Genomic DNA, 72,089 nt, shown 5'->3' with positions numbered 1-72,089 from the left:
GGAAGGATTAAACACTCTTAATTATAAGACTAAAAAATGATAAAAATAAATAATTGAGACATCATAATACTTTTATAATTAATATTAATTATTTTCTCAAACTGTCAGCTACACATTGTTATGTTTTAATTATGAGAGGGTAAATTTTCTCGGGTGACGTTTGCTTTTATTATTAGAATCAAAACAGTCAACTACATTGTTATGCATGATCATAACTTGGGAATCAAACCAAAACTAATTTGTGCATTCACAATTGACGTTATCATCTGCTATAGTATCTTTGATAATTTATTGCTACCTTTATATTTTCGATTATCATATTTTAAATTATGCTAATTGATATTTTTTATATTGTTTGTTAAAAATATTAGTCTATATTTTTAGTTGTCGATACTTATTAGCTCTTCCTACCTTTTAAATACATCACATTTCACACTAAAACTGTTATTTTGCATTTCATATTATTTCAAACTAAAATTGTTTGTGCTTTTTAAAGCCCTCATATGATAGCAAGGGATTGATTACCTTCTATTTATTTCATGGCTTCCGCCTCCGAACCATCTATGACCTGACCATCGAAGACTGCAAGAACAAAGACAAAACGAGATTTAATGTGCGACAGAAATAATAAAGGAGCAATCGATAAAGAACACATTTATTCCAGCCCAGCTCACAACCCAAGGGGGCGGCCTCTGCCCTTGGGTTGATTCGTGAAAAGGCAAGCAAAATACCCACCCTGGACATCATTTGACCCAAACTGCAAACGAAAGCCCAAGTTCAACAGCTTCTCCCGGTCCAACGTAGCACCTGTTAAAGTTTTTTTAGATTTATGATCACTCGAGTATCTCTGTCTGTATGATGGTATCAAAGCAATTTATGAGTTTGAATCCTAAATCTTACGTATTTAATTACAAGTCTTCAGGTAGTGTCCATTCTTCATTTGTACTTGCTCCGAATACTTGGATTCGCATCAAAGACGATATCTATCTCGAAATGGATGAGTCGCAGCATGCTATGTTGAACGAAGCATCTGCATGATACCAAGGAGTAGATCTGGAGTCAGCCAAAGCCAAACCCTTCATTAGCTTCGTTAATGGCTAGAAGCAATCTCTCGCAAAGCTGTTCCTCGGATGCCTACTCCGGCAAAGTCTAATCGGTTGAAGCTGCACCAACAAAATAAAACACTCAAAGATAAAATCTTTGAGCATGACATTTGGGTATCTATTTCTGTCACAGTGCTCGCAAAATGACAAGCTGAATGTTTAAGCCACTCGTGACAAAAGTGTGAAGATACAAGTGTTAGATTGTGTTGCGCTTTATAATTGGATAAGATATATAATAAAATTAATTAAATTTTGATGATAAATATTGGTCAATAAAAAAAAAAGGTATATATTATAGTATGATTCCTTAAGGGATGCTTTTGATGAAAGGAACTCTCCCAATAATTTATCTTAGACGCTCTACTCTCGCTTATAAATAGACAAGATCTATAAGGGCTAAATAAGACATCTCATAGAAGGCACAGTTGAGAGATTACAATTTCTCTCTTAACCTCCCTGAACTATCAGTTTAAGTGGTCCTATCAAAGGATAGGAAGAGAGGAGAAGAAGAGTCTAGTTCTCATTGTAAATTTTAGATCTAAAGACGGTACATTTGCAGATCACATAAAGATCCTTTTCAAAGGACATCAAAATGTATGCATCGTAAAATCGATCTAATGTTATTTGATTTCAATCCTAACATAAAAGATTATTTTCGCATTACATATAGTATATTATAGATTTTATGCTTATAATTGGTATCTGAGTCTAATTTCTTAAAATCAAATACATTAGATCTATTGTTTTCTGATTTACGATGTTTGAATGATCTATTTTTTATCGATCTAAATTCCTATCTCTTTTGTTTTGTCGCTTGCTTGTGGACAATGTTAGATATCTTGCAATGCGATCTTCAATGATCGCGAAGCAGCAATAGTCGCAATGCAGCATTGCTACCAACCTTATTGTGTACGACCAGCGGATATGTTGGCGGCAACAGTTGCGTCGGGCAACGTGCACGGGCGACCATGCATCGCAATGGCCACATTGGGGTCGATTGTGTAGGCGATGGTTGGGTGTGGGCGGCAACCGCGCACAAGCGCATATGCAGCCGCATGGGCGGTAGCACGCACACGCGACAGCCGCACGCGGGTAGAACCCATGTCCAAGCAATGATCGCACCTCAAGTTAATACTGTAGGGGGGTCGCACAATCGGTAGCCACCCGCAGGCAATGATCGCGTAGGCGATAGCCACACACGGGCATAAGTCGTGCATCGGGAAGGTATTGTAGGGGATGCACAATCGATAGCCACCCACAAGCAACGATCGCAGCCAGGTAGTAGACGCGCATGGGCATAAGCAGCGCCGTGGGCGCAAGCGACATTATAATAGATTTTTGGTAAACTTACAAATTTACCCTTTTGTATTTTATTAATATTTTTTAGTATTTTGATAGTTCTACCCTTTAGAAATATCATAATTACATGTTATATCCTTTTAATAAAATTATAATTTTGCCCTTATGAAATTGAGAATTTCTAATTTATATCCTCAATTATAAAATTGATAAATATGATTTATTATAATTATGATTGAATTTGATCATGATTATATTTTGATTATCTGATTAAAAAATTATAAATTATGATTTTCTTTTATAGTTTTCTCATATAACTTATTAATTATATTTTGTATGTGATAAATAAAATCTAATTATTGTTCTTGGATATTCATTTGGTTATTCACTTGTATATATTTAAAATTATGAAATAATATTTATATTTCATATGAAGGCATGATTTATATTTATAATGACTATAATTATCATATTAGTTTTTTCTTTTACTAATTAATGTTCAATAATTCTTATGGTTGTTATTCTATTATTGAATTGTTTAATATAAATTAAATTGAAGAAGTTTGATTGAATATTATTTGTAACTCATCTATATAAGTTTTATCTTATTTGTAGCTACCAAAATAGCTTGTGATAATAGACTTTTGGGATATAAATTATAATAAAAGTCTTATCATTTATATGATATTTTAAATTATTGTATTGGTCTTGTAGTCACCAAAGTGACCTAGACCAATAATTTATAAAATTATATTAAGGAATTAATCCTAAATGATATTAAGAAAATAATATTCACAATGGCATATTAGGAGATTTAGATAATCCCAAATGAGAATCTATTTCAAATAATTATGTAATAGGATATGATGATACTATTATGAATATCTTTGCAGTTTAGGATTGTATACTCAAAGGTAACAACACTATTCCATAATGATAGTATCAATCCTCCATAGATAATTTTGAGTGAACACTGGATATATCAATATTTCACCCAAGGTTGAAATATGGATGATATCAATAGTTCATCAAATTTTGAAAACTCAAAATATTAATGTTATTTTATATTTTGTAGTGGTACTTCCGTCCATACATTCTCATGCTTCTAGTGTCCCTGTACTCTTTGGATCAAATTATTCAGAATGGTTAGAGCATATGCAATTCACACTAAGCATAGTAGATCTTGACTTAACATTGCTCGTTGAAAAGTCCATAGAATTGATTGATGAAAGTATTGTAGAATAAGTTAATAAAATGAAAGCTTGAGAAAGATTTGATAGGCTTAGTTTAATGTTCATAAGAATGACGATTGCAAATAATATAAAGATTTAATTATCGATTGCAACTAGCGCATGAAAATATTTAAAGGTTATTGAAGATAGATTTAAATCTATTGATAAATAATTGGTTGGCACACTAATGAAAGAATTGACTATGGCCTAGAGTGATGACACTCAAGGAATTCAGGATCACATCCTCAATATGACTGATAAAGCTATAAAACTTAAAGCATTAGGCATGAATGTTGATGAGTCTTTCCTCGTGCAGTTCATTCTCAAATCTCTTCTTAATTTGGCTGATTCAAGATTCACTATAATATAAATAAGGATAAGTAGGACTTGAATGAGTTAACTAGTATGTGTGTTAATGAGTATAAAATTCATATAATATCATGATTACTACTCAAAGAGTTGGTAACAAGAAAAGTGAAGCATCATCCATCAAAGAAATTTGTTGGGTCTGGAAATGTTAAACAAACTAACGAAAAGAAAGCTTCTGAAGTGTTTCTTTTGTGTTAAGAAATGATATATGAAGAAGGAATGCATTAAACACAAGACTTGGTTCGAAAAGAAATGTATAAACTTGATCTTTGTATGTTTCAAATAAAAAAGAAAGATATAAACTTGACCTTTGATTTTGGTGCTTCAATTTATGCTATCAATAATATGCAGGGGTTTCTTTCAATCTAGAAGCCAAAAGAACATGAAATATTCATCATTATAGAAAATCATTTCAAAGCAAAAGTGATGTCAACGAGGACTTATTGTCTATGCTTAAAGACGAGTCATCTGAGGGATCTTGTTGACAAATGTTATGTTCTTACTATTTCTAGAAATTTAGTTTCTCTATCTAGATTTGATGAGTTAGGATATTGTCTTTCTTTTGGTAATGGTAAACTCAATATATTTTATAATTCAATAAATGCTGGTTTTGGAATTTTGTGTGATGGTTTGTACAGAATTAATTTAAATATTGAGTTTACAAAAACATTATTAACCTTGCAATCTAAGTGTTGGATTGAAACGTAGTTTCAATAATAAAAGATCTTCTATATTGTGACATACACCATTGGGGCATATCTCCAAGGAAAGAATTAAAAGATTAATGAAGAATAATATTTTAGAATATTTAGATTTATTGATTTTGATGTTTGTATATATTGCATTAAGGGAAAGCAAACTAAATATATAAAGAAAAATGCTACAAGAAGTAAATAACTCATTGAGATTATTCATATTGATATCCGCAGACCACTCTATATTCCTTATTTTAGTGGAGAAAGGAATTTCATCATATTTATAGATGATTTGTCTGGATATGACTATGTTTAACTAATACGTGAAAAATCTCAAGCTGTTGATACTCTTGAAGTGTATATAAATGAGGTCGAGAGACAATTAGATAGAAAAAATTAAAATTGTTAGATCTAAAAATGGTGGTGAATTTTATGACAAATATGATGAATCCAATTAGAATATTGGTCCTTTTGCTAGATTCATAGAACAACGGGGTATTTGTGCTCAATATGTATTACTAAATGTGCCATAGTAGAATAGTGTTGCTGAAAGGCGAAATCGTACTCTTATGGATATAGTTTAGAGAATGACGAGTTATTTCTTTATACTTGAGTTAATGTGGGGTGAAGCTCTTAGGACAGATATGTACATCTTGAGCAGGATTCCTAGTAAGTCGATTCCATTAACTCCATATGAGTTATAGACAAGTATGAAGCCTAGTCTGAGATATTTACATATTTGAGGGTGTCATGCAAAGATAAGAATATTCAATCAATATTAAAAGAAATTGAATCCAAAAATTATTTCTGGATATTTTATTGGTTATCCAAAAAAAATCCAAGGGATATGAATTTTATTGCGCTAATCATAGTACGAGGATAGTAGAATATGGTAATGTAACAAAATTAGTGGGAGTGAAAAATCTCGAATGATTAATTTTGATATTGAGAAGATTCAGGTTAATTCTCCCGTATCATCTCCTATTCAAGAAATTATTGTTCCTCAAATAAATAAGAGAATTGACAAGGATAAATAATAAAATAACATCGATGAATTCTTACATGACGTTGATATTACTGCTGATGATATTATAAAACAATAACAATTGGTAGCCTTGAGAAGATCTCATAGGAAAAGGAAATATACCATTTCTGATGATTATGTGGTATATCTATAAGAATCAGATTATGATATAGGAATAAAAAGAGGCCCCTTATCATTTTCACAAGCCATAAAAAGGAACGATTCTGAAAAATGATATGATGCAATGAAAGAAGAGTTAAAATCAATGATACATAATGGTGTTTGGGAACTAATTGAATTACCCATAATGATAAAAGAATCGATTGTAAATAGATATTTAAGATAAAATGTGACTTAACAGACAATATCGAACGATATAAAGCCAGACATATGGGTTTCTCTCAAAAAGAAGGCATCGACAACAATGAGACTTTTTCTCTAGTTTCTAGAAATGACTCGTTAAGAATTGTCATGGCTAGCTCATTATGATCTTTAGTTACACAAGATGGATGTAAAAATAACATTTCTGAATGAAGATCTAGATGAGAAAATCTATATGGAATAACCTGAAAGATTCATAGAAAAGGAAAAAGAAAGTTGGGCTTGTAAACTTAAGAAATTCATTTATGACCTTAAACAAGCTTCTAGATAATAATTGATATATAAAGTTTCATGATACTATTACTTACTTCAGATTTAAGGAAAATACTATTGATTAGTGCATATATCTGAAGTTAAGTGGGAGCACGTTTATTATATTGGTCTTATGTGTGGATGATATTTTACTTGCTAGTAGTGATCTTGGTTTATTGCATAAAACCAAAATATTTCTCAGCAAGAACTTTAAGATGGTTGATATGAATGAGGCAACCTATGTTATTGATATTGAGATATTCAAGGATAGATCTCAGCCTATGTTATCTTATAGAGATTTAATATGTAGCTTTGTTTAGCCAATGATACACCTATTACTAGAGGTGAAAAATTCAACCAAAATCAAAGCTCAAAAAATGACTTAAAAAATGAATCAAATGAAGAATATTCCTTGTGGATGCATAATTGAAAGTCTGTTATATGCTCAAACCTGTACAAGACTATATATTAGTTTTGTAGTTGCAATATTGGGTAGATTACATAGCAACTCGAGAATGGAACATTAGAAAGTTACAAAGAAAGTAATAAGATATCTGCATTGGACGAAAGATTATATGCTCACATACAAGAGATCAAATTAATTTGAATTGATGGGATATCAAAATGTTGATTTTACAAATTTCCTTGATAGTAGGAAGTCCACTTTAGGATTTGTATTCATGTTAGCTAGTTGGGCAATTTCTTAGAAAAGTGCAAAGCAATCACTTATTGCATTATCAATAATAGAAGCTGAATTTGTGGCATGCTTTGAGGCCATAAATTAAGCTTTATGATTGTGAAATTTCATCTCAAGATTTGGTGTGATCGATTCAATTACCAGGCCGTTGAAGATATTTTATGATAATACCATAGTAGTTTTCTTCTCTAAGAATGGTAAGTACTATAGTGGTTCAAAGCACATTAAGATAAAGTATTTGGTGGCTAGAGAAAGAGTCTAGAAACAACAAGTGCCAATTTAGAACCTAAACACTACTATGATGATTATTGATCCATTTACCAAAGCTTATAAAATATTTAAAGAACATATTCTTAGAATAAGGTTTATGAGCAAGCCATAAAAGATATAGTGATGCATGTTTAGGTGGATGCTATTATCGATATTTTTCTTGCTTAATTATAATTATTTATTTTTACTATCCTGTTTACATTTATGTTTATGTATATTATAGTTGAATATAATAACAGGACTTTCTTGATAAGATAAATTACAAGGGTCATTATAGACTATATTAGGAAAGACTAACAATGTTGTGGTACATAGAAGAAAGTATGATATTAATGATATATAACCGCTATGACTCGCATTGATAGTTGGACTTAATATAACATTATTATGTTTATTGAACTTATTAGCTTATTTTTAAAAATTCATGACCATGTATAAAATGCTTTTCAAAATTTTTTGGAATCAATAAGGTAAAACTATTTTCAAACAAATTTTATTTTATTTATTTTAATTTTAAATATCTTTTATATCTTATCAATTATTGGCTCAAGTGAGAGAATGTTAGATCATATGATCTTTTATAATTAGATAAGATATATATTAGAATTAATTAGATTCTAATGATAGATATTGGTCAATAGAAAAGAAATCTATATTATAATAGGATTCGTTAGGGGATGACTTGATGGAAGAAACTCTCCTAATAATTTATTCTAGACCCTCTACTCTCGTCTATAAATAGATATAATTTCTAAGGGTTAAATAAGATATCTCATAAAGGGTGCAAATAAGATATTACAGTATCTCTCTCAACCTAACCATCAATTTAAGTGGTCTTATGAAAGAATAGAAAGAGAAGAGAAGAAGAGTCTAGTTCTCTTTAAGATCTAAATATGATGCTTTTGTAGATCAATACAGATCCTTTTCAAATGGTATCAAAAGGTACATATCATATAATCGATCTAATATTATTTAATTTTAATTTTAACATAAAAAATTATTTGTATATTATATATAATATATTATAGATTTTATATTTAAATCTTCTCGGACTTGGAACTATGACTAAAAGTCCACGTCAAAACTGAAAAATCAGACCAGCAATAGAAAGCACAGACTGATGTATGGAAGTGACAAGATGTCACTCGGCCAAAAGGATGCCAACGGACATAGATTAAGCACCACAACTGAGACATTTGACATAAAAGGGACTATACAGCACATCTTCTATGTCAACAAAACATTCCCACACTGATTATTCTGTTCCAGGTTAATGAGCATCCATAAACATTAGGATCGAGACAAAAGTTAAACTATTCACTATAGAGTTCACTATAGAGTTTCGAGGATTACACACCGATTATAAGTCTCGAGGACTGAGCACATTATTATGAAAATAGGAGGCTACGGGAAAAGTTGAACTTAGCATGTATGAGTCGTAGGTAAATGGTGAGGATGTGCATAAAATCTATAATATATTATATATAATATAAAAGATTTTTATATTATGATTAAAATTAAATAATATTAGATCAATTTTTACTATGCATATTTTTTGATATTATCCGAAAAGGATATTTTTACGATCCGAGCATTGTCTTTAGATTCAAAATCATTATTAATCTACAAGGAAACTAGATACTTCTTCTTTCTTCCTATATTTTCATAGTATCACTTAGATTGATGGTTGTTGAGAAAGAAACTATAATCTCTCAACTACATCCTCTACGACATGTGTCATTTAATCCTTAGAGGATTTGTCTATTTATAGACAAGAGCAAAAAGTCTAGGATAAATTATTAGGAGAGTTCCTCCAATCAAGAGCATCCCTTAAGGACATAGTATAATATGAACTTCTTTCTATTGACCAATATATGTCATCAGAATCAAATTAGTTTTATCATATATTTTATCCAATTATAAAGGGCCACATAATATAATATTCTTCCACTTGGCCAATTAATTGATAATATATAAAAGATATTCAAAATCAAAATAAACAAAACAAAATTTGTTTGAAAATAATTTTACCTATGTGGATTTCAAAAAAAAATTTAAAAACATTTTATGCATGATCATAAATTTTAAAAACAAGCCAACAAGTCTAATAAGCACAATAATACTATATTAAATCTAACTATTAATGCGAGTCATAGTGGTTGTATATCATTAATGTCATACTTCTTTCTATGTACCACAATATTGTTAGTCTTTCCTAATATAGTCTATAATGACCCCTATAATATGTCTTGTCAAGATAGTCCTATTATTATATTCAACTATAATATATATAAACATAAATATAAACAGATAGTAGAAATAAATTACTTTAATTAAGCAAAAAAATTATCAATAATAGTATTCACCATGCATCATCATATCTTTTATGACTTACTCACAATGGATAAGCAATCATTATACTAGTGCTCAGGTTCTCAATTGACACTTGTTGTTTCTGAACTCTTTCTCTAACAACCAAGTACTTTATCTCGATAAGCATGGAACTACTATAATACTTATCATTCTTAGAGAAGAAAATTTCTGTGGTGTTATCACAAAATATCTTCAGCGGCCCGACAATTGAATCGACCACACCAAGTCTTGAGATGAAATTTCACAACTCTAAAGTTTGATTTGTGGCATCAAAGCATGCTACAAATTCAGCTTATATTGTTGATGATGCAATAAGCGATTGGTTTATATTTTTCTAAGAGATTGCCCCACCAGCTAACATGAATATAAATCCTGAACTAAATTTTATATTGTTGAGGTAATTTACAAAATCAATATTTGAATATCTTGTCCCTTCAAGCTGATCTGATCTCCTATATGTGAGCATATAATGTGTTGTCCCCTGCAAATATCTCATTGCTTTCTTTGTAGCTTTCCAATGTTCTATTCCTAGGTTACTTTGGTATCTACCTAACATTGCAACTGCAAAACTAATATATAGTCTTGTATATGTTTGACTATATAATAGACTTCCAACTATGCACCTATAAGGAATATTTTTCATTTGATATCTTTTTAAGTCATTTTTCAAGCATAGGTTTTTCATTGAATTTTTCATCTCTAGCAATGGGTATCTCATTGGCTGAGCAAAGTTACATTAAATCTCTCCAAGATACGATTAATACATCCTTTCTCAAACAGTTCTAATAATCCTTGAGATCTATTACTGAATATCTTAATGCCAATAACATATGTTGTCTCATTCATATCAACCATTTTAAAGTTTTTGCTAAGAAATATTTTGATTTTGTACAATAAACTAAGATCACTACTAACAAATAAAATATCATCCACAGATAATATCAATATAATAAACTTGCTCCCACTTACCTTTAGATATATGTATTAATCAACAGTGTTTTCCTTAAATTCGAAGAAAGTAATGGTATCATGAAACTTTATATACTATTGTTTAGAAGCTTGTTTAAGGCCATAAATGGATTTCTTAAGTTTACAAGCCTGACTTTCTTTTCCCTCTATGAATCTTTCAGGTTATTCAATATATATTTTCTCATCCAGATCTCCATTCAGAAATATTATTTTTATATTCATCTGGTGTAACTCAAGATCATAATAAGCTACTAATGCCATGACGATTCTTAATAAGTCCTTTCTAAAAACTAGAGAAAAAGTCCTATTATAGTCGATGCCTTCTTTTTGAGAAAAGCCTTTAGCCATAAGTCTGGCTTTATATCATTCGATATTATTCGCTGAGTCACGTTATGGCTTAAAGATCTATTTACAATCGACTTTTTTATAATTATTAGGTAATTCAATGAATTCCCAGATACCATTTTGTACCATTGATTTTAACACTTCTTTCATTGCATCATATAATTTTTCAAAATTGTTACACTTGTGAAAACGATAAGGGGTCTCTTTTTATTCCTATATCACAATATGATTCTTGTAGACATACCACATAATCATCAGAAATCTCATATTTCATTTTCCTTTGAGATCTTCTCAAAGCTGCCAATTGTAATTGTTCTACAAGATTATTAGCGGCGACATCAACATCATGTGAGAGTTCATCGATATTATTTTGTTTTTCACCCTTGTCAATTCTCTCATTTATTTAAGGAATAATAATTTTTCGAATAGGAGATAATATGGGAGAATTAACCTGAATCTCCTCAATACCAAAATTGATCCTTTGAGATTTTTTAGTTCCATTGATTTCGTCATTTTCTAAGAATATTATATTATTAGATTCTACTATCCTCGTATTATGATTAGGGCAATAAAATATGTATCCATTGGATTTTTTTGGATAACCAATAAAATATCTAGAAATAGTTATTGGATCCAATTTCTTTTCCTGTAGTTGAATTGAATACTCTTATCTCCGTAGGACACCCCTAAATATGTAAATGTCTTAGATTAAGCTTTCTGCTAATTCAGAACTCAAATGAAGTTGATGGAACTGACATACTGGGAACCATGTTCAAGATGTACATAATTGTCCTAAGAGCTTCACCCTATATTGACTCAAGTACAAATGAATAACTCATTATGCTCCTAATCATATCTATAAGAGTATGATTTTGCCTTTTAGTAATACCATTCTGCTGTGGCACACCTGGTAATGCATATTGAGCACAAATACCCTGTTGTTCTAGGAATTTAACAAAATGACTAACATTTTAATCAGATTCATCATATTTGCTATAAAATTCACCACTTTTATCAGATTTGATAATTTTAAAATTTTTATCTTGTTATCTCTCGATCTCATTTATGTACACTTCAAGAGTGTCAATGGCTTGAGACTTTTTATGTATTAGATAAACATAGCCATATCTGGATAGGTTATTTATAAATATGATGAAATAGCTTTCTATACTAAAACAGGGAATATGGAGTGATCCGTAGATATCAGTATGAATAATCTTATGAAGTTCTTTATTTCTTGTGATATTTTTCTTTGTATGTTTAGTTTGCTTTCCCTTAATACAATTTATACAAATATCAAAATTAGTAAAGTCTAAATCTTCTAAAATATTATCCTTCACTTATCTTTCAATTCTTTCTTTAGAGATATGCCCTAATCGTCTATGCCACAATATAGAATATCTTTCATTATTGAAACTATGTTTTAATCCAACACTTGATTGTAGGGTCAATAATATCTTTGCAAACTTAAGATTCAAATTAATTCTATACAAACCATCATGCAAAATTCCATAACCAACTTTTATTGAATCATAAAATATATTGAGTTTACCATTACTAAAAGAAAAATAATATCCTAGCTTATCAATTCTAGATAGAGAAACTAAATTTTTAGAAATAGTAGAAACATAACATATGTCAACAAGATCTATCAGATGACCCATTTCTAGGCGTAGACGATAAGTCCCCACTAACATCACTTTTGCTTTGAGATGATTTCTCATAATAATGAATCTTTAATATTTTTTTGATTTTCAGATTGAAAGAAATCCGTACATATTATTGGTAATATAAGTTAAAGCACCATAATCAATCCGCCAAGTATTAGAAAGAACTTCTGTAATATTTGATTCAAAACATACAAAGATCGAGTTTATACATTTCTTTTTGGACAAGTCTTGCTTTTAATGCAGTCCTTCTTCACATGCCTTTTCTTGTCACAAAAGAAATTATTTATTGTAAAAACTTTCTTTTCATTAGTCTGTTTAATATTTCTAGACCCGACAAATTTCTTTAATGGATGATGCTTCAATTTTCCTTTCTTATTACCAACTCCTTGAGTAGTAGTCATGACATTATATGAACTTTTCTGCCTTAATCTTCATTCTTCTTGAACACACATACTAGTTAACTCATTCAAGTCCCACTTATCCTTATTTGTATTGTAGTGAATCTTGAATGGGCTAAACTAAAAAGGAAAAGAATTAAGAATGAATTGCATGAGAAAAAACTCACCAACATTCATGCTTAATGCGTTAAGTTTTACAACTTTCTCAGATACATTAAGGATGTGATCCTGAATTCCTCGAGTGTCATCATACTAAACCGTAGTCAGTTCTTTCATTAGTGTGCTAGCCAATTACTTATCAGTAGATTTAAATTTTTCTTCAATGACTTTTAAATATTCCTGTGCACTAGTTGTAATCGGTAATGAAGTCTTTATATTATTTACAATCGTCATTCTTATGAATATTAAATTAAGCCTATCAGATCTTTCGCAAGACTTCATTTCATTAACTTGTTCTATAATACTTTCATCAGCCAAATCTGTAGGCTTTTCAACAAGCAATGCTAAGTCAAGATCTAATACGCCTAGTGTGAATTACATATGCTCTATCATTCTGAATAATTTGATCCAAAGAGTATAGGGACACTAAAAGCATGAGACTATATGGATGGAAGTACCACAGCAAAATATAAAATAATATTAATGCTTTAAGTTTTCAAAATTTGATAAACTATCGATATCATTCATATTCCACATTCGGGTGAAATATTGACATATCTAGTATTCATTCAAGATCATTTATGGAGGGCTGATACCATCCTTGTAGAATAGTGTTATTACATTTAGATATACAACCTTAAACTATAAGGATATTCAAAACAATATCATCTTATCTAAATATCCTATGTGTCATTATGAATATTATTTCCTTAATATCATTTATAACTAATTTTTTAATATAATTTTATAAATTATTGGTTTAGGTCAGTTTGGTGGCTACGATACTAATACAAAAATATAAAATATAATCTAAAATATCCTATAAATGAGAAAATTTTTATTGTAATTCACATCCCAAAAACCTATCATCCCATACTACTTTGACAGCTACAAGTCAAATAAAACTTAGGAAGATGAGTTACAAATAATATTCATTAAATTTTTTTAATTTAATTTATGCTAAGAAGTTTAATAATAGAATAACAACTATAATAATTATTGAATATTAATCAACAAAAAAAAAAACTCATATGATAATTGTAATCATGATAACATATAAATCATGCCTTCATGTGAAAGATAAATATTATTTCATAAGTTCAAATATATATATATATATATATATATATATATATATATATATATATATATGTGAATAACCAAATAATTATCCAAAAATAATAATTAGATTTATTCACCACATGCAAAATATAATCAATAAGTCATATGAAAACTATAAAAGAAACCATAATTTATATTTTTTATCAAACTTAAATTTAATAAAATAATCAAAATATAATCATGATCAAATTCAATCACAATTAAAATAAATCATATTTATCAATTTTATAATTGAGAATATTAATTAAAAAATTTTAATTCCATAAGGGTAAAACTATAATTTTATTGATAGAATAGAATATAAGATATAATTATGACATTTCTAAACGGCAAAACTACCAAAATACTAAAAGGCATTAATAAAATAAGAAAGGCAAAGCTATAATTTGATAAAAACCCTAATCTCAAAGAAAGGGTAAAATTGTAATTTTGCTTAAAAACCCTAATTTTCCTACATGTATTGTTGCCGCTGCCTGCATAATCGTTGCATGCATGGCTATTGCCTATGGGTAGTTGCCGATTATGTGGCCCCCTACAACACCAACCCAGGGCGTGATCGTTGCTTGGGCATGACGTGCCCACGTGCGGTTGCCGCTTAGACGTGGCTGTCGTCTGGGCATGACTATTGCCCTCGCATGGTCGTCGCCTGGATGCGGCTTCTGCCCATGCGCAGTTGCCGCTTAGGTGTGATTGCTGCCCTCGTGCGGCTGCCACTTAGACACGGCTTCTCCCCGCGTGCGGTCCACGGTTGCTGTTGCTGCCGCAGCACGCACGTTGCCGGTACAACCGCTGCCGCCAGTAGATCCACTAGCAGTACACAGTAAGGTAGGTAGCGATGCTGCACAGCAACCATTGCTGCTTCACAATCATTGAATATCACGTTATAAGGAATCTAACATCACCGGCAAGCAAGCAACAAAGATAAGAATTTAGATCGACAAAATATGGATTATTCAAACATCATAAATTAGAAAACAATATATCTAAGATATTTGATTTCAAAAACCTATGTTTTGATACCAATTGTAAGCATAAAATCTGTAATATGTTATATGTAATGCAAACAAACTTTTATGCTATAGGATTGAAATCAAATAACATTAGATCGATTTTTATGATGTATACCTTTTGATGCCATCTTATGTGATCTGGACATTGTCTTTAGATCCAAAATCACTATATCTATAAAGAGAACTAGACATTTAGATTAATGGTTCAAGGAGGTTGAGAAAGAAACTATAATCTCTCAACTGCATCCTCTGACATGCATCATTTAATCTCTAGAGGTCCTATCTATTTATAGGCGAGAGCAAAGAGTCTATGATAAGTTATTATGAGAGTTTCTCCCATCAAGTGTATCCCCTAAGGAATCCTATTATAATATGAACTTCTTTTTTCTATTGACCGATATCTGTCATCAGAATTCAGTTAGTTCTATTATATATCTTATCCAATTATAAATGACCATATATTTAATAAGGGGATATCATAAGTTATTAGGAGAGTTTCTCCCATCAAGGACATCCCCTAAGGAATTCTATTATAATATGAACTTTTTTCTATTGACCAATATCTGTCATTAGAATTCAATTAGTTCTATTATATATCTTATTCAATTATAAAGACCATATATTTAATACGGTGTTGGGAAAAAACCTATTAAAACGAAATATTCTTTTCCCTCTTTGCGTATCAAAATGGGTTCCTCATCAAAATACCAACTTGATATCCAAATGTAAATATCAACCGACACAGTATAAACAATAAGAGCAAAAAATCAATCACAGTGAGATCAAATCTTTTAATGTGGAAAACCCAATGTGGGAAAAACCACGGGATCGTAGTCCACCTCAAACTTCCACTATCAATAGTAATGATAACAGGTTTACAATAGGTATTCTTTAGAATAACTAGAGGATCACAATAACATCAAGATCATAGATATTGGCTCAAGAATAGCATATCTTGGGTGAATCTCCTCGTAAGAGAATTCTAGATCTCACAAAGTGGGTATAGCAGGAAAGTACCTTAGAGAGGGTAAACTGTAGATCAACACCATTAGGATTATAGAGTTTACGACAAAGATTATTCATATAAAATTTAGACCAAAACTGACAACGTTTGACCACCGATCGTCAAGCAGAAAACTTGACGTGTGTTGCCGCCGTTCACACCACGTACGAAAAAACTTTCCTCTCTCGTGTTTAGCCCTATCTCACATCTTTCTCTTTTAATTACTGATTTGGGCTTAATAGACCCAATTGTCCAAGCCCACATATAGGTTGGACATGTTGAATCTCGGATTTTGATGATAAAATCAATTGATGGGTTAATTGATCTAATCCATATTATTGAGTTAAGTGTGCAGGATTAACTACGATAACCAGAAAACACAAAGCAAGAATACCGGAGTCAAGTTCGATGGACGTTTAAGAGTCCGAAGAATCGTCGGAGATGCTGCCGGAACCAACCGAGAAGAAATCGGGAACCTGTCGGAATTTTCGGAAGTTCGCCGAAGAGATCGTCGGAGGTTCACGGAGATCACCGAGAAGGCTCGGCTACTCGTTAAAGTCATCACAAGATCGGGAGCTTGCTGGGAGTCCGTCGGAAGAAGTTCATCGGAAAGCTCGCCGGAACAAGACTCGACGTTCGCGGTTGAAAACTTGCTTAGGATGCTTTTAGTTATGTAGTTCACTTGTAATTAGGATTAGGATTAAGAGATAATCCTATATCCTGGTTAGGGGCCAACCGGGCCAAAATTAGACTTGGTTTGGGCTAAATTTAAAGCCTAACCAGTGAACCGAAGGGTCTAGCGGTGGCACCGCCAGACTGGGCGGTTGCACCACCCAGCACCCGAGAGCTGGGCGGTGGCACTGCCCAGCACTGTCAGTGTCTGACACTGACAGGCGGTGGCACCGCTAGCATCGGGAACCCAAAGAGAATTCAAATTTTGGAGCCCAAATTTGAATCCTCTTGAGGCCTATAATTACCCCTCAAATCTCAACTGAGATCATAACTTTTTGAGAAGCAATTGATTGAGAGAAAGGTCTTAGAAAAGTCTTTGCTAGTCTTGTTTTTAATTTGCTAGTGTTCACCTCCTTCTTTCTTGCTGAAAATCTGTAAGAGAGTGAACCGCTTGTAAAAAGTTATAAGAGGGGTATTTACCCTTCCCCTTCAAGAGATTTGCTAGTGGAAGGTGGGAGTCTCATCGAAGAGGGGCCTCGCAAGTGGATGTAGGTCATTTGACCGAACTATTGTAAAATCGGTGTGATCTCTGGTTTGCATTTACTTATTGTCATTTATATTACTGCAAACCATTTGCACTTTAATGCTCTACTTCTTTGTCTCCATCTTACTTATCCCTTCAAGTTAAAACGCAATCGAAACGGTTTCAAACGAAAACGTTGCTTTTATCGTACGAAGTTTCCGGAAGTGTTTAAATTGTCAGAAGATTATCGCACTTTACCGCTGCACTAATTCACCCCCCCCCCTCTTAGTGCCGCTCCGATCCTAACAATTGGTATCATAGCTAGGCTCACTCTCATTTAGTTTGATACCCAAGAGAGATGACTTACTCCGGCATACATGAGGGTCATTCTATCACACGTCCACCCTTGTTTAATGGGTCGGATTATACTTATTGGAAGACTCGTACGAGGATCTTCCTCATTTCTATGGATTTCGAGCTTTGGACTATTGTTGAAAACGGATTTCAAAAATCTTCTCTTCCGATGAGTGAATGGAATGAATCGGAGAAGAAGGTTTTTGCTTTAAACACAAAGGCTATGAATCCCTTGTTTTGTGCACTAGACAAAAATGAATTTAATCGTGTTTCAATTTGTGATTCGGCTTTTGATATTTGGAGAACTCTTGAGGTCACTCATGAAGGCACTAGCCGAGTGAAAGAGTCCAAAATCAACATCCTTGTGCACTCTTACGAACTTTTCCGAATGAAACCAAGTGAGTCCATCGGAGACATGTACACCCGGTTCACGGATGTCATCAATGGACTCAAAGCTCTTGGTAAAGATTTTACTAACTTTGAACTAGTAACTAAAATCTTAAGATCCCTCCCTAAAAGTTGGGATCCAAAAGTTACGGCAATTCAAGAGGCCAAAGACCTTAAAACATTCCCTCTTGAAGAATTTATTGGGTCTCTAATGACCTACGAAATGACATGTCAAGCTCATGACGAGCTTGAGAACCCCCTTCCAAAGAACAGGAAGGATATGACACTCACATCACAAGAAGACCACTTGAAAGGAACATCAAGTGACGAGGACAGTGACAATGATATTGCACTTTTGACTCAAAAATTTAAAAAATATTTAAGAAAGAATAAATTTAAAAATAATACAAAAAATAAATTTGAACACAAGAAGGACCAAGTAATTTGCTATGAGTGCAAAAAATCGGGACACTACAAGAACGATTGTCCTCAAGCCAAAAAGAGAACATCAAAGAAGAAGGTGCTCAAGGCAACGTGGGATGATTCAAGCGCGTCCGAAGAAGAGGAGTCCAATACCGAGCAAGTTGCTCATTACTCCCTAATGGCCATCGGAGAAGAGGTAACGAATTTAATTAATGCAGATTTACCTTATCATGAATTATTAAATGTTTTCCATGAGTTATTTGATGAATGTAAGACAATTAGTAGAAAATACAAATTACTAAAAAAGGAGCATGATAGTCTCACTTGTGATATCGATAAATTAAAAACTGAATATCATGATAGTTTAGCTCCATGTATAAAATGCCATGATCTAGAATCTCTCCAAAAGGAGAACTTGCTACTTAAGGACACCTTGAAGAAATTCGAGGTTGGTAGCAAATCTTTGAACATGATCCTTACAAATAAGGGCCACGTTCCTAAAAGAAGTGGAATCGGATTTGTGAGAAGTCCTCACCAAAATCCAACCACTTTTATTAAAGGCCCCGTCTTACATGTTCGGCACCAAAGCAATTGCAACTTTTGTTGCAAATATGGACATAAAACTTATAAATGTCCATTCAAGAAAATTAGTCCGAACAAACTAATTTGGGTTCCTAAAGGAACCATGATCAATTCTATGCAATATGATGAACAAGTTTTTAAGGCACCCAAAAGAAAATGGGTACCTAAAAATAATCCCTTCTTGTAGAAACATACACCATCACAAGCTAGGAGCAAGAGATGGTATCTAGATAGTGGATGCTCAAGACATATGATTGGAGATCCATCTCATTTCTCTATGCTCACTAGCAAAGAAGAAGGGTACGTCACCTTCGGAGACAACAACCAAGGCAAAATCATTGACAAGGGAACCATAGGTAACAAATTAAAATTTTCTATTGATGATGTCTTACTAGTTGATGGATTGAAACATAATCTCTTGAGTGTTAGTCAATTATGCGATAAAAGTTATATCGTTAGATTTGAATCAAATGTATGTATTATTGAAAAACCAAATCATAACATAACTATGATTGCATTAAAACAAAATAATGTTTACACCATCAACCTTGATGAACTAAGTAATGAAATGTGCTTCTCCGCTTTAAATGATGATGCTTGGCTTTGGCATAAGAGACTAGGCCATGCAAGCATGAAACTAATATCTAAGAACTCATCTAGAGAATTAGTGCGAGGAATTCCAAATATAAAGTTTATTAAGGACAAAGTATGCGATGCATATCAACTAGGTAAACAAATAAAAACTAGTTTCAAATCAAAAACTCAAATTAACACCACTAGACCATTACAATTGATTCATTTGGACTTATTTGGACCAATTGACACGACAAGTCTACCAAGTACTAGATACACTTGGACCTATTTCTTAGCTCACAAAAGTGATTATTTCAAGTGTTTCCCTAAATTTTGTAAACTCACTCAAAACGAAAAAGGTTTCATGATTTCATCAATTCGGAGTGATCACAGTGGCGAATTTCAAAACCGTGACTTTCAAAATTTTTGTGAAGTTAATGGATACAATCACAACTTCTCCACTCCGAGGAATCCCCAATAAAATGGAGTAGTTGAAAGAAAAAATAGAAACCTACAAGAAATGACAAGAACGATGTTAAATGAACATAGTCTACCCAAGTATTTTTGGGCCGAAGCCGTAAATACGGCTTGCTACATCATGAATAGGGTCCTAATAAGACAATCTCTATCAAAAACTCACTATGAATTATGGAATAACAAAAAACCAAATATTTCATATTTTAAAGTTTTCAGTTGCAAGTGCTTTATTTTGAATGTAAAGGATGCCTTAGGAAAATTTGATGCTAAATCCGATGAAGGCATCTTTCTTGGTTACTCTTCTGTTTCTAAGGCTTTTCGGGTTTTTAACAAAAGAACCTTAGTAATAGAAGAGTCTATTCATGTAGTTTTTAATGAAAATTCTAATTTAAAGAAAAATGATTTTGATAATGATCTTGGTTTTGATAATTTGAATTTAAATGTACCCCCTCCTCAAAATAGCAACTTGGATGCACCTTCTTCCGAAATTTCCTTACCCAAGGAATGGAAGTATATAGACGCTCATCCAAAGGAGCTAATTCTAGGAGATACATCAAAAGGGGTTCAAACTCGTTCCTCTTTCAAGAATTTTTGTGCTAACGCTGCATTCCTTTCTCAAATCGAACCTAAATGCATTGACGAAGCCATAAAAGATGATTTTTGGGTTATTGCAATGCAAGAGGAATTGAATCAATTTGAGAAGAATAAGGTATGGAAGCTTGTTCCTAGACCTAGTGACCATTTAGTCATTGGTACTAAATGGGTCTTTAGAAACAAGCAAGACGAAAATGGTATCGTGGTTAGAAACAAGGCTAGATTAGTGGCCAAATGTTTCAACCAAGAAGAAGGTATCGATTATGAAGAAACCTTCGCTCCCGTGGCTCGATTAGAAGCCATAAGGATGCTCCTTGCCTATGCTAGTAGTAATAATTTTAAACTATTTCAAATGGATGTCAAAAGTGCTTTCTTGAATGGTTTTATTTCCGAAGAAGTATATGTCGATCAACCTCCCGGATTTGAAAATTCTCTTCTTCCTAATCATGTATTCAAATTGACTAAGACTCTCTATGGCTTGAAACAAGCTCCTAGAGCTTGGTATGAAAGGCTTAGTTCCTTTCTTATTTTAAATAATTTTACCAAAGGCAAGGTTGATACTACATTGTTTATTAAACATTTTGAAAATAATTTTCTTATTATGCAAATTTATGTTGACGATATTATTTTTGGCTCTTCGGATGAATCACTATGTGAATCATTTGCCAAATGTATGAGTCATTAATTTGAAATGAGTTTAATGGGTGAATTAACTTTCTTTTTAGGATTACAAATCAAATAACTTAGTGATGGTATATTTCTTAACCAATCTAAATATACATTAGAATTGTTAAAACGATTTAACATGGATAATTCAAAAGCAATAAACACCCCTATGAGTACCGCGACTAAGTTAGATATGGATGAAAATAGTGAAAATTTCGATCAAAAAACATATAGGGGAATGATAGGTAGTCTACTCTACCTCACCGTGACTAGACCGGATATTATGTTTACTGTAGGACTTTGCGCTAGGTTTCAATCAAATCCTAAATTATCTCATCTTAAAAGTGTTAAAAGAATATTTAGGTATCTTAAAGGAACTCCAAATCTAGGATTATGGTATCCAAAATCTGAAAATTTTGATTTAATAGCTTATGCAGATGCCGATTTTGGCGGATGTAGGATAGATAGAAAAAGTACATCCGGAACATGCCAATTTTTAGGACATGCACTTGTTTCTTGGACTTCTAAGAAACAAAATTCAGTTGCACTATCTACGGCGGAAGCCGAATACATTGCTGCAAGTGCATGCTGTGCACAAGTTGTTTGGATGAAAAATACATTAGAAGACTATGGAATTCACTTTAAAAATGTTCCTATAAAATGTGATAATACTAGTGCCATATGTCTCACCAAAAATCCAATTCAACACTCTAGAACTAAGCACATCGACGTTAGGCATCATTTCATACGCGATCATGTTCTTAACAATAATGTTGTTCTAGAATTCATTGATACAAAGCATCAATTAGCAGATATATTTACAAAAGCTTTGAATGAAGACCAATTTGAATTCATCAGAAGGGAATTAGGTATGTTAAATTGTCCCTAAGAATAAACTTGTTTGAATGAATTTTTCGTAAAGTTTTTCATCCTCTCTCCGTTCCTTGGTGAATTTGATCCTTCTCTTTCGATTCTAAATGACACGTTAAATTACCTTATCCTATCTTGAGTCAAACACCGCTCCCATCTGATCAAGATTAATGACATTTTGTGAATCTCGAAATTGATTTTGATGGCTTGATTATGACTTTCAAGTTGACGATTTGAATTTGAATGAGTTTGTATTCGAATTATGATCTTGACTTATTGGAGTTACTACTTGAAATTTTTTTTTAATCACAATCTCTTCTTTGTACACCTACAATTTTTGTTATTTATAGAAAGAAGAGATTTGATAAAGTGGATGAATGCTGAATTTTCCTTTAAGATGAACTCTGCGTAGATATTTTAGCATATTAAATTTTGAATGAGAAATTTTTGTATGATCAATGCTGAATTCCTGATGTGCTTCAAGTCTCATTCCCTTTTTGTTGATGACAAAGGGGGAGAAGTGATGACTAATACCATTTCGATAGCATGACTTAATGAAAATATCTTATGCGCATCGATAACATGACTAATATGAATTACAAAAGCTTGTGTGATATGAATGTCTTATATACCTTGTAAAATATTTGAGAATATCGCAAGATTGATTGATCATATTGAAAGCATGCCTTACATTTATATCATGAAATTCATGTTGAAAATCTTTATCTCCTATCGTAGTAAAAATTGTCTCTTATCATTCGACTTGAAAATGATTTTCATCGAAGTTTTGCATTTACTTATGCTTAATGAGAATAACGATAAGTTCTACGATTAGAACTTATCGGTTTATGCTTGAATTCAATGGGATGGAATTCAAGTGTTTTTATCTTCTCATAATATGGCATATAGATAGGGGGAGTTATGTTTAACTCCGTCATTAATTGATTGTCATCATCAAAAAGGGGGAGATTGTTGAATCTCGGATTTTGATGATAAAATCAGTTGATGGGTTAATTGATCTAATCCATATTATTGAGTTAAGTGTGCAGGATTAACTACGATAACCAGAAAACACAAAGCAAGAATACCAGAGTCAAGTTCGATGGACGTTTAAGAGTCCGAAAAATCGTCGGAGATGCTGCCGGAACCAACCGAGAAGAAATCGGGAACCTATCGGAATTTTCGGAAGTTCGCCGAAGAGATCGTCAGAGGTTCACGAAGATCACCGAGAAGGCTCTGCTACTCGTTAAAGTCATCACAAGATCGGGAGCTTGCTGGGAGTCCGTCGGAAGAAGTTCGTTGGAAAGCTCGCCGGAACAAGACTCGACGTTCGCGGTTGAAAACTTGCTTAGGATGCTTTTAGTTATGTAGTTCACTTGTAATTAGGATTAGGATTAAGAGATAATCCTATATCCTGGTTAGGGGCCAATCGGGCCAAAATTAGACTTGGTTTGGGCTAAATTTGAAGCCCAACCAGTGAACCGAAGGGTCTGGCGGTGGCACCGCCAGACTGGGCGGTTGCACCGCCCAACACCCGAGAGCTGGGCGGTGGCACCGCCCAGCACTATTAGTGTCTGACACTGACAGGCGGTGGCACCGCCACTGACAGGCGGTGGCACCGCTAGCATCGGGAACCCAAAGAGAATTCAAATTTTGGAGCCCAAATTTGAATCCTCTTGAGGCCTATAAATACCCCTCAAATCTCAGTTGAGATCACAACTTTTTGAGAAGCAATTGATTGAGAGAAAGGTCTTAGAAAAGTCTTTGCTAGTCTTGTTTTCAATTGGCTAGTGTTCACCTCCTTCTTTCTTGCTGAAAATCTGTAAGAGAGTGAACCGCTTGTAAAAAGTTGTAAGACGGGTATTTACCCTTCCCCTTCAAGAGATTTGCTAGTGGAATGTGGGAGTCTCATCGAAGAGGGGCCTCGCAAGTGGATGTAGGTCATTTGACCGAACCACTATAAAATCGACGTGATCTCTGGTTTGCATTTACTTATTGTCATTTATATTACTGTAAACTATTTGCACTTTAATGCTCTACTTCTTTGTCTCCGTCTTACTTATCCCTTCAAGTTAAAACGCAATCGAAACGGTTTCAAACGAAAATGTTGCTTTTATCGTACGAAGTTTCCAAAAGTGTTTAAATTGTCAAAAGATTATCGCACTTTACCGCTGCACTAATTCACCCCCCCCTCTTAGTGCCGCTCCGATCCTAACAGGACACAACATAAGGGGCTATCTTATATCTTCCGGAAATATCTTAAAAATGCATTGAAGAGCCCTAAACGTTATCACACTGAAAATTATAATCATAGAGCCAAGCAAATTGCAAATTGAGTGGGGGCACTTGCCAAGCACTAATCACATATTTGACAAACCAAGAATAAAATTTTAAACCACCAAAATTGATTAATGTGCATGCATCCCAATTAGAATCAGGATATGTTATATGTACGTATTATCACATTTTTATGTTTATGTAGCGACATAAAGAGTTAATCTTGCTTGCCACCGAGCCAGAGAGAACCGAGTTAAGAAGAGCCAAGGATTTTATCTCTAAATGGATGAAACCCAGTTATTTCGACGAATCAATATACTTCACAGCTCCAGATAAGATCAAGTTTATGGCATAGATCTACTACGGAAAGCTGGAGGCTTCAGATAAAGAAAGATACCTTGGAGGTGCCAGAGACAAATTGCAGGAATCGAACTCTACTATCCTCCTTGCTGAAACCCTGAACAACTTCCCAGAACCATTGGATGATGGAGGATGCATTGTTGTAGCCAAAACACTCGGTGTTTGCTCGTAAATCATCCACTGATTGGAGGTGGAACGTAGTGAGTCTGTAAGACAAAAAAACAATAGCAGCTTTCCATGCACATTTTTTCCTACACACAAGAAGAATAGATTCACTCGCAATCAATGTCTGCAAGTCCACTTATTAATAGTTCCAACTCCTTATCATTGAATATAGATAACAGATCCCGAGGAATTCACTCACTGAAACTTTCCATAAATGCATTAATCTGAGGCCTAATTGCAGTCGTTCGCCAATTCTCTGCTACATGAGTCACATATTCATGTTTATTTTCCCCACCAACCGTAATATTTCTCCCACCAGGTATCAACTCAAAATCATCTACCTGCAAAACAGGACATGCACTGTGAAAATGACCATGATACATATTCTCAAGTGCATCAAGACACCATGTCATGCAAGTCAAAAATACAAGTGAAGGTCTGTTGTGACTTCGAACCTTGTGCAAATATATCAATACTCAGAAATAAATGTCAATTTTTGATACACAATTATTATACTGGACCTAGTAATATACTACCTAATTTCGTGAAGGAAAAATAGTAGCCACTACTACCTCTGCCCTCTCATGTAATATCAGCTTCTCTTCATCTGTATCCATGCTGAGAGTAAGGTCCAAAACATCACGTACATCATTCTGAAAATTTTAGGGAAAGTAATTATGCATTCAAAACAAAACTGCACAACAGAGAGAGAAAAAGAAAAAAAAAAGAAGATACTGTAGTAGTTAATGTGAGGGAAAAAAATGATCACATGCAAGTACAACCCTTTCTCAAATAGTAATATTAGTCTAAGATCAAATCAAATAAAAAAAGAAAAAACCTAGGCAGAAAAGGAAAAACTTTATTAAACTTCTCAAAAGGAAAACACTTACACCGATCTTTAACAACTCTTAGACTTGATTTGAATACTTGAGGTTTTTTTTTATCTACATGCAGATGCCAACTATTTATAGATGTAAAATATAAGAGTCTCTCATCTCTACAACTCTATCTAATCTTATTTGAAATCTTCTAAAATATATTTTAAAATAAGAATTTTTTATCCCTAAAACTCTTTCTAATCTCATTTAAGATATAAAATACTAATTTATGATTTTTTAAAATATACTTTAACTTTTTAACACTCCCCCCTTAATGTATACTTTTAGAGATATGTCTCGGTTTAATTTGCAAGGCCACGCCCATAACTACCTCCAAGTATAGGATCATCTATAGAAATACGACCCGGACCAAATTGTTCTCCAGGGTGCATGTGAATGTTACCATCCAGATCCTTTCTTATACTGCTCGAAAATTTAACTGAATCAAGTTGCTCCATCCAAAAACTTCTAAGACCATCTAGAATACCTCTTGACCTAGAGCCTCCAAACTTACTAGATAGAGGACCACTAAAATCTTTAACTAGACTTCGTGCAGAAGGCATAACATCTGGTCAAATTTAAGAATAGGCTTGTGCAAATAAGAAATAGTACTAAACTCCTCACGAAGACTAACAAGCAATGATTTGAATCTTTAATATAGTAAAGGCCTAAATCTTATTGGGAAATCTGAGACGACATCACATATGCAACGGAAGAACAGAAACAAAAATTCCTAGATTTTCACAAAAAAATTAGTCTCTTGTCGTCGTGTGAAGATTGATGCACAAAAACATGCAAAACCCAAAAACTACGCGTATAAGAAAATTGTATTACTTAGGGAGATCATATATCCTTGAATTCCTGCAAATCAATGGAAGAGGATGAAGGAGGTCAACTATCCTCCTCTCTAGCGGTAATCTACATAGTAGGGGCTGCGAAGACACTCCACAAATCGCTGCTCCAATCTTTTTGCTACGCGCACCACATAATAAAAAAGGGGCCAACCCTTCTTACTGTCCACCAAGGTCCGCCATACCGTACCGTACCGGAGTTTCGACCTGGGCTCGGTACGGTACGGTACGGGTGTATCGACCGGTATACCGAGGTGTACCGAGCGGTACACCCGATTTTACCGATTTATCCCTCCAAAATACCTGAAAATTAGAAAAAAAAAGTTAGGATAGGGTTTTCAAGTTACAAATAAATATAGTAATAGTATAAGTTTAGCAAAATCAATGTAAATTAGGTAAAAATAGTATCACATATCTTTTTCAGGCTTTGAGGTAGTCTTGTTCGAGGTTCATATTTCAGCCCGTTATAGATTGAAATATCTACAAAAAAATCAATTGAATTGTTAGACTATTTTGTTACAATATAAACTCTAAAATTCAAATGAAATAAATTATCACATATCTAGATATACCTGATTGTTGTTCTACCACCAAAACGAACGACGGGCTTCCATGGGTGGTGGATCGGGGTCCTCGATCCGATACATATCAATATGATACGTTTGTTGGACCCAATCATGAAATTGATCCTATGACATAGTGTATTGATACACTATGTGCCATTGATGCATCAATGTGGTGCTGATCGTAGACTGATCGTCATGAATCATATTTGTCCGAGGCAGCTCTTGAGGCATATATTGGTGCTGTTCTGTATAATGTTGTTGCTCAGAGAAGGATGACCAACTATCACCATATTGTTGTTGCCTGTATGATTCTCCATAATACGATGAGCCTCTTTTTGTATCTATATCATGTATGCTCTGTCGTATTTGTTCATATTCATCCACTACCTTTCCCTTCCCCTTCCGCGCATAAACTTGACCAGTACCTTGTCGAGTTCCATGATCTGAATCTTGAGTGGCATGTGTAAAATATTGCTCCTCAGTCCATTCACTACTCTCAAGTTGTGTAGACGAGACCAACGACTGCCCGGCATCACCGCCATCATCTGTTGAGGCACTGCTGTCCGTGTTGCTGTCATGTCTCTGGACCGAGCGAGAAAGAGAATGTGATTGTGAAGGTGTCTCGTTGTCCGACCCTATTTTTTCCAACGATGCAACTGATGCTACTACCTTCCCCTTTGCCTTTGCACGTTGGGGGGACGAGTGTGACCGTTGGGTGTCGGTAGTTCCTCGAGCAGTTTGACTCCTACCATGTTGTAATCGAGGGGGATTTTCCACCCGTTGGGGTTGTGCTTCTTCTTCTTCTTCTATTGCCTCAGTGATAAAACGTGAAGGACACTGAGGATCTCCCGCCTCATCAAGTAGAGGATCCTCTTGGTTCTCTGCTGCTTCAATCCAATCTAACATTGGCTCTGAATCTTCGTTGTAGAATTGGAGGTCAATGGGATCAATATATGATTCCTCTGGCTCCTTATCCAACTCAGCACATCGCAATTTTAATCGCATGTTATACAGCTACAACGTTGGAGAATGAACCAACTGTTTCTCGAAATAATCGACCCTCCATAAGAGCATCGGCTGCCTCGGTAGTGTTTGGCAAGAGCCGATATATAACATTTTGTAATGTCGTTAGGAAATTATTTTGCGTTCCGAGAGCATATCGATATTGAATTGCCGGGTTTAGATAATACGCTGCAAAACATAATTTTGTTAGTATGATTTTTTATTATCTAAATAATAATAAATTAAATTATTCTGAATATGAATTTACCTGCATTATGGATATCTTGATCCATATGAACTTCGGTCCGACGATCAATGATTCGTACGTATTGGTCGGCCTTAAAATCATCTTTGAATGCTTTCTTAACCTCCTCTCTTGCTGAAATCAGCATATATTTAAGATACGACATCTGTGGACGCTTGTCCATATCGACCTTACGGAGGACAATATAAAGTGGTTCCACACCTTTAATGATTTCTGCTATAGTCTCCCAAAATCTAGAGGAAAGAATGGCTTTTTCTGTTTTCTTTCCATCGCTCAATTTCGAATATCTTGATTCAGACCACTCTTGTGAGCTAGCCATTGCCTTCAAGCCATGCCTTTTTTGCTGTAATGACTTTAATGCAATAAAATTGGTAGCAAACCGAGTAATTCCAGGTCGAAGTATCTCACTGTTTACATACTTTTGCATTAATGCGTGGACCCAATGATGATTATATATAAACTTTGTAATTGATTGTGCTCGAGCTACGCAATTCTTGACCGAATTCAACTCACCAATATCCTTCAGCATTAGATCTATGCAATGAGCTGCACATGGAGTCCAAAACAAAGTTTTTCTTTTTTCCATCAATTGCAAACCGGTCTTTTTGAAATTCGCTCCATTGTCGGTTATTATTTGGACAACATACTGTGGTCCAATCTCCTCTACCATAGTATCCATCAAGCTCTCAATGTATTTTGCATCTTGGATCTTTTCAGTAGCATTAACGGACTTATGAAATACCACTTTTCTATTGCAATAAACAAGAAAGTTGATGATACTCATTCTTGTTGGTCCTATCCAACTGTCACACATCAATGTCATCCCATATTCGTCCTATTGCCTCTTGAAGGATTTGATCCAATCTTTTAGTTCTGCCACTTCCTCATCTAAGTACACGCCGTAAATCTCCTTCGGTGTTGGAGGTTGGATCCCCGTGCCAGACTTTTGAATAGAAGAGATCATGCTCTGATAATATGGACCTTGGGCTGTGTTGGCTGGAATCCTATTAAAGTTGAACCATTTTGAGATTGCCTTCCCAATATCCCGTTTTTTTTCTTTTGTGTATGCATCGTCGATCCGTGTTTGTTTCGCTGTTTGTGGGGGATAGGTTTGCGGATCAATATCAACAATATCTGGTGCGGACCTCCTGCCAAGACCTCTCATAAAACCACGGAGTCCACCATACCTCATGCTACTAGTTCGGCCTAACTGAGAAGGAGCTGTTGGTTGCCTCATGCTGGTTGACCTCTGGATTCCACTACCACTGCCATGCTCCAATTGTGAGTCAGGTCGTCGATGCCTCATTGCTTCATCGACCGTATGCTGATGCTCCAATGATGCACGAATCCCAACTGTGAGATCCGGGTCGACTTCATCGCCGCAACCCTCATACTGATCATAAACTGGTTCCTATGTAGCCCTATGATATTCTTCCTCAACTCTTGCCTTCTTTTTTAATGTATCTTCCTTTGTTTGTTTAAGCTTGCTTTGAAATAATTTACGGATCTCCGTTGGAACATTCTTGCATTTTGCAACATCAGGATATCCACCAGCCAAATACATTTTCACTCGAGTTATTCCTCCACCCTTGCCAATGTAGTCACAATAAATACATTGCCAATGATGACGGTTTCCATCTAGCTTTCGGGCATGAACCCATGATGAGTGCCATGATCCTATCAAATTTAAATCAAATAAACTATAAAGTATAAACATATTAATTTGACTAAATATCGATCATAAATTACTAATCGCAACATTAAGTATTTTTATTAAATCATAACTAATCATATTTTATCATCATAAATATGTTACATGCATAAAAGAAGTATTAAAATAATTATATACACTAATTACATGATTAATATAGTTAATTTTTCACTAATTACTTCTCTTTCAACATTATAAACATAACAAACACCCTAATAGGTATTAAAGATATTGGATTGACATAAAATTGAACAAATTTTGATTAAATCATCATTAAAATAATTATTTGCAGTATTTAATAATTTTAATAAAACATAATTAAACTTATTTTATCATAATATATATGTTAAACACATAAAAGAAATATTAAATATGTAATTTTAATTCAATATGATTCAAATTATGATAAAATCATCATTTATCTATACTAATTATACGATTAATATAGCTAATTTTTCATAAATTACTTCTTAGCATGACAAATACCCTAATAGGTATTAAAGACATTGAATTGATATAAAATCGAATAAATTTTGATTAAATCATCATTAAAATGAATAATCGTAGTATTAAATAACTTTAATAAAACTTAATTAAACTTATTTTACTATCATAAATATTATTCATAAATATTATTCATGATGAAACACACTAATCATAATCTTAAATATCTTAATTACTCTTTAATTAAAGAAAACGAATACATACCTCTTGATTAGAAAGTTCTTCCTCTTAATCTTCCCAAATTAGCCTCGATTGAATTCACAAATCGTTGTTTTATCGAGTTTAGGAGAGAAAAAGAAAGTTTGAGAGAGAGTTTAAGAGAGTATAATGAAATAGGGGAGAGAAGAATAGTTTAAATAGGAGGAGAAAAAGCTCCAACGGTCAAATTGATCGTTGGAACACTATAGCACTACTACAGTGCGGTAACGGTCGATTTCGACCGTTACCAAGTGGTGCCGGACGGTAACGGTCGAAATCGACCGTTATCGAGTGGTACTGGGCGGTACCGAGTGGTGCCGGACGGTAACGGTCGAAATTTCGACCGTTACCGCCCGATTTTGCCCCGTATCGCCCGATACGAGGGTTTTTGGGGTGTACCGCCCGGTAGCGGGCAGTCCGTGTACCGAAAACCCATCGGACCGGTACGCTTCGGTATGGCAGACCATGCTGTCCACACACCCCCAAATAGAGGCCGTAGGTTGAGGAGGAGAGGGAAAGAGGAGAATAGGAGGTGACAGCTAAAAGGAGTCTAGTCTATGACCATTTAGTTCCCTCCTATTTATAGAGGCCCTCGATCAACTTAACCCAAATGGATCATGCCCTATTAGGTACTAGATCTCCATCCAACTACTTAAGTCTATTAGATTAGTGGGTCTCTACCCAATAATCTTTTATTGACTCTTATTAGATCTCATCCATAAAATTCAATAATTCGAGGGCTTATTAAATATTCAATAAGATAGGGGCTCCAGCGGATATCTCATATCTGAACCTTTAATCGTCGTAACACCTACTGTATGTGTGTAATCCTCTAGGCCCAATATCGAGCTGGCCATGAGTCATACTTGTCCGAACTCATTCTGGCTCAAAGAATTATTATCTTTATAATAATTATCTCTATAATAATTCACTCGACTCATCGACTACAGATGTTCAGGCCATTACGTAGTAATCCCCAAATGATATAGAGGAATCTAATCCATTGGACTTGTCTGTCCTCAATTATTATGTATATAGTCCCTCATCCATCTAATATTCCAGAGATCGTACACCAGATATGGTGCTATTAGGCCCAAATGATTTCTACTCGAGTCTCGCTCTAATCGGATTCTCCCGAAGAACTCTTTTTCTCTCTCAATCCGAATGACCCTAGCTAGGGTTTGCCTAAGCAAGAATACATGAGATATTTCTCTCATGATACTGAGAGTGGATGATCCTCTATCGACACTCAATAGTCCTCGTAAGATTGGCTACCACTCCCGATGATCGACTATGTTAGATTTGAAACTTCCAAGTCTATAAGTTCAGTATTAGAGAGTGGAGTATTCATATAGAATATCCTTGGTGTCTCAAGTCTAAGGACCAGATACACCATTGGGATGATGAAATCGCTATTTGATAATGAGGTATCATCAACCATCCAGCATTCTATGAGTAGATCAATCAGTGAACTCATTCTCCAATGAGAAAAAATAGAGGCTCGAATGCCCCAATAATAATAACAATCACAATACACACATACATCACATCACACGGTCTATGATCATTCGCCCACATCACACATCATATGTACACTTCACCATATAGGACTACTAGATAATAATAATTAATTAAACTATTTAATTAATTATTCTGTAGTATTTTGGGAATCCTACCATAGGGTGCCCTCATATGGCAAGTGGTCCCTTATGTGGCTAGGTAACCTTAGCCACTAAGGACTCCCCTGCGGTTAGGAATCCTAGGCCATAGGGCTGTCTTGTGTGGCTACGAAACCCTAGCCACCAAGGAGTCCTAGTTTCTTGGCTACAGGGCAGCCTGGGCGGCCAGGCCTACTTGCCCCATGCGGCTAGGAATCCTGGCTGCTATGGTCTCCTTGGTGGCCTGGAAACCCTAGCTGCCAGGGGCGCCCCTTATAGCCAAGAAACCTGGCTGTTGGGGCTACCAATCTTGTAGGTCGAGATCACCCTCGCTGCTCTCAACCTTATTGCTTTTGGCCAAGCCAAGAGCAACAAGCTGTGCTTTAGGCCAATGCTACAAGCATCCTTCGACCAAATTATAAGGCAGCAACAATTGCTGCCTTTTCTCCCCTGTTCTACAACAACAATTTTGGCGATAAAACATTGATCTAAAACACCTTTTAGTAAGGAGAAGATATGTAGTCTAGATCTTAAAACTATGACAAAAATCATAGCAATGACACAAAAACAATTCTATACGATTGAACACAACACATATAGTTTAAAAGCCAATCTTTTGTATGAACAACCTAGCTTTGATACCACTATTGGAAAATCTAGAGCGACATCGTGTGGTGGAAGAACAAAAAGAAAAATTCTCAAATTTCCACATAAAATTAGTCTCTTATCGTCGTGCGAAGAATGATGCATAAAAACTCGCGAAACTGAAAAACTATGCGAAAATTATGTTACCTAGAGAGATCGTATATCCTTAAATTCCTATAAATCTATGGGAGAGGATGAAAGAGGTCAATTGTCTTCTTCTCTAACGATGATCCACACGACAAGGGCTACGAAGATGCTCCTCAAATCGCTGCTCCAATCTTCTCGTTGCGTGCACCACGTAATCAAGAAAGGGCTGACCCTTCTTGCTATCCACATGCCCTAAATAGGGGCTGTAGGATGAGGAAGAGAGGAAGAATAAGAGGATGTTATGATCGAGTCGGCACTAAGAGGGGGGGGGGGGTGAATTAGTGCAGCGGATAAAAATATGTCGAGTCAAAAATCTCATTCGATAAAATCGTTTCGACAAAGTGAGTTTAAATTAAAAGCATACGAAAGAATGTAATGAGAAGGTAAAGGAAGTAAGGCAGTTTGCAATGAAAGTAAAGAGCTTAAAGTAAATGCAAATCGGGTTTTATAGTGGTTCGATCGTCATGACCTATATCCACTCCATCGATTCCTCTTCTGTCGAGGCCACCGATATCCACTAACGATCTTTCTTTAATGAGCGAAGATCAACTACCCTTTTACACCCTTCTTCTCCGTTTCACAAGTTTAGGAGACAACCTTTACACCCCCACTTAATCCTCTCTTAAACTGCACTAACACTTGAAGCTTTTAGAGGAGTTCTCACAAGATTACAATAACGTTTTTCTTCCTTTTTGCTCTCAATTCTTGTGTTTGTTAACCAAGGATGAGAGGGGTATTTATAGGCCTCAAGTGGATTCAAACTTGGAGCCTAAAAGTATCTTATCCTAGGTTTTCCGGGTCCTGATGGTACCACCACCTATAGTACTGACACTAGGCGGTACCACTGCCTAGGAGACTGTGTCTGGGCGGTATCACCGCCTAATAGTCTCTCGGAGACTATGTTTAGGCGATACCATCGCCCAGACCGATGGTACCATCGCTTGATAGTCTTGGAGACTATGCCACGTTGATTCCACTTGTTGGGTCACTGTTTGGGCATTTTCACTTAGCCCAACACAGTCCAAACTTGGGCCCAATTGGCCCCTAATTAAGTTGACCTAGTTCCAACCCAATTATGTGCTAATTACGAATTTTAAGGCATACACTAAGCTAAATAAGTCTGGTAAGTCTAGGTTTCTTCCGGCGAGCTTCCCATGATCTTCCGGCAAACTTCCGACAATCTCTCGGCAGTATTCCAACGGAGTCCCGGCAAGCTCCTGGACTTCACGACGATCTTCTTGGTGAGTTTCGATGAGTTTCTTTGACAAGCTCCTGGACTTCTCGGTCAATTCCGACAGAACTTCCGACGAACGTCCGGATTTCTAACGAACTCTCGAATTCCCAACGAAATCTCGTTCTTGACTCCGGGACTTTATTTTGCTTTATGCCTTGATCTCTATCGTAGTTAATCCTGCACACTTAAAACCCACTTCGATCTAGACAATTATTACAAAGCTTGAATCAAATGTTGTTTGGCATGTTATTGGTTCATGGACGCTTCGTCCGATTATTCGGCGCATCGTCCTCTCTTGCGGCCTATTGCCTAATCGGCAAGTTGACCTCCGCAACTCCGATTTCCTTGGCACAATTTCTGCTCTTCTTGGCATGATGCCCGAACCCATGGCCCGAAACCTTCTGTCGATACGTCGACCGATCTTTCGGCGCAACATCCAATCTTTTGACATGTTCTACTCTGGCCCAACATGATTCTTCCTACTTTAATTGTCTCTCCCAGATCGAAGCTTCCTACATCACTCAAAACACAGATTAGATAAACACTATCAATTATTTTCATCATCAAAATTCGAGATTCAACAATCTCCCCCTTTTTGATGATGACAACCAATTGATAATGGAGTTAACCTTAACTCCCCCTATCAATATGCCATATTAATAGAACTCTTGAATTCATATTGAATTCAAGTAAAAGCAAATTTAATCATGAAATCATTATGAGTCCAAGCAATAAATTATATGTATATCATTGCATTGCATGCATCATTATCATAAGTTTTGTATGAATCATCATAAATATTTCAAATCATCATGGCATAAAAAAAAATCAAAGTATATTACATCCTATCATGTATGATTCTCATATCATCATATCTTCTCCTCCTTTGTCATCAACAAAAAGGAGAAGTGCAACTATCAAGTTTTAGAGATATGAAAGCTTAACTACTTAGCAAATTTTTCATCACTTTAGAACATTGAAGCTAGTGAGTTTCTTTCTTCTCTTTTGAGAAGTGCAAGATAGCTTGTTTTTGTATTTTCTTGAAGTGTGCAAGCTAGCAAGTTTTTCTTCCTTTTGCAATATGCAAGTTTCCAAATTTTGTATCTTCAGCTAGTAATTTTTGAAATGTACAAGATAGCATATTTTTGTATCTTCTTGAAATGTGTAACTTAGCAAACATTGCTTCTCTTGAGATTTACAAGATATCACTTCTTGCTTCTCTTTTGAGGTAAGCTAACAAGTTTGTCTCTCTTTGCGATATGCAAGCTAAAAAGTTTTAGCTTTTTCTTATATATATCATTATGCAAGCTAGCAGATTTTATCTCCCCCTTTGTCATTGTCAAAAAGAAGGGAAGAATACAATTTTGTAATTTTTTTTCCTTTACAATAATTTTTAAAGTATGACAAAGATAAAATATCATTCTTAATTCAATATGTTTGTGCATCATTATAGTTTCAAATTAAAACATGCACAATTTCAAAACATTATATTTTATCCTTATTTAATGCATGATACCAAAAATAAATCAATCATCACTATGGATATATCAAACATGATATTCAAGCATTTATAATACATCATTTTGGGCATAACATTCATGATGTTAAGACATTAAAATTTTTAAACATTTATCACTTCATGCATTAAATCAATATTTTGATCATGATACCAAACATTCATCATTTCTCCCATTAAACTAAAGCATTCATGATACCAAACATTAAATCAACATTTTAAAGCATTTATCACTTCATGATTGTTGGTACCAAATATTCATCATTTTATTTTCTCCCATTTTGTCACAGGCAAAATGAGTGGAATAACATAAAGATATAAATATTCAAGTCATAACATGGAAGATATCAAGAAAATTTGGTGATGAGATATACTTACATAATAAAAATCATATCATGAAAGATAAGATCATATGAATACCAAAAGACATGATTCATTTTGATAAATATTTTCTTTAATAAAATGTAAGAAATCATTCGAGAATAAAATGTGAGGGATCTTGATTTACATAAAGAAAATATCAAGTTTTGATTCCGAGAATTCAAGATCATATTATAGATAAGACTCGTTCAAATCGTCAAATCATTAAAATTATTTTTAAGATATTGATAAAAAATATAAATAGATTTATTGATATATTGAGATGCTAGCGATTTTTTTCTCTCTTTTTTTATTATAAATAAGAAAGACGAAGAGGAAAATTTTATAATGGTGCAATTCATTTCCTTCTTACATTAATGCTCTAAGCATCACATAAATACAAAGGTAACCATAAGAAAATCATGACATGAAAGATGAAAGATCAATTCGTGAATGATTTATTTAGATAAATCTCAATAAAAAGGAATGATACAAAAACACATAAGAGATCTTGATTTATAAACGATTTCAAGTTATAAATCTCGAGAAATCAATATCATGATTTCGATAAAACCCATTAAATTCAAATAATCAAAATCACTTTCATGGTTCACAAGATTCATAACAAAAATAAATTTATTAATTTCTTATTGAAAAACCGATAAGATAGAGATAGAGAAATTTTTAAAATGCATTTCCTTTTTAGTTATTTCAATTTATTTGATTTCTTACAAGCATGCCCAAGTTTTTTTATGCCAAATCAAAACATGCATCATCGTTTAAAACGGAAAGAGCAAGATTTATCACAAAAATCATCAAGATCAAAAAGTGTAACACAAAATTCCAAAACATATGATTTCAAATCATTACTTCAAATCATCATACATAATATAAAATCATCAAATGTGATATAAAATCTTTTAATATTTTTATTACGTCTTACATCATTAAGTCATTAAAACATCAAGCATGATTTCATTAAACATAAGGCATTTTCAATCAAAATCATTTTGTTTGTTGTAGTAATACATTTTTATTTTTAAGTAAATCTAAATTTTCATACTTAGTACTAGGAGTTAACATGCAATTGTCATGCTCAAAATTTTTAAAATAACTAAAAAAAGAAGCAAGATATTTTCTTTTTATAATTTTTTATTTCTTAAAAACTAACTCATGAAAAGCATCAAGTTATTTCAAAATAAGGTAAATACATTTCGGGTGAGTTACATACCTCATTGTGAAAGGCAACCTCATCTTTGTTGGTTTGCTCATCGTCTTCGGATGCTTTCGATTCTTCCTATGGCAATTTCTTCTTCAGTTTTATATAATCATCTTTGGAGTGACCCAACTTTTTGCGTTCATAGCAAGTAGTTGTGTTCTTTTTAAAAAAAAATTTATTCTTTGATTCTTGTTTTAAGAATGTTTTAAGCTTTATTGTGAGAAGTTCAAGTTCTTCATCATCATCACTTGAGTCATCACTCAATTAGTATTCTATTATTTGAAGTGTCAAATCCTTCCTGTTCTTTGGAAGGTGGTTCTTATGTTCAACATGTTCAACACAACTCATTTCATAGGTCATTAAAGACCCCGATAAGTCCTTCAATCGGAAAATAGTTCAAGTCCTTTGATTCTTGTATTGTCGTTACTTTCGAATCCCAATTTTTAGAAAGAGATCATAAAACTTTATTAACAAGTTCAAGATTCGAAAAACTTTTACCAAGTGCTTTTAAACCATTGACGACATCCGTAAAACGGGTGTACATGTCTCCAATGGTTTCACTTGGTTTTATACGAAATAATTCAAAATCACACATAAAAATATTTATCTTAGAATCTTTTACTCTACTAGTGCCTTCGTGTGTGGTTTCAAGAGTGTGCTACATATCAAAAGCAGTTTCGCAAATAGAAACACGATTAAATTCATTTTTGTCTAAGGCACAAAATAGAGCATTGATAGCTCTAACATTCAAGGAAAAAGTTTTCTTCTACAAATTATTTCATTTACTCATTGGATTAAAAGACATTTAAAAACTATTTTCAATGATATTCCATATATTGAAATCTAAAGAAATCAAGAAAACTCTCATTCGAGTTTTCCAATATGTGTAGTCCGTCCCATTGAACATAAGAGGACGAATGATAGAGTGACCCTCTTGAAAGCCGAAAAGAGATATTTCTCTTGGTTATTAAACCAAACGAGAAACAACGTGACTTTGATACCAACTGTTAGGATCCAATCGACACTAAGAGGGGGGGTGAATTAGTGCAATGGATAAAAACATGTCGAGTCAAAAATCTCATTCGATAAAATCATTTCGACAAAGTGAGTTTAACTTAAAAGCATACAGAAGAATGTAATGAGAAGTAAAGCAAGTAAGGCAGTTTGAAATGAAAGTAAATATCTTAAAGTAAATGCAAACCGAGTTTTATAGTGATTCGGTCGTTGTGACCTATATCCACTCCACCGATTCCTTTTTCGTCGAGGCCACCGACATTCACTAACGATCTTCCTTCAATAGGCGAAGATCAACTACCCTTTTACACCCTTCTTCTCCTTTTCACAAGTTTAGGAGATAACCTTTACACCCCAACTTACTCCTCTCTTAAACTGCACTAACACTTAGAGCTTTTAAAGGAGTTCTCACAAGATTACAACAACGTTTTTCTTCCTTTTTGATCTCAGTTCTTGTGTTTGTTAACCAGGGATGAGACGGGTATTTATAGACCTCAAGTAGATTTAAACTTGGAGCCTTAAAGTGTCTCATCCCTGGCTTTCCGAGTCCTAGCGGTACCACCGCCTATGCTGGGCAGTACCACCGCCTGCAGCACTAACACTAGGCGGTACCACCGCCTAGTCTAGCGGTACCACCGCCTAGGAGACAGTGTTTGGGTGGTACCACCGCCCAAACTAGCGGTACCACTGCTTGATAGTCTCTTGGAGACTATGTCTAGACGGTACCATCGCCCAAACCAATGGTACCACCGCTTGACACAATCTTGGAGACTGTGCTATGACGGTTCCATCTATTGGGTCACTGTTTGGGCCTTTTCACTTAGCCCAACACAGCCCAAACTTGGGTCCAATTGGCCCTTAATTGAGTTGGCCTAATTCCAACCTAATTATGTACTAACTACAAATTTTAAGGCATATACGAAGCTAAATAAGTCTGATAAGTCTAGGTTTCTTTCGGCGAGCTTCCAACAAACTTCCGATGATCTCTCGGCAGTATTCCAACGGACTCCCGACAAGCTCTTGGACTTAACGACGATCATTTTGGTGAGTTCCGACGAGCTTATTTGGTAAGCTCCTGAACTTCTCGATCAATTCCGACAGAACTTCCGACGAACATCTAAACTTCCGACGAACTCTCGAACTCCCAACAAAATCTTGTTCTTGACTCTGGGACTTCATTTTGCTTTATGCCTTGACCGCTATCGTAGTTAATCCTACACACTTAAAGCCTACTTCGATCTAGACAATTATTACAAAGCTTGAATCAAATATTGTCTGGTATGCCATTGGTTCATCGACGCTTCATCCAATTCTTCGACGCATCATCTTCTCTTGTGGCCTATTGCTTAATCGGCCAGTTGACCTCCATAGCTCCGATTTCCTTAGCGTAATTTTCACTCTTCTTGGCCTAATGCCCGAACCCATGGCCCGAAGCCTTCTGTTGATACGTCGACCAATCCTTTGGCGTGACATCCAATCTTCTAACATGTTCTACTCCAGCCCAACATGATTCTTCTTGCTTTAATTGTCTCTCCTTGATCGAAGCTTTCTGCGTCACTCAAAACGTAGATAAGATAAACACTATCAATTTGTTTCATCATCAAAATCCGAGATTCAACAAAGGTGACAGCCAAAAAGGGTCTAGCATTTGACCCTTTAGTTCCCTCCTATTTATAGAGGCCCCTTATCAATTTAACCCTAATGGATCCTGCCCTATTGAGTAATAGATCTTTATCCAACTACCCAAGTATCTTAGATTAGTAGGTCTCTACTAAATAATCTCTCATTAGCTCTTATTGGATCTCATCCATAGAATCTAATAATTCAAGGGCTTATTGGATATCCAATAAGATAGGGGCTCCAATGGATATCTTGTATCCGAACCTTTACTCGTCGCAACACCTACCATATATGTGCGACCCTCTAGGTCCAATATCGAGCTAGCCGTAAGTCATATCTGTTAGAACTTCTTTTGGCTTAATGAATTATTATCTTTATAATAATTCACTCGACTCATCGACTACGGACGTATTAGGCAACTACGTCGCAGCCCCTAGACGATATAGGGGAATCCAATTTATTGGATTTGTCTATCCTTAGTTACCACGTATTTATAGTTATTCATTCATTTAACATCCCAGAGATCATATACCGGGCATGGTGCTCTCAAGTTTAAGCGGTTTCTACTTGAGTCTCGCTCGAATCGAATTCTCCTAGAGAACTCTTTCTCTCTCAATCTGAATGACCCTGGCTAGGGATATTCTTGAGCAAGAATACATGAAATTTTTCTCTCATGATACCGAGAGTATATAATCCTCTATCAACACTCAATAATCCTTGTAAGGTTGGTTGCCACTCTCGATGACCGACTATACTAGATCTGAAACTTTCAAGTCTATAAGTCCAATATCAGAGAGTGGAGTACTTTATAAAATATCCTTGGTGTCATAAGTCTAAGGACTAGATACACTATTGGGATGACGGAATCACTGTTTGACAATAAGGTATTATCAACCATCTAGTATTTCGTGAGTGGATCAATCAGTGAACTCATTCTCCAATGAGCACTTGCGTAGTATCCCTAGTGTCCCCACACGAGCAACTATGAGACCAACCACCTCCATCATATGGATGGGTATACAGCATATCAGTCTATTTGGTCATCTCGATATTCCTCTCGAGTGACCTATGACCGGGATTATTTAGGGTCTATGTTTAAAGGCGAATTGGTTTCATTATTATGATCTTACCACGATCAAATTCTCATTGCACAAATCAATGGACATCACAATATATGTAGCATATAAGATAAAGTGATAAATATCAAATAATATAATAAATAAAAAGAGTGCATGTCATATCACACATGCTATCACTCATGTGATTGGCTCGCAGGGTACCTATGACTAGCAAATCTATCTTTAGACAATCCATGAGCAAAAGTAGAATCATGCATGCCATCAACTTAAACTTTTCTTCGAATCCCACTAGCGTTAACACCTTTGGCTTCATTAAAACAAGTAAGAACAAGATCATCAATTAGTTTAGAAAAGTAATAATGAAATATGTCTATATTGTCTTCATCTCTATGATGCTGGTTTGATAATTATTCCTTTTTATCTTCTCAATATTAAAATTTTCTTCTCATGAACATCATTACTCCCCCTATCGCTTTGCTCCATCATTGGTGATGAAGAAATAATAGGAGTAGATACAGATGAGGAAGAAGATGAGCCAAAATCCACTGGAGCATTAGATGATAAAGGAATCTCAATCACAGGTTTGAACATATATCACTTTCATTATTGTGATTGATATTTTTAAAAGAAATTACTTGTGAAGGATAGTAATGAGAAACTTCATTAAACATAACATCTCGAGATAAGACATACCTATGAGTTGTGGATCCATGTATTTCCAACATTTCTTCCTTTTATTATAGCCAATAAAGATGTATTTTTTAGCCTTTACATCAAGCTTGCTTTTCTTTGAGTCAGGTATATGAACATAGCACGGAGAATCAAATACTTTGAAATGTTTAATATTTGGTTTCTCATTAAATATAAGCTCATATGGAGACTTCTGATTGGACTAAGAGGAGTTTGATTAATAACATAAGTTGCACATACTATAACTTCTGCCCATAAAGCTTTAGGTAAATTCTTTGCATGAAGCTAACATTTACAAGTCTCTGCGAGATGTCATATCTTTCGTTCAGTTACACCATTTTGTTGCTATGTATTTGCACATATAAGTTCTCTTTTGATACCATACTCTTTGCAAAAAGAGAAAAATATATCAAAAGTGAATTCTCCGCATTATCAGTGAGTAATCTTTTAATCTTTCTTTCAAGAGCACTTTCAACTATTAATTTGAATTTTTAAAATTTTAAAAAAACTTTTGATTTTTCATTCACAAAATAGACCTAAGTGAACTTTATAAAATTATCAATAAAGAGAAACATATAACGAAAATATGAATAAGATGATGTTTGAGTAGGGCCCATTAGATCACTATAAATAAACTCCAAAGGAAATTTACTTCTTGAAAGTGATCTATCAAAAAATTGCATGTGTGCTTTGTCATATTGACACTCTTAAGATTAAGAAGACCACTCACTAAACTTTTTTGCATCATAATCTTCAATTTAAGAAAATTTTGTATGACCAAGTCTAGCATGCCAGATTGATGCATCATCATTTGTGCTCATTTTATCAACATAAAAGATTGATGCTAACAAAATATATAAATCCTTGACCCTTTTATCGGTATGTACTATATTTACATTTAATTCTTTTATATTGTAAAGAAACTCGACTTTGTTAGGACCAAAAAGAATATAATTTTTAGTATCAACTGCATTTTACAATAGAGAAAAGATTTGTCTTCATACTTGGAACATAGTACATACTCTTCAATGTAATAGGATCATTGTGATCATTGTGAAAAGATTATGACAATGTCTTCCTTTTCCACTTAGTAAACAGTGTTATCTGCCATGATAATTGTATTATTACCTTCATATTAATGAAGATTGATGAATTTGGTACCATCATCAGTGACATGATGATCACATCCTGAATCAACAATCCAGTCATTTTCAAAATTAATAGATATTATGGCCTCGATAGTTTTAGCCATAAAGCATTTGGCCCTTCTTCATCGGTAACATTAGGACAATCTTCTTTATTTGCAATATTTTCTTTTTTAATCTTCAAACTATTTTTTCTTGATATGACCTAACTTGCCACACCTATAGCACTTGATCTTCTTTCGATTTATACCATTGTTTGAAGACTCTTGCTTGCTATTAACCTCATCCTCTTTCTCTTTATCGTTATTATTAGATCCGAGATGTAATCTTGGACGTGAGGAATAAATTTTTTTTGAGTTTTCTTTATTTTTCTAATTTTTTCTTATTATTTTATCTATTCCATATATTCACTTTACCTATAAAAAATAAAAGAATCAAAATTCCTTCGAAATCGAAAGTATAAGTAATCAGAGTGGACGGAAAGAGAGGGATTCGAACCCTCAGTATGAATAACTCATACAACGGATTAGTAATCCGTCGCTTTAGTCCACTCAACCATCTCTCCCAATTTAAATAAAATTAAAATTTTAATAAAAGGGTATCTCCATCTCCTCCTGAAACAAAAGCTCCCGTCATTTGACGAGCTAGGGATTTCTGAGAAACAATAAGATTTTTCTAACTCTACTGAGGATGATTGTTGAACTAACTTTGAATAAATGTAACATAAGGAATATATTCTTTTCGAAGATTATGAATAATATGACGTTTCATTTATGTATCAAAAATTGACTCATTTGGATCTAAGAGTGATATCTCTGAACATAAATTTTTAATTTTTAAAAAGTATTGAGAAATTGATAAATCACCTTAGATAGTATTTGCCAAATCATTTTTTAAATATTATAGTCAAGCCATATTCTTTTTGTTGAGCAATATATCAAAAGTGATCCAAATATCTGAAGTTAATTTTCAATGAATAATGTGTTCAAAATGATCATGAGAAATAGATCTTTTTAATACAAATTCAGCCTTTATATTTAAAGCATGGTTTGCAGTACCGGTCCGTACCGCCCGGTACGGGCGGTACGTACCGGTCCGACAGACTTTCGGTACGCGGACCATAGGTTACCGTTCCGACACTGTAGCAGTACTATAGCATTGTAGCACTGCTACAGTGCTCGGCACGCATGAATATACCGCTCGGTACACCTGGGTGTACCGAGCGGTATACCGTACCGTACCGGTACCGAGCCCAGATCGAAACTCCGGTACGGTACGGTATTGCGAACCTTGATTTAAAGTCCATCTCTCCATAACGTCTCCATTTGTAGCATCTGGTGTTGTTGTTGCATTGCCACCAACCATATCCTATTAATATTTTCCTATAAGATAAGACTCCAAACAAGTCTTCCAGATCTTGTAGTTAGATTGGTTAAGAAGTTCAATACCAAATCCACCAAGTCGATTATAATATTCCATAGTAAAAAAAAGTTTTCTTCACTAAGGAGATCTCGAAAATATATATTACCACCCTTATGGCTCTCATACCATGTGAGGAAAGGGAGGATCACATGCAAATGCAACCCTTTCTCAAATAGTAGTAATAAGGTACTACTAGCCCAAGATCAAACCAAATAGAAGAAAAGAAACCAAGGCGGAAAAGAAAAAACTTTATTGAACTTCTTAAAAAGAAAAATACTTACACAGATCTTCAATGACTCTTAGACTTGACTTAAATACTTGCGGATTTTTGTTGATCTACATGTGGATGCTATCTATTTATAGATGTAAAATACAAGAGTCTCTAATCTCTACAACTTTATATGATCTTATTTGAAATCATCTAAAATATATTTTAAACTAAGAATTCCTTATTCTTAAAGCTCTTTCTAATCTTACGTAAAATATAAAATATTAATTTATGATCTTTCAAAATATACTTTAACTTCTTAACGGTTAAACAAGAAGATGCATAACAAGAAAGCATACCTTAAGTATCCATTTTAGGTTCTTGTAGCAATCAAGATCAAAAGCCTCGATATCATGATAAGTTTACCTTGATCCCAAGCATGCGCTTATAGAAAGATTGACTGAAATGGACATCCAAAAGCCTGCCATCAAAGAGTGCCTTACCGACCTGCAGGGAGGAAAGACCACGTTGAACCTTTGTTGAAAACTATATAGCAAGATGGCTTGCAAAATAATGCATTAGGCATACCCACTCGTCCCACAAACTCAAAATATGAGAGATGTTCTGGATGGTAGCCAAGATTGGGATTTTATTCCCAATTGTTGTGACAAGCAGTGTCTCGATACCATTTCCATGCATCAACAGCTTCTTCACCTTGAAAGTGAAGAATAAGCCTCCCCTTCATATCCTGAGGTGATCACATGCGCAATTGATTATACGAGTCCTCGAGTATATATGCTCTTCTAACTGAAATTCTATGCTTGTTGTCAAAGTCAACATAAGCATGAGCGAGAATGACCTCTAAAGCAATCTCGGGCTCTGTCAGATGTATGCATTCAACAGCTTCTGGTGTTTCTCTGATAACTTGACAAAAGCTAACTGTTTTTCTTCAACATTTATGCATGTCCCTGACAACTTCAGTCCATCCATCATTAGCTATAGCTTCTCCACCATCAGCATTCGTTATGTTGCAGTTCCAATATCTTTCACTGCTACTAAGTGCCCAGGGTGCAGCTCGTCACATGCCAAGATGTTCTGGGTACTATATGGCAAGATGTTCTGGGTACCAACCGGAAGTGGAGGCGCTACGCTCTTTGCAGATACCAAATTCGCAGAAGTAACAGCCATTTCTGATGGGGATTGTGAGGAACCCTCAATTTTGCTTATGCAGTTACTCAACTCTGGCCACAGTGATTCAAGTGCTGCATTAATGTCGCACGCTTGAGAAAGAGCACGACCAAAATCTTTCTCAGGGTAAAGCTGAGAAAATTTCTTTTCCTGTAATGAAGCAACAAGAAAGCTCAATGCCTGCAGAACTCCCAAAATTGTAGTCTCACTGGCCGAAGATGAGCTGAGATGAATCTTTTCAGCATTCTCGTTTAACTGTAATTCTTTCATAGCACAAACAGTTAAAGTTTGTACTGAACTAGCAAGTGCTCTTCTATAAATAAGCTGTGGTATGTAGGAGCACAAGCCACTATCTTTTTCAATATTTCATCAACAAGAACATACACATTACTGGACAATCTGAGGAAAAGCACAAAGTGTCAAAAGTAAGAAAACAATGGAGGGCAGAGGACATGCATATATGAAAAAGAGATACCTTTTATTTATGACCAAGCATGTTATTGTGAACTTATCATGTTGAAGTGTTTAGAGGATATTCATTGCAATATTAATGGCCAATGCACATGAAAAGTTCAAGTGAACTTACCAGCACTGAAATGTACTTAGACCCTTGTAATTAATTGGATTGCTCAAATTTAAAATATATGGCTCTTATTGAAAACTTACAAAGCCTTGTAGAGAGCTATTTGGTGGTCCAATCATTGATGGTATATCCAAATCAAGGTTTACGATATAGTACCAGCAGCAGTATTTGTTGGTCCAACTACTTACTAGTACTCGAAGGTCTCGGGCCAGGCTAAACCCAATATCGTGTCCGATATAGGACTTGTATTGTAAGATATAGGATGGTACAGGCATACTAAGCAGTTTTTCTTATTATTATTTTTTAGGTTTTTCAGGTATTTTCTGAAACATAAACATGTCCTAACACTTGATACACCGGTATGGACTGGTTCAAATTGGTTTAAGCACTGACCAATACAATACTAGTATACGAAATTACAAACCTTGATCCAAATAGATATTATAAGCATACCATCAACAAGATGGATCAACAGATTTAAAGAAAGACATCCACACAATTGAATGCTTAAAATTTGAAAAAGTAGTAATCAAAAGAAAACTAATAAAAGGGTAAGATTGAATTTCACGCAAATCAGATACTGAAGTAACCAAATCCAGTCCATTTTCTATCAGTAGATACAAAATTCATAATAGATATTAAAAGGATACCAAATACTGAAACTGCATTTGTTTTAATTGAAAACAGATATGAATCAACAAGATGATTTTAAATTAGAACATAGTCAAATTTAGATGTCAATGTAAAGGAACTAGTTCATACATACCAATTACATTTTTTTGGATTGGAACTTGTAGAAAGAAATGCAGAAGGAGAAGGAAGAACAAGAAAGAGATATCATACAACACAGAGAAAAGCAAACAAATAACTTTCCTTTTGTTGATATAGGCAAGTCAAATAATTTTATGATATATTTGTATAGCCAAAATGTTGGATATTCAGATATAAAAGTAGAGATGGAAATAAACCAAATTTAATCAGCTTGACTGGGATACAAAAGATATCTGACTCCCTCAACATCATGGTTTTAGTAACTAGCAAGAAAAAATCTGACATTTCACAAACGTACCCTTCATGTTCAAGCAATGAAAACATAATATTCGAAGTTCTGCTTCTGGAAGGCTGTGGAGAAGATCAAATGTATTACTCTCATCATTTACATCTGTAGCAAGCTTCCTGCTAGAATCCTTCTATTTGAAATACTTGCTATGTTCAGCTGCCAAAGGTCCAGCAGCAGAAGCATTTACACGTGTGTTTTGTGAGGTGGTCTCTGAATCAGATGGCTGCTCAAGAAGAAATCTTGAAGGAGGAATGATGAATAAATATTTTGAGGACAAAAACTTAATTTTTCTTTATATTTCCAAATAGTGATGCATTTTAAAGAGCAAAAAATTCATCTGGAATTAAAATAAATTTCACTTGTTTGGGAAAAAAAATCATTTTTGTCATTACTAGTAGGAAGAAGCAAAAGAAGAGCATTCTGTGTTCACATAGTTGAGATGTTGATGTTGGTGATGATAATGATGATGAAGATAAGGGAATTTTACTGTTTCTATTTCATAAGCCTATACTACATGAATCATTATGAACCACATATAATTTTATACATTATAATAACTTCAAACTATAACAAAGAAAAAGGAAAATTACTGTATCATTTGAACATGACATACAACAATGTCTTCTGCCTGGTCTTCAATGCTCCATAACACTTGATTTACAATTTGTTAATAATTATTATCTCATCTATGCCTCATGCAACAATTTTGGAGAAAACAGAGAATATTGAAACATGTGATTCAATCCACAGATACCCCTCAATGTGATGGCAATTGCATTCATTTACTACCAAACTTGAAACCTACTACATCTGATATAACAGTATACAATTTCTTTGCTGCATATAGCCAATCCCAGATCTTAGCAACGTCAAACATAAAAGAAAAACTGAGAACTATTCTTACTCCACAGGTTTCTTACTACGTCGAAACCTACTACATCAAATGAAATAGAAAAACTGAGAACTATTCTTACTCCTCTAGTTTCTCTGAAAAGTCCACAAATTTCCCAATGTTGCAATTCTTTCTTTCTCTTAGATTCACATATTGGATATCACTTTCCCAAATGATAGAAAGTTTAAACCAAGGTTCGCAATACCGTACCGTACCGGTATTTCGATCTGGGCTCGGTACCGGTACGGTACGGTATACCGAGCGGTAACTGTAGCATTGCTACAGTACTACAGTGCTACAGTAACTGCTACAGCTACAGTAACTGCTGTACTCGAACCGGTAACAATCGGTCCGTGTACCGAAAATCTGTCGGACCGGTACGTACTGCCCGTACCGGGTGGTACGGCTCGGTACGGCAAACCCTGGTTTAAACAATTGAAATTTTTCTGCCAATACAACAGGTCCCTCTGAAAAATTTGTCCAATAGACATTAAAATCATTATAAGTGTGGAATCCATAATCAAGCTTAATCTCAAAGCATCTTACAAATTCCTCTCAAATTTAAGTAAGTGTAAATTAAAGCACTAGTGTGTATCTCAATTCTTTCATCAAGGAAAATATTTGAAACTCCATTTTATGTATTTTACTGCAGATGAAAAAGCAACTGAACTAGGCATTTCAAAATTGAAGTTTAATGTCAATGCTTGCGTTTTTGTAACAAGCCAATGTTTCAAATAATTTACCATCATCACTAACTTCTCCTCCAACATAATGCGCCTATTAGTCAACATCATAATGAAGTTCAGAAATAGCAGCATGCTGGCAAGAAAATGGATATTATATGCAACAGCAGTGGACTGGTCATTGTCTATTTTAAATGGACTTATCAATCCACAATCAAGATCACCATGATCACTGAAGCCATGGTATTTAGTCCACTTGTCATTCGACTTTCCCTTGTTATCTTTGTTCTGTCTTTTCTCATCCCAAAAGCTATTCAGAAATTAAAGGTAGTCTTTTCTAAATTATAAAAAAATTATTTTATTATGATAACAAACTAAAATCTAAAACCTAAGTCAAACAAGAACAAAAACATAAAAAGGTGAACACTCATTAATCAGGACAAGAAAACATCAAATTCCATGACAAAAACATGACTTCAAAGCCAATCAATCCAGAACCCAAGATTCCAAGCGCAAGCATCAAGTACAGGTTCACGACCAGTTTCAAGCAATCAACCACCCGAACAATGTACCCAATGCAGTCACGCATGCCAAGCGTAATCTTACAGAGAAATTCTCGACAAGATGAAAATGAAGAGAGAAACATGCTAGAGATTAATCAGTCATAAAACTCACAGCATCATGCTCCAATTTAAGCTCCGGCCTCATGGACCTCCCGCCGGAGAGAATCTGCTGCAGCCGCAAGGGCAAACTCGACCTGTGCCCCGCCATCTCCAACTGACAGAAAGATCGAAACCAATGAAACAAGCTAGAAGAAACCAATGGGTGCAAAGGTTTGAAGAAGACGAACATGCGATTAGGGCGCCGAGATGGAGGAGAAGAGAACAGAGGGTCTTCGAACAGGGAATGGCGTGGCGACGATGCACACACGTCGACCGAAATGAGTAGGAAAGGGTGTGGCGACGGGAAGTGCGGTTATGCACTTTTGTCGGAGGGAGAAAGAGAGGGGTCGGCGGTCAGCATATTGAACTTTCGGTACGCACGAGACTCGTCACCTGAGTCTCACGCGATCAGGTCCGGCTGGGTTTTCTCGTCTGCGATGGGCTCAAAAGCGGCCTGAAGTGGGTTGAAAACCTGGTCCGGTTTAATTGGACTTTGAAGTATAGTTTATTACTATTCACAGTCTTTTTTTAAGCTCCCTTGCTGTTAGTAACCGCTTAAAAATAATTTAAAATTTATTTTTATTATTTATAATTTTATTATTATTGATTTTTTTCCTTTTTTTTGACAATTGTTATTTCATCCTCATTGCCGTTGCTATGAACATTGCTTGCCAATGTTGTCACTGGCTTATGATGTTACTCGTCGCTCTCTCAATGTTGTAGTTCGTGAAAAAAGAAGAGTAAAGGAAGAATAAAAAGAAGAGGAGGAGGAAGATGATATTTGTATCTATTTGTGAACAAATAATTGAAAAATATTTAAAATTTTTAAAATAGGACTATAAATAGTAAAGAGACGTTTGCAAATAGTTATGGGTGAATTTTCTAATTCTTATTTTAATTTTCTTGAAATAGTGCCCCATTTTGGTTTTTCTGAAACAATATCCCTCGATAAAATTCCAAAAGTACCCTCACCAACTTTTCCCACCAAAATTTTCAATTAGTTTATTAATCTATTTAAAACAGTTATAGTATTTTTATTTGACTCATTTATTATGTTTATTGATAGCATTTATAATGTTTTTATTAAGGTACTAAAAATAATATAAAGCTATTGAAAAATATTATAAGTGATACCATATCGTGTCTCACTTGGTTGTCATTACTGATGGATCATTACAATACCAAATTTTTAGGCTTTTAATTTGTTTGATTGTAGAAGTTCATTTAAGTCATTTATAGTGTTTTTAAGTAGGTTTTATGGTATTTTTTTTATTGTGGCTAAAAAATTATAATAAATTATTTTTAAACATTTTAAATACCTATTTACCTCCTAATATAATAATCAAATAGTTTTCAATGTGTTTTAGTTTCATTTGGTTCATTTATAGTATTTTCAAATAAGCCTTACAAACAACATTGGTGGTCAAAACATTGTAATAGAAGAAAAAAGTAAAACTAATTTTTTTTAGGGATGGTCTAGATATTTTTCGAACTAGGGGGTATTATTTAAAAAAATTAAAAGAGAGCACTGTATGAGAAAAATATAAAATGAAGATTTTTTTTAGGAAAATCATCCTACATTTATCTTATCAAAAGAATAATTCTGATGCCATTTTTTCCTACCACAGATGTATAAAGCATTTATTGAAGCAAATTATATATAAATAAATATGTGATAAAATTATTTTTTTCTTTATTATCACTATTTATTAGTGACTGCATGAAGTTATTAGGAAAGGTAAGAAAAAAATATTCTTATTTATGAATAATGAGTTTCAATAAATTTTTCATTCATGATCAAATGAATCAAAGAAGTGTTTCATTTTAACCCAAAAGGCTTTAAAGAACAAAAATTATAGACAGAATAACTATTATCTTTTGCAAAGTTTTTTACACAATTTTGTACATGCATTTTATTGTAATGTATTCCTAAATAAATATCTAAGAGATATCTACGAATTTTACATAGTATTTTTATATATATAATCTCAAGCCATGAAACTACTGAAGATCTATTTTTTTTTCTTTGTAACTCCTTTTCTTTTTCCCATGAAAACCTCTATCACTTACCATTACATACTATGATCATATGTTTGCTTTGTGCAATATGTTAAACCTGATCGTACTTCATGAGTGCCACTATCTTTATGAACAGAGCCAACAACATCAGCCAAAACAAACATTCTGGTTTGTTTTTGTTGGGTAGGGTACCCAGCTGCTCCAACTATGTCAGCTGGATGAAGAGAGGAAGGTAAGCAACTTCTGTCTTTGGACAGAGATTGGCCCGATTACAAAGCAGAAAGGAGCTTGACGGTAAGGCCCACCTGTTGAACGGGGATGAAAGTCGGCCCAAGTGATTCGACGGTATTGAGTAAACTGTCTAAATCATGTTAATAGACTTCAACTGGGAGACAGACAAATGTTCATTCTCATGCAGAAAGAAATAGCTGCATGAAGAAAAACAGTGTTAGCTTCAGTTTTGGAACAAGGAACTAATAAAATCCAGCATGAACTTGAAGCACCTTGCAAACTCGAATGCCAATGGGATGCTGAATCAAATCCAGATTGTGGTCTCATTCTATTACCTCTATCATGTAGTGGAGAAATAATTCTGTTGAGAAAGAACTCCAGTGTGCTCTGTAAATCAGCAGCAAGTACAAGTAAATTTAGTGTTGCCACATCAACCATAGTAAGGTTTTAACGAACTTCTATATCATGTAAACTTCTGAATACAAGTATTCGCATGTTAATTGGGCATGTATTTGTTTGCACAAGACTCATGTTGACCTGAGCAAATTTGAAGTATTAGTAATTGAGGATTGGCTGAGCATGTACTTGTACCCATAGGACAAATTTGTAAGACAAGTCATGTTTAATTGTCTCAAATCATGTTTCCCTAACTTACTAATCCGTTCTTTGAATTAACAGACTAGAATAGTGCAGATATCAGAGTACAACAGTGAGAACTTAAAAATCAAATGCACTTAAACAAACTTTTAACATGTATTTACAGTTGGATATTAATGTTACAGTGATTCTAAGTTACAGTGGAAAACTGAAGTTATAAGATAATCTAACATCATTGAATTAAGTATCATGGTATGGTACAGTTGCTTCTTTGCACTTGCTCTCAAGGGTGTCAATCTATAAAAACAATCTCTCTACTTGTGAATATAGGGATAGGCTAAAGAGACTGGGCCTCCCCAGAACCTGCAGTAACAGAAGTTTCATGCACAGCTCTTTCTCATAACACCTGGTATAAGCTATTCCTAATGGTTTGAAATTGGGCAAGTTCATGGAGTGCCCTATACAAACCTGTACACCGTGGATCGGTCTAAAGACACTCATTCTAGTACACAAAAGGGGCTGTTCTAGTTAAATTTATTGCATTTGAAATAGTTTTAGCTCAATCTAAATTCATCCAAGTAATATAAAAGGTTTGTAATAATATATTCTAAAATGATGCAGCATATGAATCACAACAGATGCCTGGTGGTCTAGTAATAGACAACAAAATTTAATCTACAAAGCAACTAGAGGAGGGGATTCTGAAGCAAATTCTGATGCAAAGACAAGATAAACCATCAAAAAGAATACTGTACTATAGCCATCAGGTATATTGAGATGCAAATGTTCCATGAAATGTGAATGGCTTATGTTCTTGAATAGCAAGAAGTTTCTTACGGTAACACAATGTTCTTGAACATCAGTTACATTTCGTCAATAACATAAAGTTTCACATTATTTTGCCAAGAAAGAAATAATGGTTTGGGAAAAAGAAATAGTAATCAAAAGCTCTATAGACTCAAACTGCATAATGGTACAACATATTCAGAGATTTCCTGGCAAAAATGATAAGAACTAACTCATCAAAGACACATAATCTTTCAATTTTACTTATTAAACATGAAGGATGATATACCTCTCAAAATTATGCATGAAATTCACATGTGAACAGAAGCAACTCAGAGTTTAAGAATATTAAATTTTATTTTCTCAAGAAACGCATGAACTTAATAGAACTTATATGTGGATATAGTATTATATGTTAAAGCTAATAAAACCCTGAAGCAGTATTTGCACTTATGGTTTCTCAAGAGTAGGAGATCCTCAAGTAAACATGAGCAGGTAGACAAAACAACTAAGTTAGCGTATATTACTTTGAAAACTGTTTCCAGCTGCTCAATCTGAAGCTTCTGTACTGTTTCTGTCAGTTCACGACTACTATTCTGAGAATAAATATCTTTACCAGTGATCTCCACAAGAGCAAAGTCCATTCCTAAAATGGTGGAACCTTTTCACATCCCTTACAACGATCTCCCGGTTTACTATCTCTGAAATACACTTTATTGCGTCATGACAATCTCCACATATCCTTAAGTTCTTTATGATAACAATTCTTGTCCCTGGACTGGTGGTCAACAACCCAAAGGCAATAGCTAATTTTTCACTGTGATTGCCAAGCATTCTCTCTTTCACATCCTCGTCAAGGTCATGGAACACAAACTCTGTCTTTGGTTTGTAACCCAATTTCCTCATCTCGAAGTCCAATCTCTTTAACAAATCCATGATCCTTTCATATTGGGGATGGCTCCTATCCTCCATTCGAAAAGCATGAAGCTTTCCTCCAACTTCCACTAAGCTATACCCTGGTACTTTCCTTGTCCCCATATTCTTCATTCTCCTTCGCACCTCAACTACCTTATCCCAATTCTTTGCCACGGCAAAAACATTTGACACCAAGGAATATATGCCCGAGTCATCAGGGCATAGCTCAAGAACCTTTCCTGCTGCATACTGGCCTAACTCCAACTTTTTGTGATTGTGACAACCAGAAAGGAGTGCAACCCAGACTGCAACTCCTGGTTCATCTGGCATGGACTGGATGAGCTCACAGGCTTCTTCAACATGACCAGCACGAGCTAAAAGATCTACCATGCAAACATAGTGCTTGTCACTTGGATCAATCCTGTACTCCTGTCTCATGAGATTGAACCAGTGACGTCCTTCTTCTACAAGGCCCGAGTGACTGAAAGCAGATAACAGGGAAGCAAATGTGGCATGGTCAGGCTTCAATTCAGTTTTGCTCATTTCTAGGAAGGTCGATAGTGCCTCCTTCCCATGTCCATGAACACCGTAACTAGCAATCATTGTGTTCCACGAGATCAGGTCTCTTGAACAAACCCTATCGAAAAGTTCACGAGCACTCAAGAGGGAGCCACACTTGGAGTACATGTCAATAACTGCAGTACCCAGGATATGATCAAAATCAAACCTCCTCATTATGAACCCATGAATGGACTTGCCCAATTTCAAAAACCCAATGTGAGAACATGCCAAAATAGCACTCACAAGTGCAACTGAATCAGGACACAAACCAAACTCCTGCATCTTGATCAACATCCATAGTGCATCACTAGCAAATCCATTTTGAGCATAGCCCATTATCAATGCACTCCATGACACAACATTTTTAGAAGACATTTTCTCGAAGGCAATGTGTGCAGTTTCCAAGAAACCATTTTTGGCGTACATGTCCACAAGACTAGTCTCGACAACAACATCTGTTTCAATGTGATGCCGCAACATATGCCCATGAACAGACTGACCGATCCCCATGTCTCCGAATGCCGCACATGCTTGCAACAGGCCAACCATCACGATCCCATCTCCCTCAACACCCTCGGCTTGCATCTTCCTATAAACCTCTATTGCTTCCACTGGATTCCCAGCGTTTACAAACCCCGTGATCATTGTGGTCCAAGAAACGATATCCTTCTTAGGCATTTCGTCGAACACCCTCATAGCATCATCCATTTTCCCACATTTTGCATACATATTAAGTACCGAAGAGCAAACGAACACATCATGCGAGTACCCGAGATCCGAGGCATGGGCCATAACCTCCTGTCCGGACCTGAGATCAAACGATTGAGCGCAAGCCTTAAGGGTCACGGTGAACGTGGAACTGTCGGGCCGCGGCCGGCCCCGGGAGACAAGGAGGCGGTAAAGGCGGAGGACTTGGTCGAGAGAACGTCGCCGGGAGTGGGCAATAATGAGGGCGTTCCATGTGGAGATGTTGGGGTTGGAGGCGGTCCGGAAGACGGAGTGGGCGGCGGCGACGTCGCCGATCCGGGCGTACGCAGAGGTCAAATGGCCAGAGGAGTGAGGGTAGTACAGAGATCCGGTGACGAGCATGAGGGCATGGATTTGGACCAACGCTTGAGCGTCGCTGCATGATCTCAGGAGATGGTTCAAACTTGGACGGGACAATGCCGAGAGCATCTACCTGCCGCTATTTCACATTAATAGTAGAACGCGAAACTGATATAGTGTTGCGTACTTGCCTGTCTATATTGACCAAGATATTTGATCTATTTTGCATCTTTACATCATTAAGATAGGAGCAAGTTAGAAAGATTAAAAAAATAGAATCACTCTATTTGATTTGTTCTCAACAGGATCATCATCCTACGGTGATTCTTTTGACAACACGTGCTTAAACCATTTGCTTAGAAACCAACTTGGCACAAATATTGCTACTATAAAGTCATAGTTTATATAAACATGGCTCTATATCTATGCATGACTTTTAATTTTGTGTTTTATCGTGTTAATAGTTACCTAACAAGCACAAAGCAATCATAGTTATGCATCAATCTTTCCACTTACCTATGCATGCCTTTTCAGTTAACGCATTGCCTCTATTGCGTCTTAGATTGTTTCCCAATGTAAATTGTCATCGAATGTACAAAAGTTCTCTGCCTTTAATATTGTGAATATATATATATATATATATATATATATATATATATATTCAAAAATATCATATACACCTTTTTTTTAAGAAAAGAAATTAAGCTTAAATTAACTAATTGGGACACTGTTCATCCTCAAAATTATAGAAATCTCCTTGGAGGATCGAGGAAAACACAAAGAACATATTTGAATGTAAGGTTGTGAGCATAAAATTACCCTTCCTTCCTATATACATGTTCAAAACATCATACACTTAAACTATTAGCCATCTAAATTATATCATTGTATATATTTTTTACATGTAATTGAGGGACTTTAGATTTTCTACAAATTATCACAACTTCAATATAGTTACATTTTATAATGATACTAGTCAAGCTGAGTTGGGAAGTCATGGTTAGCGCATCCCATATAGCTTATCATTTCGCATAAGTGATAAACATTGAGATTAGTGAATTAGAAATTTAGAGAATTAGAGAGTTTGAGGAAGATAGGTCCTTGTTCAACTCAAGGAGAATTAGAGAAGATGACGAATTATTCATACGATATTGAGATAGGCTAGCATAGACCTTAAAAAAAGCTAAGACCTTAAATCAAATGAAGAATAGGTGAGAATGACGAATGTTGGAGTTAGTTTCATTCTTGTTCTTCTATATGAATCAAAAGGATGTGGCAATAGTAGAGACAATGGTACTAATAGCTTGAGAACCCAAATATTTTTTCTCTTATAACTGGTCTCCATTAGATCAATTGTGCATGAAGAAAAAATTGAAACCCTTTTTGGATTGGCGAATATCCTAGAATGATCTTGAAAAGTTATAAGAGAATAAGATATACTTCACATAATCAACACCCGATATTACAAAGTCCAAAGAGATAGATAATATTTCTCATAAGAGTTTCCAAAGAAAGAATTTGATTTTAGAAAGAATATTTAGCTTCCAAGAAACCTTCCAACCATCTCATTCCTCTCCATAGTAAGTTGTCCCTCAAGAATCTATAGATACTTTTGAAGGTTGTTATCTCTTAAGAGTGAGGACTCCAAACCTAGCACTCATCATCTAATTCAAAGGCTAGATATATACTTGTGATTTTACCTACCAAATGAGAGTGGAGAACACAGTTTAGTAATTACATGTTCTAATTTTTGTTCATTATCATATCATAGATACTATAGAGATTTATAACCTTATAACAGTTGAAGAAAATAGACCATTTGTACAAGAGAGTATTAGAGATCTACATATCAATGCGTCTCCTAAAAATGAAGGTAGATTATTCTTAATTGATGAGGTTGCATAAGAGAGGCTTGATGCAGGAGGCAAGAACTTTAGAGAGAAACTGGTAAATAATATTACAAAGAGTAATAAGACGAAAGTCACTAATTTCAAAGGGGCTCTCACTTTTGCATATAAGAGCAAGGATAGTTTTCGGGATAATAGCATACTTATGGAAGTTATTGAAGGTAAAAACTATGGAATACTTAAGAATGTACCATAAATATATGAAAATTTCAATAGTGAATCTGTTCAGCCTTGGGCTCTTTCCTAAGCCATGATGGGATATAAAAAGAAATAAAATTTTGTATATGAACAAATACTAGCAGGCCATAATACGTAGTGGAATTAAATGAAATCACAATCAAATAGAACAGTAAGATTTATGTGAAAAATCTCTCCAATGTGAAGTGTAAAAATCACGGGGTAAACTAGAGATAATCTACTATAAGAATAATGAATATACAAATCTCAATCTCTTGCTCAAAATCTAGCAACAATCACAAAAGAATAACCGAGATACGAGGATCATGTCACCATGCACAATATCCAAATTCTAAGTAATCACAGCAAGAATCTATTATAGATCTGATCTAACCTGAGATGAGAACACTACCTAGATGATCGAGAATAGCCTCTCTGCGATGTCCTTATTTTTTTCCCTTCCTTTCTCCTGTTTTTTGCCTTTTTCTTCTAAGGTTTGGAATCACTTAGCTACTGTAAAAATCTGCCTCGTTGCTGCAGCTTTTCTCCCTAAAAAATGTAGCCACCACACCCCCTAATTTGGATCTAGGGTTTAGAGAAAGGGGGTGGGCTGTGGGCTGTTAAAGCCCACCATGGGCTGAACCTATGGGCTGTCAACCCAATAACCTCCCCCTTCAGCCCATAAGGGAGGCTGTCCCAAGACTCCTCAATGTGAAGTCATGCCGAATAGCTGTCGGCATATCTCTTGTCTTTCTTTTGGTAAGGTCTTTGTCAACATGTTTGCTCCATTGTCATCCGCGTGAATTTTCTGAAGTTGTAACTGCTTCTCTTCAAGTACATTTTGAATCCAGTGGTATCTGACATCTATATACTTTGACTTGGAATGAAAAGTTGGGTTCTTACACAAATGGATGACACTTTGGCTGTCATAATGCACCATATAATTTTCCTATTTCAACCCCAATTCTTGTAAGAATTCTTTCATCCATAATATTTCTTTGCAAACTCTATAGCAGCAATATATTCCGTGTGAAGAGAGTAATACACCTTTGTAATCCAGATTGCTATGACACAGCTCCCCTTACAAAAGTAAGTACAAAACCTGATGTAGACTTTCTCGTATCAATATCTCTTGGCATATCTGCATCTGTGTAACATATCAACACAGGTGGTCCACCTCCAAAGCTTAAATAAATCTTCGAGCTCCCTCTGAGATATCTAAAAATCCACTTCACTGTTGCCCAATGCTCTTTGCTTGGATTTATAAGAAATCTACTAGTAACACCCATTGCATATGTGATGTCTCGGCTCGTATATACCATTGCGTACATTAAACTTCCAACTACTGAAGCGTAAGGAACCTTTTGTATTTTCTCCTTCTCCTCATCACTTGACGGACTTTGTTTTGAGCACAACATGAAGTGACCTGCAAGAAGAGAACCAACTGACTTTACATTACTCATACTAAACCTTTCCAATACCTTCTCAATGTATTTCTCCTGTGACAACCAAATCTTATTATTTTTTCTATTACGGGAAATCTGCATACCCAATATTTACTTTACTGGATCCATGTCCTTTATTGCAAAAGACTCACTTAGTTCCTTCTTCAACCTATCAATTGTAGACATATCTTTCCTAAGAATAAGTATGTTATCAACATAAAGTAAGAGAATAATAAAATCCTCACCAAACCATTTAATGTACATATAATGATCTGCTGTTCTTTTGTATCCATTTTCAGTCATAAATGAATCAAACTTTCTGTATCACTGTCTTGGAGCTTACTTTAGCCCATAAAAGCTCTTCCTCAAGTTGTAGACAAAGTTCTCTTTATTTTTTACTTTGAAGCCTTTTAGTTGCTCCATATAAATTTTCTCCTCTAAATCACTATGAATGAAAGTTGTCTTCATATCTAACTACTCAACCTCTAAGTCCTGGCTAGCAGCAATACCAAGAGTAACACGAATAGAAGATATTTTAATAATAGGAGAAAAAATCTCTTCAAAGTTAATACCTTTCTTTTGACCAAAGCCTTTCACAACCAATCTAGCTTTGTACTTTGATTGAGAATAATATTCTTGAGTCTTCAACTTGAAAACTCACTTGTTCTTCAAGACCGTCATTTCCTTTTATAGTAGCACTAAATCATAAGTGTGGTTTTTCTGAAGAGCATCCATCTCTTCCTACATAGCAACCAACAACTTCTTTTTCTGCTCACTTTCAACTGCTTCCTGGTAACTTTCTAGTTCACCTGCATTAGTAAGCATCACATATTCATCTGTAGAGTATCTTCTGGAAGGTTGACATTGTCTAGAAGATCTTCTCAACTAAGGTTCTGTGGAAAGTTACACTCCAACTTTTTCTTGCTCAACATGTCTTGCAGGTAGTTCAACATTAGGCTCTACACTATCTTCCTGTACATCTCCCCCATCACCCTGATATACTGGAGGAGTTATTGGGTCACAATCTACTAATCCTTCTACAGAAGTCTTGACTGGTGCCTTCTTCAAATCCTCAAAGGTTTGATCTTCAAAGAAGACTATATCTCTACTTCTAAACACCTTCTGCTTTTCTGGATCCCAAAGCCTGTAACCAAAATAATCATGTGAGTAGCCAAGAAAAATACATTCTTTAGTCTTACCATCCAGTTTGAACCTCTCATTATCTGGAACATGTGCAAATGTACAACAACTAAATACTCTTAAATGCCTATAAGAAACATCTTTCCTTGACCATACACGCTTTGCAACATCACAATCTAGTGCTGTACATGGTGACAAGTTGATCACATCAACTGGAGTCCTCAAAGCTTCATCCCAAAACTTTTTGGGTAGCTTGACTTGTAAAAGCATATATATGATTTTTTCCATGATGGTGCGGTTCATCCTCTCTACAATAGTATTATGCTGAGGTGTACTAGGAATTGTCATCTCATGTTAGATGCCATGTGACCTAAAATAATCATTAAACAATCCTGTATACTCACCACCATTATCTTATCTTATGCATTTCAATTGCCTTTTTGTCTCCCTTTAAACCCTAGCATGAAACTCTTTAAAGATATTAATAACCTGATCTTTGGTCTTCATAGCATAGGCTCAAACTTTCCTGAAAAAATCATATATAAAAGTGATAAAATAAAGTGCACCACTGATGCCAAGAACATTAACAGATCCATCAGGAGTTTTTGTCCTCAAAGGACTACATACATTTGTATAAACACGGTTTAAGACATACATTTTTCCAGATAAAGCAGGACTAACAAATGAAACTCTGTGTTGTTTACTAGTCAAACAATCAATACAAGGGTTTAGATGTGTACCTTTTAGGTCTAATAATACCTCTCTCTTGGAAAGAACTTGCAGCCCCTTCTCGCTCATGTGTCCCAATCACCTATGCCACAACTCCATGCTGAAGTCTTTCTCTGTAGCATTTAACTGCTCACCACAAGCTTTGGCCTGCAACTTGTACAAAGTGTGATATTTCTTTCCACTAGCTATAACAATAGAACTCTTACTGAGCTTCCATTGCCTTCTGTGAAATCTACTATCATAGTCTTCATCATCTAGTCTTCCAACTAAAATTAAATTTAGCCTCAAGTCAACCACATGCCTCATATCCTTATATACCAACTTGTAACCAAGGTTGGTCTTTATATGGATATCACCTATGTTAATGATGTCTACCATGCCACAGTTGCCCATCTTGACAACACAAAAATTTTCAGACATGTATGTAGTAAAAAACTTTCTCCGTAGTGTAGCATGATAAGAAGCACCTGTGTCAATCACCCACTCAAGATCCAGACACACGCAAGAAAAAATATTATTAGAAGAAGACAAAATCATCACCCTACACTATAGTTGTAGTATTATCCTTTGATTCTATAGACTTCACTTCTTTTCCCTTTTTCTTGCTCTTCTTAAGTTGCTTACATTGATTCTTGTAATGTCCTTTCTCACCACAATTGTAGCAAATAATATCTTTTCTTGATCTTGACTTACTTCTACCAATGCGTGAACTTCTTTTATCCTTGAACATTGACCTTCCTTTGTTCTCGGAGATAAGTGTATGTGAATCATTATGAGATGTTGCTGAATTCTTTCTTCTCAACTCCTTATTCAACAAACTACTTGTTACTTGACTCATAGTGACAACACCATTTGGCGCAGAATTACTGAGGGAAACCACTAGTGTCTCCCAACTTTTTGGAAATGAACTGAGAAGTAACAACGCTTGCAACTTATCATCAAGAGGATAACTAGTTAGTGATACTCTGCATTTCATTTAAATGCTCAGCAATAGAAGCACCCTCTCTATATTTCAGGTTCACAAGTTTTCTGATCAAGAAAGCTTTGTTGCCAGCTATTTTTCTTTCATAGAGACTTTCCAACTTTTTTCAAAGAGAATATGCAGAACTTTCAGTAGAAACATGGTGAAAGACACTATCATCAAGCTACTATCAAATAAACCCAACTGTTTTTCGATCTAACATCTTTCACTCATCATCTGCCTTAGTTGCAGGCTTTACACTATCCCCTTGCAAAGGTCCATACAAATCTTTGTAATACAAGAGGTCTTCCATTCTTGGTTTTCATATCATCCAATTATTTCCCTTCAAGCTAATCATGTGAGAAACACTACCGGCCTCCATGTTCAAACACAAATTAAATCACCATAACCCTGCTCTTGTTGAATCTCGTATTTTGATGATGAAACCACTTGATATGTGTTTATGTTTTAATCTGCGTTTTGAGTGACGCAGGATGCTTCGATTAGGATGAGATAATTAAAGCAGGAAAAATCATGTTGTGCCGGAGGAACATGTTAGAAGATTGGATGTCGGGCCGGTGGATCGGTCGACGTATCGACAGAAGGCTTCGGGTCGTGGATTCGGGCATCGGGCTAAGAAGAGCGGGTATTGTGCCAAGGATATCGGAGTTGTGGAGTCAACTGGCCAATTAGGCAATAGGCCGTAGGAGAGGACGATGCACCGAATAATCGGACAAAGCGTCGAGGGACCAATGACATACCAGACAACTTGGTTAATTGCTTAGGATTAATTGTCTCGATCGAAGTTTTGTTTTACATGTGCAGGATTAATTATGATGGAAGTAAGATATGCAATAGGAGTTACGCCGGAGTCAAGACTATGATCACATTGGGAGTTCGAGAGTTCGACGGAAGTCCGAACGATCGTCGGAGGTTCTACGGGAACAAATCCGAGAAGTCCAGGGCTTGCTAAAAGAAGCTCATCGGAACTCGCCAAGTGGATCGTCGCAAGTCCAGGAGTTTGTCGGAAGTCCGCATGAGCATCACCGAGGGTTCATCGGATGATCGACGGAAGTTCGTCGGAAGCTCGCCAGAAGAAGCGATTGACGCACCGGAGCAAGTTGCAGTAAATGTCTTAAGAAATATCGTAGTTAGCATGATGATTAAGTTAGAAATGGGAGGTGATCCCATTAACTTAATCTTGGGGCAATTGGGCTCTTGACAGACCCAAATTGGGCCGAATGGATTAGCCCATTCGGACCCAGATTTCTTGGCCAGCGGTGGCACCGCCCAGGGCTTAGTCTCCGAGCTAGGCTGGGCAGTGCAACCACCCCTAACAGGCAGTGGAACCGCCTGAGCTCAGTCTCCGAGCTCTGCCAAGCGGTGCAACTGCCCTAGTTAGGTGGTGGCACCGCTTGGGCTTAGTCTCCGAGCGAGACTGGGCGGTACAACCGCCCCTGTCAGGTGGTGGCATCGTCCAGAGGCTTAGTCTCTGAGCTGCCAAGCGGTTGTACCGCCCTAGTCAGGAGGTAGTACCGCCAGGACCCCAGAAATCTGGGAAATGATATTTTTGAGCTCTAAATTCAAACCAGTTTGAGGCCTATATATACCCCACCCTTTCCTGCTTGAAAGGGCACTGAAAATCTAATCTTACTCTGTGATTTTTAGAGCTCAAAAGTGTTGTAAAGGCTAAAAGTTCTCCTCCCTCTTTTCTTCCAAGTTTTGAGCTTTCAAGAGACGAGAGAAATTATGTAAGGGTTGTCTCCTAAGCCCGTCAAAAGGAGTGAAACTGTAAAAGGGTGGTTGGCCTTCACCTATTGAAGGAAGGCCTCTAGTAGACGTCGGTGACCTCGTCGGAGGAGGAAGCCAAAAGTGGATGTAGGCCAAGATTGACTGAACCACTCTAAAATTATGGTGCTCTCTGGTTTGCATTTATTCTTGCTATTTACCTTACTGCAAACCCCCATATGTGCTTTACTTCCTCTTTACTTTTGTTGCACTCCTTTATGAACTCGCTTTCAAGTTAAGTTTCCGAAAATGGTTTTACGTCGGAAACGATTTCATCGTACGAATGCAGTTTTAAACGTCGAAAGTTTTCCGCTGCACTAATTCCCCCCCCCCCCCCCCCCCTCTTAGTGCTCTTGATCCTAACAATTGGTATCAGAGCTTGGTATTTCTCATTTCGGATTTACACCCGAGAGAAATGGCTCTTCATGGCTTTCAAGAGGGCTTATCGGTTGTTCATCCACCGTTGTTTAACGGATTGGACTACACGAATGAGAGTTTTCTTGATTTCTATGAATTTGGATTTATAGAATATTATTAAAAATAGTTTTGAACTTCCCTCTAAACCGATGAACGAATGGTCAGATTTGGAGAAGAAGTATTTTTCTTTAAACGCAAAGGCTATGAATGCCTTATTTTGCGCTTTGGACAAAAATGAGTTCAATCGGATTTCTACATGCGAAACGACTTTTGATATTTGGTGAACACTTGAAATCACGCACGAGGGAACTAGTAAAGTCAAAGACTCGAAAGTTAACATTTTATTGCATGATTTTGAACTTTTTCGAATGCAACCAAGCGAGACTATAGGCGACATTTACACCCGTTTCACGTATGTCGTCAATAATCTAAGAGTTCTTAATAAATCTTTTTCGAATTTTGATCTCGTAAGTAAGATCTTAAGATCCCTTCCAAAAAGGTGGGATCCTAAAATAACCGTAAGACAAGAGACAAAAGATTTAAATATTTTTCCACTTGAAGAACTAATTGGTTCGTTGATGACATATGAAATGGTGCACAATGCACATGATGAACAAAACAACCTTCCAAAGAATAGGAAGGATTTGAGATATAGAACATTTGAAGACTACTCGAACATAAGCTCAAGTGATGGTGAACAAGAATTACAAATGAAATCTAAAAAGTTCATAAAACAAAAATTAAAAAGCAAAAAGAACAAAACTACTTGCTTTGAATGCAAGAAAAAGAATACAACTTAGGATGAATCGAGCTCTTCTGAAGACGAGGAGAAAATCAAGAAAGGCAAGGTGGCAAACTACGCCTTAATGACATTCAACGATGAGTTAATCGAAACCCCTTTAATTTATTTTAAAATTACTTGATATTTTTTATGATGTATTTTCTTTTTTAGAATAATTATTTTTTCTTGAAAATTACATATTAAAAAAAATAAAAAAATGCAAGAATATGATCATGCTCGTAATTTTGAAAATAATAATGAAAATTACAGATGTTAATGGAATAAAATGTTAGATTTAAATCTAATGATCATATGTATGTTTTTCTTAAGAAGAAAAAATGTGTATCTTGATTATTTCTGATTTTGATTAAAACCATACTTGATGTCTTAATGAAAGTATTAAGAAGTTTAATATCATGCTATATGTGGTTAAGAAGTAATAATGTGTATCATGTTGATTTTTATTGTTATTTCTCGATTTTGATTAAATAAAATCATATTCGAAGAAATGCATAATGATGTAATATTAAATATTTTGATACCATGATTGACAATTTTATGCATGAGATTTTAAGTTATACATGATGATAAGCATGTGTTATTTTCATGAGTGTATTTGAAAAACTATGGCAAAAATGTGCCCGAAATTTATTAAGATTATTTTTCGGACTTTCTTGATTCAATGATCAAATCACTATAATTGCTATAATGAGAATTTTACACTATTACATGCCTTAATAACAAGTTGGAAATTATGTGTTTTGGATACAAAAATTTTCATGATCATGAGCATGTTTTATCTTCATGATTGTGTTTGAAAATCTATAGCAAAACCATGTCCGAATGCATGAAAGTGTTAAATTTCATTTTCGAATTTTCTTGATCCTAACAATTCATTTTTGAAAATCTATTGATCTTGATTTGATGATTTAAATGAGCTTTATCTTGATTTTTTGAAATTTATAAATTGAGATTTCTTATGCTTAAATCAAGATTTTATATGCATGAATTAACATCTTATTCTCTTACAAGATTGAATGAATTTTATCTTTTTCATGATCTCCTAAGAATTCTTTATGTTATTTATTTAAGAGGAGATTTATTAAAATGAATCACGGTTTCTCTTGATTTTTCGAAATTATAACTTGAGTATTCATTTTATAAATCAAGATTGTTTATATGTTCTCTCATGACATCTTTTAAGGCTTATGACTTGAATTTTGTTATGTAAAATTTTTTGAATGAATGAAATACATCTCATCACCTAATAATTCTTCTTAATATTCCTTATGTGATGATATGAATACATGAAATATTCATTAATTTATCTTAATGTATACAAATAAGAAGTTTTGATCATGCATGGTAGGATGTAATTTGACAAAATTGGTACCATCATGATGTGAAATAAATGATGATTTGGAATCATGCATTAATGATGATTTTATATTTTATGATTTGGTATGATGCATGTAATGATGAAATATTCATGAATTTGAAATGATGCATGCAATACTTATGACAATGATGTACATGATGTATTGCATATAATGTGTATCATGAATGCTTTAAATGATGAATGTTTGGTATCATGATCAACTGTTGATAAATGCTTAAAAATTTTAATGTTTGAGTATCATGTATGATATGCTTATTAATGATGATTGATTTATTTTTCGGTATCGTGCATGAAAAATAAAGTTTTTAAAATTATGTATATTTTAATTTGAATATATAATGATGCACAAATAAGATTGATACTTATCTTTGTCATGATCTAGAAATTGATGTAAAGGGCCTTCCCTTCTTTTTGATAATGACAAAGGGGGAGATAGCTAGCTTGCATAAGACAAGGGAAGCAAAAATTGCAAATGTACATATTGCAAAAAGGGACAAAAATTATTAGTTTGCTCAACTCAAATGTGCAATCTTGTAATCTCTACCAAATGTACAATCTTGCCTATTTCAAGAAGCAAAACTCGCAACTTGCACATTGCAATATGAAGCAAGAATCATGAGCTTACACAAGAAAGCTATCTTGCACTTGCTTTCAAAATTGTTGCTAGCTTGTATGTCGTAAAACTTGCATATCGTAAAAATTGCTAGCTTGTAGTCTAAAGAGAAGCAAACAGTTGCTATCTTAAGAAAAGCTAAAAATGCTAAACTTGCACTTTGCAATGGAAGCAAAATTACGAGCTCAAACATTGCAAAGGAAGCAAAAATTTGCTAGCTTGCAACTTACATATTTCAAGAAGCAAGAGTTGCCTTCTTGAACATCTCTAATTTGCTAGCTTGCATGATGTAGAAGTTACTATCTCAAATGAAGCAAAAGTGCTATCTTGTATGTTGTAAAACTTGCATATCTAAAACTTGATAGCTTGAATGTTCTAAGCATGATGTAACACTTGATAAATTTTCTAGCTTCAAAACTGCATGATGATAAAACCTGATATTATGTTTTTCATGCAATGAGTTGAACTTATATCACAAACACAAGAATAGTTATACTTCTCCTTTTTGTTGATGACAAAGGAGGAGAAGTATGTTGATGACATGACTGTTAGGATCAAGAGCACTAAGAGGGGGGGGGGTGAATTAGTGCAGCGGATATCTTTTAGCGATTAAAAACAAAAGCTGCGTTCGTTCGATAAAAATCAGTTTTGAAGCAAAAGCCAACTCAAAGATAACTTATGACTAAGTACAGTTTACGTCTAAACGTAGTTTACGTCTAAACACAATTTACGTTTAAATGCAGTTTGCGTCTAAACGCAGTTTTACGTCTAAACGCAGATTTACGTCTAAACGCAGATTTACGTCTAAACGCAGATTTACGTCCAAACTCAGTTTACGTCTAAAACGCAGTTTTACGTTTAAACATAGTTTACGTCTAAACGCAGTTTTACGTCTAAAACGCAGATTTACGTCTAAACGCAGATTTACGTCTAAACGCAGATTTACGTCTAAACGCAGTTTGCGTCTAAGCGCAGTTTGCGTCTAAACACAGTTTGCATCTAAGCGTAGTTTACGTCTAAACGCAGCTTACGTCTAAACGCAGTTTGCATCTAAACGTAGTTTGCGTCTAAGCGCAGTTTACGTCTAAACGCAGTTTGCGTCTAAACGCAGTTTGCGTCTAAACGCAGATGACAGTTTGCAGTTCTAAATGAAATCAAGACGTAAACGTAAACTGCACAGAACCTTGTTCGTAAAAGCGCAGAAGACAGTTTGCAGTTGTAAATGAAATCAAGACGTGAACGTAAACTGCACAGAACCTTGTCCGTAAAAAAGCGCAGAAGATAGTTTGCAGTTGTAAGTGAAATCAAGACGTAAACGTAAACTGCACAGAACTCATTCGTAAAAGCGCAGAGAGACAGTTTGCAGTTTGTAGATGGAATCAAGACGTAAACGTAAACTGCACAGAATTCGTTCGTAAAAGCGCAGAGAGCAGTTTGCAGTTTGTAAATGGAATTAAGACGTGAACGTAAACTGCACAGAACTCGTTCGTAAAAGTGCAAAGAGCAGTAGCTATGTAGGAGGTTTGTAGTAATGATAAAGTGCTCAAAATAAACGCAAACCAGAGATTTTGAGTGGTTCGGTCAGTCTTGACCTACTCCACTTTTGGCTTCCTCCACCGATGAGGTTACCGACATCAACTAGAGGCCTTCCTTCAATAGGCGAAGGCCAACTACCCTCTTACAGATTCACTCCATTTGACGGGCTTAGGAGACAACCCTTACAGATGTTTTCTCTCCTCTCTTTACAACTCAAACTTGAAGAACAGAAGGAGGAGGAAAACTAGCAGTTTTGAGCTCTAAGAACCACTGAAAAGATCAAGATTTCGGCTTGAGTTCTTGCTCTTTCAGTGCTGAATGGGTGGGGTATTTATAGGCCCCAACCCAGTTCAAATTTGGAGCTCAAAACGATCAAATCCCGGAATTCCGGGATCAGGCGGTTGCACCTCCTGACTGGAGAGGTTGCACCGCCTGGCAGAGCTCGAAGACCGAGCTCAGGCGGTGCCACCTCTCTGCCAGGGAGGTTGCACCGCCCAGTCTTGCTCGAAGACTGAGCTCAGGCGGTGCCACCTCTCTGTCAGGGAGGTTGCACCGCCCAGTCTTGCTCGAAGACTGAGTTCAGGCGGTGCCACCTCCCGGCTGGAGAGGTTGCACCGCCCAGTCTCACTGGGAGGCTTAGCCCAGGCGGTGCCAACTCCTGGCCTAGGCGGTTGCACCTCCTGGCACTATTCCAGATCACTGGTTGGGCTCCAAACTTGGCCCAAACCAGTCCGAATTCGGGCCCAATTGGCCCAAGATTAAGTTAATGGGATCACCTCCCATTTTCCAACTTAATCAATGTGCTAACTATGATTAGTTCTAAGATAATTTCTGCAGCTTTGCTTCGGTGCGTCAATCGCTTCTTCCGGCGAGTTTCCGGCGAACTTCCGTCGATCATCCGATGAACCCTCGGTGATGCTCCTGCGGACTTCCGGCAAACTCCTGGACTTTGCGACGATCCACTTGGCAAGTTCCGACGAGCTTCGCTTGGCAAGCTTCTGGACTTCTCGGATCTATTCTCGCAGGACCTCCGACGACCGTCCGAACTTCCGTCGAACTCTCAAACTTCCAACGTGATCATGAACTTGACTCCGGCGCAACTCCTGCTGCTTGTCTATCTTTCATCGTAGTTAATCCTGCACACTTAAAGCAAAACTTCGATCGAGACAATTAATCCTAAGCAATTAACCAAGTTGTCCGGCATGTCATTGGTCCCTCGACGCTTCGTCCGATTCTTCGGCGCATCGTCCTTTCCTGCAGCCTATTGCCCAATCGGCCAGTTGACTCCGCAACTCCGATATCCTTGGCACAATACCCGCTCTTCTTGGCCCGATGCCCGAGTCCACGGCCCGAAGCCTTCTGTCGATACGTCGACCGATCCACCGGCCCGACGTCCAATCTTCTGACATGTTCCTTCGGCACAACATGATTTTCCTGCTTTAATTGTCTCATCCTGATCGAAGCACCCTGCGTCACTCAAAACGTAGATTAAATCATAAACATATCTCAAGGAGTTTCATCATCAAAATACGAGATTCAACAATCTCCCCCTTTTTGATGATGACAACTACTTGATGACAGAGTTAAACTTAACTCCCGGAGTTTAAACAAACTCCCCCTATCAATATACCTTATTGATAGAAACTCTTAGATTCAAAAATCTAAGCAACATGTCATCATAATCGGAGTTAACCTTAACTCCCAGAGTTTAAACAAACTCCCCCTATCAATATGCCATATTGATAGAACCTTGAATTCAAGTCATTGCAATATTCATCATGAATACTTGCAACACGTCAACATGAACATATGCATAAACTTATGCATCACATGTCATGTCATCAACATACTTCTCCCCCTTTGTCATCAACAAAAAGGAGAAGTATCACAATCAAGTGTTTGTGATATTGGTTCAACTTATTGCATGAAAAACATATTATCAAGTTTTATCATCATGCAATTTTGCTAGAAAATATAGCAAGTTTTGAATCATGCTTAGAATATTCAAGCTATCAAGTTTTAGATATGCAAGTTTTATAGCATACAAGATAGCACTTGGTATGAAAATTAGAGATGTTCAAGTTAGCAAGTTCTATATCATGCAAGCTAGCAAATTAGAGATGTTCAAGAAGGCAACTCTTGCTTCTTGAAATATGCAAATTTGTCAAGTTTTGCTAGATGTGCAAGTTAGCATTTTTTCCTCTTGAGATAGGCAAGATAGCACATATGCTTCTTTTGAGATAGCAACTTTTCGCTTCTCTTTAGACTACAAGCTAGCAATTTTTACGATATACAAGTTTCGCACTATACAGGCTAGCAAAAATTTCGAAAGCAAATGCAAGATAACTTTCTTGTGTAGGCTCATGATTATTGCTTCCTATTGTAATGTGCAGGTTGCAAGTCTTGCTTCTTGAGATATTCAAGATAGTGATGTTCAAGAAGACAACTTTTGCTTCTTGAAATAAGCAAGTTAGCAATCTTTGCTACTTAAGATAGGCAAGCTAGTAATCAAGTTTTTGCATCTTCTTGACTTGTGCAAGCTAGCTATCTCCCCCTTTGTCATTGTCAAAGAGAAAGGAAGAATACAGTTTTGTAGTTCTTTTTCCTTTTACAACGATTTCAAAATCATGACAAAGGATGAATAATCAAGTTATGAATGTCAAGACAATTTTTCATCATGCATATTTTATCATTGCATGCAGCGTTATCATAGGTTGAAGTATTACATGCATAATTTCATATCACC

At 35.3% G+C, this 72,089-nt stretch overlaps 2 protein-coding genes and 1 non-coding gene across 9 annotated transcripts; all 3 read right to left on the bottom strand.

The window, feature by feature from the left end:
• Nucleotides 1-24,934: 24,934 nt before the first annotated feature.
• LOC135645351 (E3 ubiquitin-protein ligase UPL1-like) lies at nt 24,935-50,643 on the bottom strand. 6 transcript variants are annotated; one of them, XM_065163659.1, is made up of 8 exons: nt 50,483-50,643; nt 50,308-50,409; nt 48,067-48,296; nt 45,815-46,813; nt 45,586-45,733; nt 25,867-25,947; nt 25,494-25,635; nt 24,935-25,380 (listed from the first exon to the last, which is right to left on the bottom strand). In XM_065163659.1, exons 6-8 carry the CDS (start codon nt 25,909-25,911, stop codon nt 25,130-25,132), a joined length of 438 nt encoding a protein of 145 aa, XP_065019731.1. In that variant the 5' UTR covers nt 25,912-25,947; nt 45,586-45,733; nt 45,815-46,813; nt 48,067-48,296; nt 50,308-50,409; nt 50,483-50,643; the 3' UTR covers nt 24,935-25,129. The 6 variants fall into 6 exon arrangements, with proteins under 6 accessions (XP_065019731.1, XP_065019732.1, XP_065019734.1 ...); XM_065163660.1 differs by lacking the exon at nt 48,067-48,296 and having other exon boundaries at nt 45,815-45,974; nt 46,086-46,813; XM_065163662.1 differs by having other exon boundaries at nt 50,308-50,643.
• TRNAS-ACU (transfer RNA serine (anticodon ACU)) lies at nt 44,074-44,161 on the bottom strand. The gene has a single exon. It is a non-coding gene; the product is annotated as a tRNA-Ser (tRNA).
• Nucleotides 50,644-52,209: 1,566 nt separating the features above from the next.
• LOC103994850 (putative pentatricopeptide repeat-containing protein At3g25060, mitochondrial) lies at nt 52,210-56,643 on the bottom strand. Of its 2 annotated transcripts, none has more exons than XM_065163543.1 (3): nt 54,455-56,643; nt 52,880-52,931; nt 52,210-52,741 (listed from the first exon to the last, which is right to left on the bottom strand). In XM_065163543.1, exon 1 carries the CDS (start codon nt 56,577-56,579, stop codon nt 54,540-54,542), a length of 2,040 nt encoding a protein of 679 aa, XP_065019615.1. In that variant the 5' UTR covers nt 56,580-56,643; the 3' UTR covers nt 52,210-52,741; nt 52,880-52,931; nt 54,455-54,539. The 2 variants fall into 2 exon arrangements, with proteins under 2 accessions (XP_065019615.1, XP_009413568.2); XM_009415293.3 differs by having other exon boundaries at nt 52,212-52,741; nt 52,817-52,931.
• Between the last annotated feature and the right edge of the window lie 15,446 nt (nt 56,644-72,089).

This window comes from Musa acuminata, chromosome BXJ3-8 (assembly GCF_036884655.1).
Source record: "Musa acuminata AAA Group cultivar baxijiao chromosome BXJ3-8, Cavendish_Baxijiao_AAA, whole genome shotgun sequence".
Lineage (NCBI taxonomy): Eukaryota > Viridiplantae > Streptophyta > Magnoliopsida > Zingiberales > Musaceae > Musa > Musa acuminata.
The sequence above is the reverse complement of the archived record's forward strand: the minus strand, read 5'-3'. Positions and strand labels throughout refer to the sequence as shown.

Coding starts and splice junctions, on each gene's coding strand:
- LOC135645351 (XM_065163662.1), bottom strand. CDS start 25,911: ATGGATACAGATGAAGAGAAGCTGATATTACATGAGAGGGCAGAG. Junction 25,636..25,866: donor TATTACATGAGAGGGCAGAG/GTAGTAGTGGCT, acceptor CCTGTTTTGCAG/GTAGATGATTTTGAGTTGAT. Junction 25,381..25,493: donor TGCATTTATGGAAAGTTTCA/GTGAGTGAATTC, acceptor TCTTGTGTGTAG/GAAAAAATGTGCATGGAAAG.
- LOC103994850 (XM_065163543.1), bottom strand. CDS start 56,579: ATGCTCTCGGCATTGTCCCGTCCAAGTTTGAACCATCTCCTGAGATCA.